General features: G+C 45.9%; 1 protein-coding gene across 2 annotated transcripts; it reads right to left on the bottom strand.

Annotated features, from left to right (window-relative positions):
- Window positions 1–13,899: 13,899 nt before the first annotated feature.
- Window positions 13,900–59,809, bottom strand: LOC137541484 (lysozyme C-like). 2 transcript variants are annotated; one of them, XM_068262791.1, is made up of 5 exons: window positions 59,719–59,809; window positions 22,905–23,133; window positions 19,853–19,999; window positions 17,467–17,542; window positions 13,900–14,179 (listed from the first exon to the last, which is right to left on the bottom strand). In XM_068262791.1, the coding sequence occupies exons 2-5, from the start codon at window positions 23,098–23,100 to the stop codon at window positions 14,026–14,028; spliced, it is 573 nt and encodes a 190-aa protein (XP_068118892.1). In that variant the 5' UTR covers window positions 23,101–23,133; window positions 59,719–59,809; the 3' UTR covers window positions 13,900–14,025. The 2 variants fall into 2 exon arrangements, with proteins under 2 accessions (XP_068118892.1, XP_068118891.1); XM_068262790.1 differs by having other exon boundaries at window positions 59,706–59,801.
- Window positions 59,810–72,089: the final 12,280 nt, after the last annotated feature.

Here is a 72,089-nt window from a genome sequence, read left to right as displayed (position 1 = left end):
AAGATTAACGTTTTCACAATTGCCGATTTCATACACATTATTTAATGATTTATACATTTGTAAAACTTTATTTGAAAACGAAATACAACACAATATTTTTATAAACGGTATTACTGCTTATCGTTTACACCCCGCGCCCTTTTTCCCAAAACCCTTTTTTGATGTACGCGTCCTTCTGCACTGTCCCCCTGTCTAAGTATAATTAGTGGCAGTCGCTATAACTCACCTAATCCTGGGAGCCCACGGCGATCAGCTGCTATCCCCCTCCATGTCCCCTTGCCTATCCCCAGTGTCCTGCTCCGCTCCCCCTCTGTAAATGTAAGTGGCAGCCTAGTGATGGTCACATGTGTAAAGGATTGACCAGGAAGTGCAGGCACTAGGGGGGAGGAGTGCGAGAGAAAAGCAGCTGATCACCGCGGTCTCCAAGGATCATGTGAGGGATACACACGGCTGCCACTGCTACTTACATTTACACAGGGGGAGCGGAGCAGGACACCAGGGGCACGCAGGACGACACGGAGGGAGACAGCAGCTGATCACCACGGACTCCCTGGATGAGGTGAGTGATAGCAGCTGCCGCCACTAATTACATTTATACAGGGGGACAGTGCAGGAGGACACCAAGGAGTGCAGGGAGTCCCCAACATTGTGGAGGGTCAGCGGTTCGTACCAGCAGGTGATCGTGTGTCAGGGAATGTCCTGTATTTTGACTATAAGATGCAGGAACTTTTTCTCCCCACTTTTTGGGAGAGAGAAAGTGTACGTTATAGTCCCAAAAATACAGTACTTCTTGCTGTTTCTGTCAGTTAGTTGGGGTTAGACTTACCAAAATCATGTTAAGGCGGGAAGGGTGCGACACTCATGGATGCAAACAAAATCCGCAAGTAAAGCCCAATTTCCACACTATCTATAAATTCAGAATTTTAATAATTGCATGTATAAGTTTTGCATTACCTTTTTACCTTTAAACTTTAACCTGATGACATTTCAGGATGGGTTTGCGGAATTTGGGACACAATAGTGAGTGAACTGTTATTTGCTCACTGATGAACCTATTATCTATTGTTAGTTGTACAGTTTATTGACAATGTTGGATGACCTATTCATGATCCTCAATGTCCTGGCCTCAAGCCTGTAGATAGAGAACATGGTGGCCTGATGTTCCTCTCCTTGACTTCACCACATTGTTAGCTTTACATGTACCTAATAGAACAATTTGGTGCATTTTCTGAACTTGTTTTGTTTATGTTGAGCAATAACATATTTTCCACTTTTTTTTTTCTTAGAGATAAATGATGACGTAATTGGAAACGTTATCATCAGTATTATTAACTTTTGTTTATAAAGCACTGTGACAGTCAGCATATCCTTTTAAATTATGGCAGCTGCCTAGCTATAATGCTGAACTTCTAGCTTCAACAGTGTCTGGGATAGGTGTGCAGCCAGTGGGGTCAGGTTGAGGCCCTTACACACGCCCAGATGCTAGGCCCCAGATGGACCTACCGTGAAGAGTGGAGATAAAAAAATAAAAAACCTTTGTTACTTTCACAAAATAAAAAAACTCTTAGCAGCTCCCGGTAGGGTGTATTCACTAAACTATGGTGAAAGTGCCATGTGCAGAGAGTGCATGGCAATTTTACTGGTAATTCCAACAGTGAGCAAGAGTGCTTTGCACTATCAGTGCAAACTTCATTACCTAAGTTATATGTGCATTGCACTTAAAAAAAAATGTTGGCAGCTGCCTGGCTGTAATGCATAGTTCCCAACTGTCCCTCTTTTGGAGGGACAGCCCTTGTTTGGGAACCCAGTCTCTCTGTCCCTCTTTATCCCTTATTTGTCACTCTTTCTCCCTCATTTTTCCCTCTTTCTTCCTCATTTGTCCCTCTTTCAGGACTGATGTACAGATCTGTATAAATATATGTATTTTTCTACTTAATAATGTGTTTAATTTACCTAAAACTTTATTACCATTGTTTGAATTCCTTTAAATCACTATATTTCTTATTTTCAAATGTTGACTGGAGTCTGAAGTGAAATTAAAAATAAAAAACAGATACTCACCTAAGGAGAGGGAAGTCTCTGGATCCTATAGAGCCTTTCCGTTCTCCTCCCGGTATCAGGCTCCCCAATTACCAGTCCAGGACCATTCAGTCGTGGACTGCTCTCTTCCACATTGGATAACTTTTGGCAGTCTTCATAAGCACTCAGGCTTCCAAAGATGGGCCGCTCCATACTGCGCACGCGCGAGCGCAGTACAGAGCCGCCAGTCTTCGGGAACTCGAGTGCTTCCGAAGACTGCCAAAGTCTCCCACAGTGACAGATTCAAAAGGAGAAGCCTGCGGGGGAACGAGGACACCAGGAGGAGAACGGGAAGGCTCTATAGGACCCAGAGCCTTCCCTCTCCATACAGGATATGTCCAGTCTGGAAAAAAAATAAATATCCACTTACCTGGGGCTTCCTCCAGCCCCTGGTAGCCGTCCTGTGTCCTCGCCACAGCTTCGGTGGCTCCCGGTCTCCTTCGCTGGCGAAGCTGACCTCGCCAGGTCGGGTTACAGCTCGGCTTCTTCTGCGCTCCACCACGTTACGTGGTCTCGCTGACGCCATCAGGATGGAACTGCACAGGCACAGTACTTCTGCGCCTGCACAGTTCTGTCCTGATGACATCAGCGAGACCATGTGGTGGAGCGCAGAAGAAGATACAAGGTATTATGCATATCCACTATTAGTCCATCATGAATAAGTATACAGTACAGCAGTACAAAAAGTAAACGGAGTAAAAGATCTTGTAGGAGAAAATAGCATGTAGAGAAGATGTAAGTGGAGTAAAAGGAGGAGGTACAAGAGATCAACCAGCTTATCGGAGAGAGGAAGGAGAGGAAATATAATCACAAAATATCACTAAGTATCAACAATTTGCTTTACCTATCCAGCGGTCCCATACTTTATTAAATTGGAGGATTAACCCCTGTGTTGATAAACTAGCTTCTTAAAGGGAAGTGAGTTTTTAATTTTAATTTTCCAGTCACTAAATGTAGGACGTATTGGGGACAACCAGCTAAAGGCTATGCATTGCTTAAGGATAAAGAGGGCTTCCAGCAAGAAGGCCTTATCAAGAAGTGTCCTCATCAAAGATGTTGTGTATGCAACTTTTAATATCAAGGGATATAGAGGAGCCCATGGCATCATGAAGTCATGAAGAAATTTGATTGTTTGCTTCTAAAAATCGGCTATGGGAAATAGAGTTGTCTCGAATTTTAGGTTCGTGAACCTCAAACGTGAACTTCCGCAAAAGTTCGCGGTCGCGCGAACTTCTTGAACCGCAATAGACTTCAATAGGCAGGTGAACTTCCAAAACTACAAACACTAATTCTGGCCACTAAAGTGATGGAAAAGATGTTTCAAGGGGTCCTACACCTGTAGGGGGGCATGGTGGAGTTGGGTACACGCCAAAAGTCCCGGGGAAAAGTCCGGATTTGACGCACAGCAGGGTTTAAGGGCAGAAATCACATTGCATTGCTAAATTGGAGGCCTAAAGTGCTTTAAAACATCTTGCATGTGTATACATCAATCAGGTAGTGTAAATAGAGTACTGCTTCACACTGACAAACAAAACTCACTGTGTAACACACCGCAAACAGCTGTTTGTGTAGTGACGGCCGTGCTTCACTGGTGCGCACCATGGCGAGAGTGCAGGCGATGGCGGTTTTTACAGGTATGCACAGACTGGTGTTACACAATACAATGTGCATCTGTCACACACACAGGTCCAGTGAACATGAATGCACTGACTGCTGGTATATAATACAATGTGCGGTCACAGGTGCAGTTACAGGTATGCACGGAATGGTATTAAACAATACAATGTGCAGCTGTCACACACACAGGTCCAGACAAAATAAATGCTGGTATATAATACAATGTGCGGCCACAGGTGCAGTTACAGGTATGCACGGACTGGTATTACACAATACAATGTACAGCTGTCACACACAAAGGTCCAGTGAAAATGAATGCACTGACTGCTGGTATATAATACAATGTGCTGTCACAGGTGCAGTTACAGGTATGCACGGACTGGTATTACACAATACAGTGTACAGCTGTCACACACAAAGGTCCAGTGAAAATGAATGCACTGACTGCTGGTATATAATACAATGTGCTGTCACAGGTGCAGTTACAGGTATGCACGGACTGGTATTACACAATACAATGTGCAGCTGTCACACACACAGGCCCAGTGAAAATGAATGCTGGTATATAATACAATGTGCGGTTTCAGGTGCAGTTACAGGTATGCACGGACTGGTATTACACAATACAATGTGCAGCTGTCACACACACAGGTCCAGTGAAAATAAATGCTGGTATATATTACAATGTACGACTGCATCCCTAATTTGTGCAGATGGCGTCTTTCATGCTGTCCAGCCTGTTGAGGGACCCCTGTATAAAAAACTCAAGGGGAATGAGCTGTACTGGGTGGCCACGCTACTGGACCCTCGGTATAAGCTCGGTATAAACATCTCCTGGCGGAGATGTTTCCAAATCACCAGAAAGCAGAAAGGATGCAGCACTTGCAGAACAAGCTAGCAACTATGCTTTACAGTGCGTTTAAGGGTGATGTCACAGCACAACGGAATAAAGGTACCCACTGCCAGTAATCCTTCTCCCATGTCCACATAGGCAAGGACAGGACGCTCTGGCGATCTCATGATGATGTCGGACATGTGGACATTCTTTAGTCTAACGCCTCGCCTTAGCCCTTCCGGATCCACCCTCCACCAACGCCTCGACCGGCAGGTAGCCGACTACCTGGCCTTAAGTGTGGATGTAGACACTGTGAGCAGCGATTAACCCCTGGACTACTGGGTGCGCAGGCTTGACCTGTGACCAGAGCTGTCCCAATTTTCCATCCAACTTCTGTCTTGCCCTGCCTCAAGCCTCCTGTCAGAAATGACCTTCAGCGCAGCTGGAGGCATTGTCACTGAGAAGAGAAGTCGCCTAGGTCACAAAAGTGTTCAGTACTTCACCTTTATCAAAATGAATGAGGCATGGATCCCGGAGGGCTACTGCCCGCCCGAAGACTAAGTCAGTCCCCACACACAGCAACTCTGCCTGCACGCCATGTGACTGCTTGCCCCAAGACTAAGTCAGTCCCCACACAGCATCTCTGCCTGCAGGCCGCTTGACTGCCTTCTTTGCCACCACCAACAGGGTCCAGGACTCCAGGTGGATTCCTGAAATTTTAAGGCCGCTGCTAGCAGCGGCCGCTATAATAATTTTTCTGGTGCATGTACATGCCTGCCTAATTTTTCTGGCTGCACTGCAGCTGCAACAACAAAACAAAAGGCATGTACATGTGTCAATTCCCCATCGTGATCGTTACCTTGCCGCGGTGAAGGGGCTTGCGTATCACAATGAAGCAATGAGCGGCTAAATGAGTGTGTTGGGGGGCACACTTGACCCAATAAGATAGATAATAAGGTCGTTGCTTCATTGTGGATGGACCAAATTCGATCAGCTGGACAATCACTGTTGTTCTGTCATTGAGCTACCTCAGCCCGGCGACCATATGGGCTTGAAAACCTCTATTGCCTGCACTCTGCCATGGTGCGCACCAGTCCAGCACGGTCATCGCTACTCAAACAGCTGTTTGCGGTGCGTTACACAGTGAGTTTGGTCTGTCAGTGTGAAGCAGTACACTAATTACACTCCCTGATTGATGTATACACATGCAAGATGTTTTAAAGCACTTTAGGTCTTTAATTTAGCAGGCAATGTGATTTCTGCCATTAAAATCCAGATTTTTCCCCGGGACTTTTGGCGTGTTTCCCACTCCGCCATGCAAAAACTCAGGTGTTAGACCCCGTGAAACATCTTTTCCATCACTTTTGTGGCCAGCATAAATGTTTGTATTTTTAAAGTCCGCCTCCCCATTGAAGTCTATTGCGGTTCGAAAGTTCACGCAAACCAAAACTTTTTTCGCGTGTTCGAGGTTCGTGGTCCGAAAATCGGAGGTTTGAGCCATCTCTAAGAGCCTTATGGTTGTGGTAGAGGTGGTTTCATTTTCAATGCACTCTTAAACTTGTATAAATCCTTAAACTCTTAAAAGGTTCAGAAATGGGGTGTCATTTCATGTTGTGGGAAGGACCATGAGGTAAGAGCAGCACCCAGAGTTATTGGTTTATGTTTGCCTAGGATTTTACAGGATACCCGAAGTGACATGTGACATGATCAGATAAACATGGGTATGTACAGTGAGGGTCACACTGTAGTCACTTCCTGTCTGAGTCAGGACTGAGTCAGCCACTTACATACCTGATATTTAATTATTTTAGACAGAGAAATAAAAAAAAGGAACACAGCATAGTTATTTGTGTGCTAGGCACTGTAAATACACGTCTATCTCATCATGTCACATGTCACTTCAGGTATCCTTTAACCACTTCACCCCAAAGCGGTTTTTACCCTAACAGACAAGAGCGTTTTTCACCTTTCAGTGCTTATCCCTTACATTTGCCAATAGCTTAATCACTACTAATCACAATGAAATTATCTATATCTTGATTTTTTTCACCACCAATTGGGCTTTTTGGGGCTGATATTTGTTTTCAGTAATTACTTTATTTTCTATGCATTTTAAAGGGAAAAACAAGGAAAAAATGAAAAAATACACTATTTCTCCAACTTCATCCCCTATAGTTTTAATATAAACACTGCTACTGTTTATAAAAGCCACACATTTTATCTGCCTATTTGTTCTGGTTATCACAAGATTTTAATTATGTCCCTAATACAAAGTATGGTGACAATATAGTATAAATATGACATTTGCAGAGAACTGTTTTCACTGTGGGCATTACTATGGAGGACTGTGTCCAGCATACAGAAACAATCTTCACTGGCTGTAATCCTATGAGTAAAATGTGTTCAGAATGATAGAAAGTAGAAATATAGCTTCAAATGTGTGTAAATAATCATCAGCTGCAGCTCTGTGTGCCTGATCCTGTGTCTTTCGGCCTCATTCACATCAATTATCGCAGATGGCTGTGTGATTGGAATGCAACGCGTACAATTGCATGCCATCTGCGCTGCTAATTCCCTGCTCATTCCCTACAGTGAATGGGTCAGCATTGCGACTCTTGAAAAATGCATGCAGCAGTGCGATTGCGCATTGCACTGCTGCGCAGCACAAATGATGGGAACGATAGAAGTGCTGTCTATGCCCTCCTACCGTTATTGCGTGTCACACACTATATGCGCTGCCGAAATGCTCAGGGCAGTGTGTATAGTTTGAACGAGGCCTTAAAGTAAACAGTTTATAGCCAGGGAGATCTCATTCTGAATGGGGGATGGAAGCCTTCTTTTCAGATCCTCTGTATCTAAAAATCCCTCAGCTGTTCTCATATGATCTCTGAGAAAGCACACAGGGCAGAAAAAAACAGTAAATTATTCCTCTGTGAATGGTGACAGAGAAGTGTAACCTAGTTACATGTTCAGCTCTGCCTCACCCCCCCCCCCCCCCCCCCCCAGTTGCCGACATAAATTGTTACAAAAAGCTTGTAAACAAGCCAGCATCCCTAGAAAGCTTTTCAGAGGTCTCTCATCACAGCCTGTGTGAAAAAACACAGGCTGTGATGAGAGACCTCTGAAAAGCTTTCTAGTGATGCTGGCTAAAAGCTCTATAGGTATGTGGGGTTTACAGAAAAACAGTTTCTTTGTTAGCTGTTCTTTAAGGAATTTTAATAACACCCGTATGAAGCCGTGTTTGGGTAAAATGCCTAGGTAGGTAGAGCTTTTCTGGAGGAGTTAATCCTCTTCTTACAGCATGTTGATTCTTGCTTGAATATGGGTTAGCAGTGGGTCATATTTGTGCACACTGGTTATGGGTGTTAAGATCATGATGGCCACACTTGTTTTATGACCCTTGTATGATGGGTTCCTGGGCTTTGAGGATCACATATGGCAGGCAAGGGAAGGGGTATGAACATTGGGGGGCCCCGTCAAAGTTTTGCTAGTGAGGCCATGAAGTTATGCCTCTGGCCCAGATAACTAAGAGCAAGTGTTAACGCTAGACAATTTGTACATTGGAAATTTGAGGAGCAAAAGCAGTACAAAGGACTTCAGCATATTGAACACAGCTCCTAAAGTGTACATGAGACGTTCAAAGTAAAAGATTTGTTATTTACCTGGGGCTTCCTCCAGCCCCATGAGCACAGATGAGTCCCACGCCGTCTACCCGAGTGCCTCCGTTCAGCCGCAATCACTCCCGGTAATCTGGCTCAGTCATGCCAGTCAGCTCTTCTGCGCATGCACTGATATTTTCGATTATTTCCTGTCCAGACAGGAAGTGATTACATCTTATCAGCAGTGGCTGCTCCAGCTTTACATTTTTAGAGGTGCACAAAGGGGGCATGATAGCTGGCAGGTGGGGCCCATTGGGTGATCAAAATTAATGTTTGTATGGCGAGGTTTAGATATTTTTTGCCTAACTCAGGTGATAAAATTAAGGCCAACTAGTTTAGCAATGATAGGAACCAAATGTGAACATCACAGACAGAACCCGGAGGCTTTTGAGCAGAGCAGATTGTCCAAATGATGGTGCTATTATTGAGGAAAAAGTTACCTACAGATGTGCCTGGCTAGATTGCTGGCATGCTTAAATCCTTACTTGCTAGCAAGCTGCTCCTGTGTGGACAGATCGCAGACAAATCATTCCAGCTCCCAGCCTGTGTCTCATGATTCTACAAGCAAGGGAAGGGGGAAGAGGCTGGAGGGAGAGATGCAAATTGTGTGCAATTCCTTATCTTAGTAGCTAAGCATCGGTGGAGAATGACGATTGTTATCCTGATTCAAAATTTCCTGTCTGTAAAATTCAAGCTCTAGTTTATTCGCTAATGTAAAAGAAAAATCATAAGCTTTTAGCTTCATCAGACCCTATTCCCGTTGACTAACAATGTTAAAACATACAATTAGAATGAGGTAGAGAGATTGTTTTGCAAATATAAGTGTCATCTAGATATATCAATTACAAGAGATCTTGCAAGGATTGAGAGGTCTTTATGGAAAATAGATAAGACCCTTGATTTAATTAATACCTACATGGGGAGATTTTTACAGTCCCTATCCTGTTCACTGTACACTGCTGGATCCTGGAAACCGTTCACTGTATGCTACTAAGCAGGAGGGGCACGGGGGCGGGGGGTCAAAGTGATTCCGGGGGGGGGGGGGCAGTGCCCCAGTGTAGCGCCACCCATGCTTAGCAACAGAGACATTAAGAAAGTGCCAAAGAAATGGTTCTTGGTTAATGAAGTGGCAGGTTTTTAAAGCAGTCTAAAAATCTTCCCATGGATTTTATTGCTGTCGCTTGCTTTTTTCTTTTGAGACACCATGACCCAGAGGCGTAACAATAGACCCTGCAAGGGATGCCTCTGCAGGGGGGCGCAGAAGCCACAGGGGGCCCGTGGGGGGGGAAAGTTTGAGAGACTGACAACTAAGGGCATGGAGAGAAAAAACGTATTCTGCTCTCGCACCATTGTTATGACTGCATGTGTCCACCACACAGATAAGGAATCCTCACACATTGGAATTTGTACACTGTCCCTGCTCCCTAGGGTTTGTAAAAAAAACATCTGTCTCTCACTGCTGCAAAGTTCTGATGACTTCATTGTACAACCTTACAAACAAAGGAGTCACATTTTGAAAAAAAAGTTGTGTCCCTTATTCAGCAATCACTCCGAAGAGATTCCTAGATTCTTATCACACACAGGCTAACGACCTTATGGTGTCTGATTAGGTGGAGTGGGTAAGATTGATGTCTGACTGTCGCTGCCTCATTGAGAGCTTGTTGTCTCATACTGAGTCCAAGATCCCCTAATAACAGTATCAATCAGTGACATTCTGAATGTTTTACCAAAGTTACAGTGAATACTATATCTTATGTTCAGCATGTCATTGTTGTTCCTCTATATAGCATGTGCTCTCATGCAGTAAAATAATACGGCTGTGTGTTTATGTATATACTGGGAGCAGGGAGGGACTTGTTGGCTACAAGGGGCTGGAGGAAACCCCGGGTAAGTAGATCTGGGGGTAGCATAGATTGCCTGATGTTTCTAAGTCGAAGTGTTTTTATCTGCATGGGTGAAACACATTGGTCCTCCTGAGTTTTCCTGTGCAGAAAGCGAGGGAGGTGGGGGTGGGGGGCTCCATCCAAAGTTTTGCGGGGGGGAGGGCCAACCAAAGTTTTGCAGGGGGCCCAGTGATGTCTAGTTACGCCCCTGCCCTTATGCAATTAAGGGCTGGTTCACACGGACGTCTGCCTGTCTTTCGGTGGCGTTGTGTTCGGGCTCTCAGCGACTTTCAGTTGCGGTCGGCGTTTTTTCATCCCCACAGGGGGACAAAAGCCCCGGCAGTTAACCATCCCAGGATGCTACACGTAGCGTCCAGGGTTACCTCGAAAGTCAGGGAAAATCGGAATTGGAACTCCACGTTCGCGCAAACGCCAGTAAAAGCCCAATACAAACGCTCCCATTCACTTGAATGGGAGCGTTTAACGCCGAGTCCTGAACGCTGGTGGTAAACGAGGGGCAGACCTCCGTATGAACCAGCCCGTATGAAAAGGTTCATTGAAGAAGGGCCCATGAGCTCTAATTCACACCCCTGATGTCACCAAGACATGGAAATGAGTGCATTCCTTTATTATTATTGTAGTGTGGTGTGCATTAGTGTATAAGCACCCTTAACCTGTTGTCGACTGATTCACGCCAATTGGCGTGAGCATGAGGTAGCACCAAGTCTGCTCCATGGCGATTGGCTTGAACGGCCTTTTATGGGGCTAGCAGAAGAGTGCGCGCAGATCTCCCACTTGGAAGGCGGAGCGGAGTCTCTCGCAGCAATCGCCGCTCGGAGACTGTTAGACGGCGAAACTGCCGTCTAATAGGGTAGTACAGTGCTGGGATCTAAGGTAGCGCTGTACTGGGGACAGCTGTGTGACACGGCTGTCCCCCCGGGGACACAGAAGTGATCGGCGGTGATAGGCTGAAGCACTGATTGGCTGACTGGGGGAGGGAGGGAGGGAGGGAAAATATTGAAAGAAATTTTTTTTTATTAAAAAAATAATAAAAATATTTGTATAAAAAAAATGGGGGAGCGATCAGACCCCACTAACAGAGACCTGACATGTGTGGCCCTGCAGCTTGGCCTTAAAGCTGCAGTGACATATTTAACAAAAAAAAGCCTGGTCTTTAGGGGGGTTTAACACTGGGGTCCTCAAGTGGTTAAAGTAAACCTGAGATGGACATGCGCAGAAGTGCCGAGTGGCGCGACTGAGCCAGATTACCGGGACCGATACCAGGTAAACAGAGGCACTTGGGAGGATGAATTGGTGCTCATGGGACTGGAGGAAGCCCCGGGTAAGTATAAAATGTTTTTAGTGTGCCCACCTAAGGTGCACCTTAAAGAAAACCTGAAGCTGAAAAAAAAAATTAATGAATTGTTTGCGTAGTACAGATAATGAGTAGAACATTAGTAGCAAAGAAAAGTCTCATATTTTTATTTTCAGTTATATCGTTTTTTTTGTTTTTTTTTTTGCTTTTTTTTATAACATTGCATCATACTTTCACAGTTGCAGTTTAAAAAAAACACACTCTGTCTTTTAAGCCATAAAATAAAGCAGAAATTATGACCCTTTAAACTTTCCTGCAGTAAAACCTTATCTCAAGCTGTCTCTCACTGTTTTTTGGTTGTTTTTAATGCTTTAGAAAACAGGACTGTATTTGACCCAGTGGCCCAAACAGAAAAAATTATGAGACAATTTTTGTTTCTACTTACTGTTCTACTTCTTAGCTGTATTACACAACTAATTCATCATCTCATAAGTTTATATCTCATAAGTTTATTTTTGCTTCAGTTTCAATAAACTAGAAGAAGTTGTTATTCTTGTCCACAAAACTAAATTAACCTCCTTGGCGGTTAATTTTTTTTGCCTAATTGGCAAAAATCATTTTTTTAAAAAAAATTTTTTGTTTCATGTAAAGCTACCAGAGTGGTAGCTACATGAAACACCACTAGAGGGCGCATGTGTCCCTCTAGTGCGATCGTTGCCGGCATCTATATGTATGTAACGCGTTCCCCTGTTTGGCTTCTCCTGTCGCCATGGCGACGATCGGGATGACGTCATCGACGTCAGCCGACGTCCTGACGTCATGCGCACTCGATCCAGCCCATAGCGCTGCCCGGAACTCATTGGTCCGGGCAGCGCAGGGCTCTGGCGGGGGGGGCCCTCTTTCGCCGCTGCGTGCGGCCGATCGCCGCAGAGCGGCGGCGATCAAGCTGTGCACGCGGCTAGCAAAGTGCTGGCTGCGCGCACAGCACTTTACAGAATAAAAATCGCCCCACCAGGGGCTGAGATCTCCCCCTGCGCGGCATAGCTCAGCTCGGGCTTACCGCCAGGGAGGTTAATAAAAAACAAAACACTTTTTGATAAGCATTGGGCGTAAATCTACTTCCTTAGGCATTTGTCCAGATCTATCATTGTGGACTGTTAAAGGATACTCGAGGTGACATGTGACATGATGTGTTAGACAGACATGGGTATGTACAATGCCTAGCACACAGATAACTAGGCTGTGTTCCTTTTTTTCCTTTCTCTGCCTGAAAGAGTTAAATATCAGGTATGTAAGTGGCTGACTCAATCCTTACTCAGACAGGAAGTGACTACAGAGTGACCTTCACTGATACGAAATTTCAACTATAAAACACTTTCCTAGCAGAAAATGGCTTCTGAGAGCAAGAAAGCGATAAATAGGGGAATTTCTGTACAGGTAGTCCTCGGTTAACGAACGAGATAGGCACTGAAAGTTCGTTCGTAACCTGATTTCGTTCTTAAACCTAATGTTACCCGGATTTTTTTTTTTTTTAAAAGGCAGATACTCACCTAAGGAGAGGGAAGGCTCGGTCCTAATGAGCCATCCCTCTCCTCTCCCGGTGGCCCCGGTGGCTCCTCCGTTCTCGTCGCATGCCAATGGGACTTCAGAAGTCTTTGGGAGCCGAGTCCTCCCGAAGACAGGAGGCGCACACGCGAACGCGTCATAGAGGAGCACTCTGGCTCCCGAAGCATCTCCGAAGCCTCCCTTCGGCCGGGAGACAGCGGTATTTGACCGAAACGGTCGAATACCGCTACAGGGGGGCCCCAGAACAGCAGCAGGCATCGGGAGAGGAGAGGGAGTGCTCTATGGGACCCAGAGCCTCCCTCTCCTTAGGTGAGTATCTGACTTTTTTTTTAAAACCCTATTCCCATTAGCTTTAAGTCGGGACGCCCCCATTCCTTAAGCAGAGTAGGCGCAGCGGAAAGGCAGATAGGAGACATCTCACCTGTTCCATGCCGGTGTAATGTCCCATCGTGCTGCCCGGAAGCTGCGCGGCCCGTCCCCTCTCCGTTCACTGTCCACCCGGCGGCTTGACATGCGTCGCATAATGACGCATCGGGAGGCGCCGCCATTGGGGGCTTTTCCTGATTGTGTCATTATGTGACGCATGAGAAGCCGCCGGGGGACAGTGAACGGAGCAAGAGGACGGGCCGCGCAGCACGATGGGACGTTACAACACCATGGAACAGGTGAGATGTCCCCTATCTGCCTTCCGCTGTGCCTACTCTGCTTAAAAAACGGCAGCAGAAGAGGTAGTCCACGGCGGCGTGACATCATCGCGGCGTATCAGCAGGTCGGCCAAAAGTCGGGCGTTCGTAAACCGGGGACTACCTGTAGTCTCTTCCTGTCTGAGTCAGGACAAATAAAACTGTGGAATATCTTTTTTAGGAGAAGGAAAATAGATACAATTGTTTATTTCATTCGTTTATTTTTGCTTTGGGTGTCTTTTAAGAAACAGACAATACGTGGTCAATGCTGCAAAGAGTTTATTTGATTTGAGTATCCAGAGAGACAATTTTCAGAGGGTAAAAATTAATATAGGACAGGGGTATACATGGAGAGCAGGGAGATTTTAATTTTTACTGACAGAAACATTTAATTTCCATAGGAACAGTTGTCATCATCATCGTCATCATCTGGACCATCTGGACCATCACTAGGACCACCCTTAGGACCACCCTTAGGACCACCACATCCTCGTAGATAAGGTTTCAGGTCTTTGTTTTTACAGTTGTTTGCAAAGACATCCCTTTTAGTGAAGAAAAAAAAACCCAGAAAACAATATTATAATTATTAGTAATAAAATGCTAATAATATTATATTAGAGGATTTTGCTGATTTTTCAGGCCATTGGCTGTTCAAAGAAATGTAAAGTGCATTTACATCTGTTGTATGTATTTACTGTAAATAATAATTAAGAATTGTCCTGTTTTATGTAAATATCAATTAGGAAAATATGTAATTACAATAAATACATTATATATACAAACAAGAAAACTGTTCTCAGTCATCCAGAGGCGTGACTCAATGAAATGATACATTTCCATTTATCTCTCTGCACACTCATTTACAGAGGAAGAGAACACCTGATACAGTTTCAGGCTAGGTTCACAATGGTTAGTTGCATACGACTGTGAACTGCAATGGAGACTGGACATAGACTTTAACCACCTTAGCGGTATGGACGAATAAATAAATAAAAGCAGCACACGCAGCCGGCACTTTGCCAGCCGCGTGTGCTGCCTGATCGCCGCCGCTCTGCGGCGATCCGCCGCGAGCAGCGGCGAAAGAGGGTCCCCCCCAGCCGCCCGAGCCCTGCGCAGCCGTAACAAATAGTTCCGGTAAGCGCTAAGGGCTGGATCGGAGGCGGCTGACGTCAGGACGTCGGCTGACGTCCATGACGTCACTCTGCTCGTCGCCATGGCGACGAGGAAAGCCAAACAAGAAAGGCTGCTCATTGTAGCCTTCCTTGTTACTTATGCTTGCCGGAGGCGATCAGAAGAACGCCTCCGGAGCGCCCTCTAGTGGGCTTTCATGCAGCCAACTTTTAGTTGGCTGCATGAAATAGTTTTTTTTTAATTAAATGCAATACTGTGAACAGGCCCATAGAGTTGTATGGGCAATGAATTGCCTTGCAGAGCTATTCTGCAATGCAACTAAGCACTGTGAGCTAGCCTTGAATATTGCATGGATACATTTTCTGCACACTGCAAAGTTATGTACTGCACTGTGCAGAGAGTTGGTGCAATAGTTGAAAAATGGCTTTACTTAGTGCATATACATTTGCAGGGAGTTAAGTGAAAATATTTTTAGCTCCACTCATTGGCTTAACTTCCAAATGTTATAAGTAGGAAAGCTTTTTTCTTTATTATTTTAGTAACAAAACCTATAACAATACAGTAGCCAAATTGTATGGCCCATTGATGTAGGTGGTAGTAGGGACGTTTTTAGGCATAGGCATTACAGGCTGTTACCTGGAGTGCCATTGGTCCTGGGGGGCACCATGCCCTTGATTAAGCCCCACCCCCAAACAAAGTCATGCCCCTGAACAAAGCCAAGCCCCCACAGGTGTTTTTACCTCCTTCTGTCCCCCTTTTGTGCCTTTTGTGGGACTTCCTGCATTAAGCACCCACCCTATATGGCGCATGGTTTATATTTTCTAGCGTGAAGGGGAGGTGACACAGGACTTCTTGCCTGGAGTGACAAAAAAGCTAAAAACGCCCCTGGCTGGTATGGTGGGGGCGTGACTCTGCTCTACCCTACTGGGATTTTGTATCTTTACTATTGTAACAGTACAATTTTTTTCTAATTTAACCACTTAAGCTAATCTGGACGGATATATTTGTCCAAAAATCGCCACTCAAATGCAATCTGGACGAATATATCTGTCCAGCAGTGTTGCGTTGTTTGTGCACTCATTTCCACGTGCAGGCGGCTCATTCCCCGCTGCTATTACAGGGGATCGATTGCGGAAGAGGAAAACCTCTCCAATAAGGAGGCATCTTGATTCATGAAAACATACGTCACAAATTGTAAAAAAAAGCCAGCTCTTGATTGCAGTGCTCGCACTTCCTGGTATCTTCCAGGAGATTGCTTAGTGCCACCTAGTGGCCAAAAAGTTGAATTAAAGTAGAAATAGAAAAAAAAATACATACTGAATAAAAACTGATTAACCCCCCACACTGCCCATCAACAAAAAAGTAAATAAAAATGTAAAAAAAAATTTTTTAAATTAGTTTTAAAAAAAATACATAAATAGTTACCTTAGAGACTAAACATTTTAATATGTATATTGTGAAGGTATGTTACTATTATTTTGAGCCTATATGCACTTGTAATTAGTGATGGACACAAAACTGAAAAACTGCACCTTTATTTCCAAATAAAATATTTGCGCCATACACTGTACTAGGGAAATATTTTAAACGTTGCAATAACTGGGAGAAATGGGCGAATAAAATGTGTGGATTTTAGCCACAGTAGAACATTTTATTTTAAAGCTATAATGGCCAAAAACTGAGAAATAATGATTTTTTTTTCATTTTTTCCTATTATTCCTGTTAAAATGCATTTGGAATAAAATCATTCTTAGCAAAATGTACCACCCAAAAAAAGCCTTATTGGTGGCGAAAAAAAACAAGATATAGATCATGTAGGTGTGATAAGTAGTGATAAAATTATTGGCGAATGAATGGAAGGAGAGCTGACAAGGGAAAATTGCTCGTGTCCTAGAGGTGAAAACACTTGCGGGCTGAAGTGGTTAAATGATACTTAAAAATTGCCAGTACACACAGACAATGCAAAAAAATGTAGCTTTCATGCAAATTATACACAGTTTGGAATTGGTGAATCAAGACCAAAAGGTAAGTAGAATTTATTTTATAAATCTCAAGCTGCATACCATCTGAATTAAATCTGTCACTTACGGTATATGCACACAGCGCATTTTTCTTTTTGTTTTTGCATGAGATGCGATCATCACATCAAAATAAAATAAAAAATACACAGTGTGCATTTAAGTGACAGGACCATTGTCCAATCCAGAACCGCCAGTATCCTAGTACCATGCTGCTATTGGTGCAGATGGGACGCACACAGATTTTTAACTTGCGCTGCTAAATTTAAGATGCGCCCTATAGGAGCTAATGTAAAAAAGGAAAACATTAACCTTCCTGGCAGTAAGCCCGAGCTGAGCTCGGGCTATGCCGCGTAGGAGCCCTCGCTACATGATTTTAAAAAAAATTGAAAAAAAACTGCTGCGCTGCCCCCTGGCGGATTTTAATAGACTGCCAGGAGGGTTAAGAGTACTTTTACACTATGCATATTGCGCTACACATCCTGAAAAAAAAAGAATCACAACGCAACTGTCTTTAATGTAGCTTTACAATATAAACGCATCACGTTGCAATGCGATGATATATTCTGTTGCAATGCTACGCAATGAATGTAGTGTAAAAAAGATCTTTGGGTATCTTCAGTTTTGGACACCCCTAGATTATTCAGTGCTATATAAGAAATGTAAATTTATCCACGTACCATGCAGTCAGTCCCTGACGCTTTTTAATTTCCAGAGCACATTTAACATCATCATCAAAGGTCTCATCATCGAATGCTAAAAAAAAGTAAAAAATATATATATTTACGTGCAAGTCAACTGAAATCGACTGCAATGGACAATATAGGACCCAAAACACATTTTTTTTTTTCAACTTTAAAGAGACTCCGTAACAAAAATTTCATCCGGTTTTCTTCCATCCTACAAGTTCCAAAATCTATTCTAATGTGTTTTGGCTTACTGCAGCATGTTCTACTATCACCATCTCTGTAATAAATCAACTTATCTCTCTCCTGTCAGACTTGTCGGCCTGTGTCTGGAAGGCTGCCAAGTTCTTCAGTGTTGTGGTTCTGTGATGCATCTCCCCCCTCCAGGCCCCTCTCTGCACACTGCCTGTGTGTTGTTTAGATTAGTGCAGCTTCTCTCTGCTCTATTATCTTTTACAAGCTGGATAAATCGTCCTCTGAGCTGGCTGGGCTTTCACATACTGAGGAATTACATACAGGCAGAGCTGTCTGCACTCTGCAGGAAGAAACAGCCTGACACTTCAGTGGAAGATAGCTGCAGGGGGAAAGAAACACACAAATGATCTCTTGAGATACAAAAGGAAGGCTGTATACAGCCTGCTTGTGTATGGATGTATTTTCTATGTGTGGACATACTGTACATCAACCTACTTCCTGTTTTGGTGGCCATTTTGTTTGTTTATAAACAAACTTTTTAAAACTGTTTTTAACCACTTTTAATGCGGCGGGGAGCAGCGAAATTGTGACAGAGGGTAATAGGAGATGTCCCCTAACGCACTGGTATGTTTACTTTTGTGCGATTTTAACAATACAGATTCTCTTTAAAACATACTGAACAAGAAAGGTAGATTGCTGAAGCACATCATAAAAATGAAGGATTACATAAGCAGGGGTGTTTAATCAAAAGATAGTCTTGCAATCTATATACATTAAAAAAAGAATATACACAGCAATCCCCAGTTTGATTTACAAAGTAGAGGGTGTGTTGTGGCACCCTGGAGCAACAACACACAGGAAACAAAAGCGGGAGTCCAATGGTGCAGTATGTCAGAACAAGAATGTATAAATTGACAGATTCAAAATACTTCTCACAAAGGTCGGTTGCAAGGGGGCAACCAACCGCAGAAAGCAGGTGGAGACAATACACCAGATTGGCACTGTGGTGGGCCTGAGGAAGCTGGCTCAGATCCACGAAACGTGTTGCCTGTGCTAATTGAAATCCTTGTTCATACAAGAATTTTGTTATTGAGGTAAGCCACCTCACCTTTCTTGTTTTTAAACCGGTTTTAATTTATTTTAGATACACCATGGCGCCACTTTCCCTTAAATTGTGTCCCCAGTTTGCTTGTTCTTTATCCAGAAAATATATATATATTTTTTGTGTTAGACTACAGTAGTAACCAAGTCTTTAATGTAACAGAAGCCAAGTGTCCTGGCAGTTTAAGACAGTCAAATCAGCACATAGAGAATGATGTTTATTTAGTTTTTTTTTTACAAAAATTGCAATTTACTGCCCACAGTAAAAAAAACAAAACTAAAAACTGTTAATCAACCAGATTCTGCAGACCTTGCGATCAATGGAAAACATATGTGATCCTGGAAACCCACCTGAATTTATCACATTATTTGCTATCATGTAGCAAGAGCAAGCAGCCCTTTCCTGGGTTGTGGTGGACCATACCAGTAATCCTTACAAGTAGTGTTGGTTTTAAAAATCAGAACATCATTCTGAATTCATCCGAACACTCCGCCTCACTAGACTGATACTTCCTTCTTCCGACTTTGGAAAAAGGAAGTATGGAGTCACATGGAACAAGCTGTGAATGGTGCCGCTGTCTGCAGGTTTAGTGCTGAATGGTGCTGAAGTGTGGGGTTCGGGTACATTTGAAATGATGTTTCGAATTTGAACACTGACACTAGTTTCAAGGTTAGTAAATTAGCATTTGTGTGATTTGCTGTAACGTGCCTGCGCTCATGGAGATTTGTTTTTTTCCTTCTTGGGGGGAGGGGGGGATGTGGGTTTGAAAATTCAAGAAAGTTAATGTTTAGTCCGTAAAAATGGTTTTCATTGGATGTTGGATTGGGATTGCTGCTGATTCCCTGTCCATTCAGCAGTTCTTGATATTATCTAATGTAACACAGATAAGAGTTTCAAGTGCAGACAAACTATTAACAAGTCATTTGTAATAAAGCCAAGCCAGACTTGCATTTTATTCAATGATCTATAGTTCTAGTGGAACATTAAACCCATATTTATTCAACCCTTGAAAAATCTTCATTTTTATCAAGTGTTTTACAATCTGAATGGTTTGACTAATATTATGTCAGTATTTTTTCTTACCAGAACATTCAACATTGCATTGGTTTGGACCTTCATGCTTAGAATCGTGGCACCAGTGCTTGGCACTTATCTGAAGAACTCCATGGGTGACGTCGTTTGTTGAGCATTTTGGAAGAAACCGACTGCTGTAATCAGCGATGCACATAACTGGAGGGCAGACAAAGATAAGTTTTTACAGTAAGGGGTTCCACTATCCCTGTCACTTTCAGTGTAGAACAGTGTTAAAGCTGTGTTTATGTAAAATATCCAATCACACGCAGAGCAGTAGTCCCAGTTGTCTTCAACGCTCTGCACAACTAGATATTTGTAGTAAACCCAACTTGATGTTACCATCCTTCTCTTCACATCTTCCTACAGCTTACTAGAGGCATACATTTGAAACAGACGCTTGCCAATTTAGATGCGACGTTACGCGATATTACTAGCAAAATTGGTAAATAACAATTTAAGCGCAACGTTAAATAACAAAAACGGGAAATAACAATTTAATTGCAGTATTACATTATCAGTAAATTTACCAAAAATGTTGAACCTAACTATAACCTAACCCCTCCCTACTCTCACACAGAATCCCACCCCCGGTGGTGCCTAACCCTAAGACCCCTCTGGTGGTGCCTAACTGTAAGACCCCCCCCCCCGGTGGTGCCTAACCCTAAAACCACCCTGGTGGTGCCTAATCCTAAGACCCCCTGGGGGTGCCTAACCCTATGACCCCCCCCGGTGGTGCCTAACCCTAAGACCCCCCCCTAGAGGTGACTAACCTTAACACCCTCTGATCCCCGCTAACAATAATACAATAAATTTCAAATTAAGTGCAGTTGCCTTCTAAATAGCGTAACATTTTTTTATATTATGATAAATAACAATTGCACCCACATATATCAATAAATAACAATTTTTGGCCACGACTTTTTCAACTGCTCCTTACTAGAAAGTCAAGAGGACCATATATTTTGTTTTAATTTAAAGTGGTGGATAGTGATTTTTAAATCATTTTTTTTGTTTTGTTTATTAATATACTGTATATGCCAAAATAGATGTCGACCTAATGTGTAAGTCGACTCAAATATTTGACCCTTTTAAGGTGCATTTCTCATTGACCCAAGTGTAAGTCTACGCAGCAAAGTTAATGACTGCAATTGGGGGCCAGGGAGAATTAACAGCTGCACTTGAGGACCGCAGGGGGGGGGGGAGGGGGTTATTGACTGTGCAGCATAACCCCTCCTGTCCCCTAAGTGCAGTCAATAACTCTCCAGGTCCCCAAGTGTGGCAATTATTCACTCCCCTTCCTGCAGCCCAGTATTCCTCCCCCCCCCCCCCCCCGTCCTTTCTGTGTCAATTGTTATGGCCAAACTTTCAAGCCTGTGTTTTCTTGCTTTCGTTTATTTGTAAGCACCAGCACTTTTTAAAAGCACTTGTGCAATGATTTCCTATGTGCGTATTCTCACATGAGCGATGAGCTTTCTTTCCAATCGCAAACGCAGCTCCTGCACCATTTCCTGAGTGTCTGCGATTCTATGCAAGGTATAGGGAAATCGCTAGGCGCTTGAAAAAGTGCCTGGAAAAGCAATTTTGTGAGCGCTTTTTCTCACTAAGTACATTAAAGTTATTTAGTTCCAGGTCAAAAAGTTCACTTCCGGATTGTTTCTTTAAAAAAAACAAAAACGCTAATCGCCTAACAAGAGTGCTTAGAAAAGCTCTTCTAAAAATCGCTAATCGCTCAGAAAGCACTGGGAAAAGTGCTTTCAAAAGCGCTTTCCAAAGTGCACACAAAGGAGCTTGCGATGGCGCTGGGGATTCCTAATGTGAACAAGACCTTGATGAGGTTACTCACCCAGCTCTCAGCATTCCACCGATGAAATCTCCCTTCAGTAGGGGCACCTCTGGCTACTTAAAGGGATACTGTAGGGGGGTTGGGGGAAAATGAGTTGAACTTACCTGGGGCCTCTAATGGTCCCCCGCAGGCATCCTGTGCCCACGCAGCCACTCCCCAATGTTCCGGCCCCGCCTCCGGTTCACTTCTGGAATTTCTGACTTTAAAGTCAGAAAACCACTGCGCCTGCACGGCCGTGTCCTCTCTCGTGCTGATGTCACCAGGAGCGCACTGCGCATGCCCAGCATGGTCTGTGTCTGCGCAGTACGCTCCTAGTGACATCAGTGGGAGCGAGGAAACGACAACGCAGGCGCAGTGGTTTTCAGACTTTAAAGTCTGAAATTCCAGAAGTGAACCGGAGGCGGGGCCGGAGCATTGGGGAGTGGCTGCGTGGGTACAGGATGTCTGCGGGGGACCATTAGAAGCCCCGGGTAAGTTCAACTCATTTTCCCCAACCCCCCTACAGTATCCCTTTAATACTGAGGTTCCTCTAGATACCTGATACTAAGGGACACCTGTAGCTACCTAGGATGGGTAAGGGAAGAGTGACAGCTGGGCCAGCCAGCACACTTGTGGTGCTCTTCAGCGGGGTTTGTAGATGTGAAGTCTAGAGTGCCAGGACATCTGTGCCAATAGGCTCCTGTGATGTAAATCTGGGCCTGAATATGCCACAGGTTTAGCGCTAAAATTAACAAAAACACATTTTTTTCCATCAGAGAGAAATGAAGTAATTACTTTTACAACTTCACCTGCTGATTTTGCATGTTTTGCAGCTAGATTTTTTTTTTTTACTGCTGTGTAACAAAAATAAACTACAGAACCACAGTGAATTAATAGGTCTTAATTATCATCAACCATTGGGTCATGAGATATGATTACCAGTGACAACAAGTGAAACCATTATATCTAATATTTCATATGCTTCGAAAACATAGGTTTTTCGAATACATTTATTTTTTATTGTGCTGTGGTATTTCCACTAAACGTGGCTAAAATTGCCACTCGGTGGATGATGCCCATACAGTCGAAGGGCCAGCATTATTTAAGTCATATACCGAGGTCATTCAATTCTGTGCAATTAATATAGTCCTTTCAGATGGCCACCCTTGGGATAGAATGTGTGCAAATAAAATTAAGAACTTTACAATAATATGGAAAACTTTTCAGAGATTTACTTACATTCTGCAACCTCATTCTTTTTTAAGCCGTGATTCTTCAGAGATTTCAGAAGTTTACATCTTGGGGTATGGTTTGTGCCAGCAACCACCACTGCCAGGATGAGCACAATGATGGTCTTCATCATGAGAGCGTTGTGAGGTTCACTGGTCCTGTCCTTATTTATAGGCCAACGCTGTGATGACACAATGCAGCTCATACGTGCCAACTGGTGAACAATGGGTACAAGTCCCTGGGGCAACAGTGGAACATGATATTGTCAGTGCTTCTTGGTAAATAGTTAGGTACACTATGCCTTAGGGTTTTGGCAAGTGTAGAGTGTATTACAAACATTAGTTTGTAGTGCATTTTATTAAATGTAGCATTTGGGCATAATGGCAGTTCTCAAAGACAAATAATTTCTTCTGTAGGACAAGCAATATTGAAGGAAATGCATGATAACTAAGTTGTACTTCATCAAATCCAAAAACACAATAACTCCTAAAATAACATTCAGCATGTATGTGCATCAATAAGTTACAGGTATTTCAGACAGTGGGCACTTCTTATGCCCACTGATGGTTTCAACATTGAAGCTTACTTAGAGCCAGTTTTGAGTTAGACACTATTTTAGGGCCATTCAGATCACAAATGCGGATGGCCATGCGTGCGGAACCCAACGCGTACGAACGCACGCCATCCGCGTTTGTGTACGTTGCGTGGCTGATCCCATGAATGGGACAGCCGCGCGTTTTAGCAAAATCTGCTTGCAGCATGCGTTCCCGGACCGCACAGGACTGAACATCAGACAGTGCACTCTATGCACTGTCTGATGTCGTCCGTGTCGGCCTCCTGCACGCGTTTCCAAAACGCGGCTGGAAATGCGTGCAGTCTGAACGGGCTTTAAGGAAGGGATGGGGGGGGGGGAATACAAAGGGGAGAGCGCCCTCAGAAAAGAAGGGGTGGGAGCTGGATAGCCAGCTGAGGAATGACCTCACCCGTATTAGTGGCTGAGAATAGGGATGATCGGAAAGTGCAAATTCCGTTCTGCCGGAAATCACAGGTTCCGTCAGCGTTAAATTCCGTCGCTATGAAAATTCCGCCGGATGTTTACGAAATTCTGCGGAATTCTGGATTCCGCCGGAAAAATTAAAATAATCGCAAAAGCAACCTTATTTATCCTATATGGTAGCCCATAGACCCTATTAACTGTTCCCTTAGTCCTTTTTCTTCTTCTCCCTCCTCTCCTCCTCCCTCCTCTCCTCCTCCCAGAGGGAGTAGGGTCTCGTCTTCCAGGGATTTGTAGTTTTCAAAAGCCAGCTTACATACCTTGGCTGGGAATTGAACCCAGGTCTGAGTGCGTGGTAGGTAGCTCTCTTCACCACTATACCACCACCAACACTACATGCTGAAGCCAGCCTAGCATGTACCATTATGATATATCCAAGAGAAAAATGAGCTTGCTTAAGCATTTGTAGCATGTCAAAAGCCAACTCACATTGGCCAGGAATAGAACCCAGGCCTACCGCTCTGTAGGCTGCTATCCTAACCATTATACCACCAACACAACACACTACAATGCTACATGCTGAAGCCAGCCTAGCATGTACCATTATGATATATCCAAGAGAAAAATGAGCTTGCTTAAGGATTTGTAGCATGCCAAAAGCCAACTCACGTTGGCCAGGAATAGAACACAGGCCTACCGCTCTGTAGGCTGCTATCCTTACCATTACACCACCAACACAACACACTACAATGCTACATGCTGAAGCCAGCCTAGTATGTACCACTGTGATATATCCAAGAGAAAAATTAGCTTTCTTAGGGAATTGTAGGATTTCAAAAGCCAGCTTACATACATTGGCTGGGAATCAAACCCAGGTCTAGAGCTCGGTAGGCTGCTATCCTAACCATTATACCACCAACACTACATGCTGAAACTTCGTGGAGCAGACTTACTTCCTCCTTCCAAAAGACACACATACATCCCCGTAAAATCATTCAACAGCAACTGTATGCACAGTCTTTGTGGTACACAGTCTCTGTGGCACAATTGGTTAGCGTGTTTGGCTGTTAACTGCAAGGTTAGTGGTTCAAGCCCACCCAGGCATGGCCTTGCCTTTTGTGTTCAACAGTTGTCTGAAGAGAACCCCAGATAGCCAGGTAGCTTCATCTCTCTCTCTCTAGTAGGAATGGTCACCGCTTTCCGTGGAATTGTGTTTTCCGCAATTTTAGGCGGAAATTGGTCATTCTGTTCCGTTTGGTCGGAACGGAATTGCCTTTTCAATCTGGCGGAATTCCGAAATTGCCTGTGAAATTCTGCCGGTATCCGTTGATGGTTTTAAGCTGAAAATTCAGTTCAATGGCATCAAGTCCTGGAGAGAGAGAGAGCGCTCATTTTTATCTTGGGTATATCACAATGGTACATGCTAAGCTGGCTTCAGCATGTAGCATTGTAGTGTGTTGTGTTGGTGGTATAATGGTTAGGATAGCAGCCTACCAAGCACTAGACCTGGATTCGATTCCCAGCCAATGTGAGTTGGCTTTTGACATGCTACAAATCCTTAAGCAAGCTAATTTTTCTCTTGGATATATCATAATGGTACATACTAGACTGGCTTCAGCATGTGGTGTTGGTGGTGGTATAGTGGTGAAGAGAGTTACCTACCACGCACTCAGACCTCGGTTCAATTCCCAGCCAAGGTATGTAAGCTGACTTTTGAAATACTACAATTCCCTGGAAGACGAGACCCTCCACCCTTTCGGGAGAAGGGAGGAGGAGAGGAGGGAGGAGGGAGAAAAGGACTAGAAATAGTTATCAGGTAGAAATTAGTTTGGTGGGGAAACAAATTTGAATTCCGTAAAATTCCACGGAATTCCGTTTTAGCCCAATAGCAATTCCGTTCCGTCATATCGGAACCGGATTTACCAAATTCCGGCCGGAATCCAGCGACCATCCCTAGCTGAGAAGCCCATATGGGTCTATCAGTAGTGAAGCAGTAGTCCCACTCTAGCCGGGGATTCTGCCTTTCCTGCTCCTCTGATGTGATCCCTTCTGCTGGCCTCTGTAGAGGCATGAGCTGTGCCATTCTGGATTCCCATTGCGATGGGCGCTGAGTGGTAGACAGAAGAATGGGCTACTGTAAAATATGCTGTGAGTGCAGTAGGAAATACACTTGGTCGGGGAAGTCCGTGTGGAGTAAAATTAAGAAAAGTTTTTAATTAAATTTGCAACATGTTTCGGCAGACTACCCCCTTTCCTCATGTGTTTCCAGCACAGTGGTTTCCTCCTGAGTTTACAGAGCCCAGGAGACAGGATCACATCAGAGGAGCTGCACCGCCTTAGTCCCCAGCTAAAGTGTGACTACTGCTTCATTACTGATAGTCCCATAGGGGCTTATCAGCCATGAATATGGGTGAGATCATTCCTCAGCTGGCTAGCCTGGTCCCACTGATTCTTTTCTGAGTGCGCTCTCCCCTTTGTATCTCGCCTCATCCATGTATCTATAAATTCCTCCATTATCTTTTACTTTAATCCCGCACATTACCTACCAACCCAGAAAACCCCTCCTGACCAAACAGGAGTTTATATTTATACCTCAGTATATAAAGAAACCTATCTTCTCCCGCTGACCTTTTTAGGAAGTAAAAGACATATATTGAGGCACATCGCCTCTAGTTAGGACATTAAATAAGTTATTAAGGAAAGGGAGGTGCTGAAGGGGGTGTGACCAGAAAACAGCAATATTGCTTTTTAGGAAGTAGGCTGTTTAGGGTCAACAATTAAAGCTGAATGCCATATTTTGGTTAATCATGGAGAGGAAAATAGTGATAGACAACAGACGGGGCACCATTGAGTTTAGGCACCAGGTTATTGTTGGGGCTATGAAGGAAAGATAGGATACTGGTTACAGTAAACAATAGGAGAGGTTGGAGATTAGGGATAAGTACAGGCCCGAGGAGCAGAGATTAGCCTTAGGTTATATTGGGGTTGGAGAAATATTGCAAATTTTGGAGTTCTTGCAAGACAAGGAAGCAACCGACTTCTACATTGCTGATATCCAGTTATTAAATGAGTCCTACACCTTAAAAGATCTCTTTAGTCATATTAATTTGATAGAAGCAAACTAGGTTTCAGATGGAGTGACTGTTAACTGAGAAATGCCAGCTCATCTGTACTCTTAAACAATTTCTGTTGCAATGTTTGAACTTGAGATGGCTTCTAACTGTAACGCTGGCTGTAAGTGTACACTGAAAATATGGTAAATCAAAGTCAGATCGTCAGCTGAGGTCATACAAGTGAAGTCAGAGATATGCGGTAAAAAAGAAACTTTAGACGGAGCAAGGTCAATAACAGGTTAGAATCATACACATAGGTCAGATGGCTGAGGTACAGTTAAGGATGGGGCAGAGACAAGGTTGTTAGGCTAGCTGAGGTCAATATCGAGGATCAGATGACTGTAGTACAGAGAGATGAGATTTTAATCACAGTGGAGGGCTTGCCGGGTCATACACAGAAAAACAATCACAATAATACAATATACAATACTAACTAAGGATAGATATATATCACAAGCACTGCATATATATCTATCTCAGCAGAACTCTAACTAGACTCAAATTCAGAGAAAAGTCCGGCGCTCAGTGACCTGATTGCTATAATGGACAGCGCGGAACTGAGAGAGCAAGACTTAAATATGCAGGGAAAGTGCAGCACACCCCCGAACTGCCAGCCAATCAGAATCCTGCTCCTAGTCAGCTGATCACTGTGTCAGCTGACCGGCCTCACACCCATCTTCTCAGCCTATAAAGGCTGTCACGGGTTGTGCGCGTTCACCCTGGGTCTTTGGAGGATGCGCGGTCCCGGCTCACGTCTATAGGGGAGCCGGGGATGCCTACATGCTGACTCACGTCTACAGGGGAGCCGGGAATGCGACCGACCAAAGAGGAAGAGGAAACTCTCTCCAGCTGCTCAACACTATCAGAGCAGCCTGCAGAGACAAGACCAGGTAAGTTTGTTACACTAACATTTTATTTAGGCACCTAAACCAAAACAAACCTCCCATTCTTTCATGTCCTCATTCTCTAGTTTTCACTTTCTTAGTTCTTTTTTTTCCTTTCCCATAACCATGTCTTTATAATCTAAGCTAAACTTTCTCAACCACGGTTGTGTGGAACCTCAGGTTTCCATAAAGAAGGTACAGGCAGGGCCGGATTTGTACTTTTTACCGCCCAAGGCCCAGTGTCATCAACCGCCCTCACCAACTATTAACATCCTCACCAACTATCACTGCCAAACAGAACATTCCTCCACAATAAAAGCAAAATATAATGCCCCCTGGGAGGCTGCGAAAGTATATTTCTAACAGGAGCACCAGAGCACCCTTTACTATAAGCTATGTTGCCTCTACAGGAGTATAGATCTCTATGTACCCCAGAGGTACAGAAAATCTGTAATGAAAAAACTTCCCCTGGGAGGTACTCACCTCAGTAGGGGGAAGCCTCTGGATCATATTGAGGGTTCCCCCATCCTCCTGTGTCCCACGGCGGCTGCGAAAATCCTCCCAGAGCGGCGGCGATGTAAATATTTACCTCTCGGGCTCCAGCGCAGGCGCAGTATCCGCTCTTCCCACGGAGATAGGCCAAAATAGCCGATCTCCATCGGGCTGCTCTACTGCGCAGGCGGAAATCTCCTGCACCTGCGCAGTAGAGCGGACCTGACGGAGATCGGCTAGTTCTGCCTATCTCCGCCAGAAGAGCCTCAACAGCACCCCCGCTGGAGCCTGGAAAGGTAAATATTGCACAGGATGCCGGATTTGTCGCCTGTGCGTTCCGGGGGCTGCAGCGAGACCGCCGTGGGACACAGGAGAACGGGGGAAGCCTCAATAGGGTCCAGAGGCTTCCCCCTACTGAGGTGAGTACTCCCCAGGGGAACTTTTTTTTCAGTACTGGTATTCTTTAAAGGCTTACAGGAACCACTGAAACCAGCGAGACATATAGCACATGTTAAAAACTGGCACATACACATTAAGCTCTAGTGCTCCAGTGTGAGATTTGGAAATCGTTAAAATGATTCAATGTTGTCTCCTGGAGGCATTCTGTTTTACTCAGGAGAATTCACTCTCCCAAAAGTGTGTCAGGAAATAAGATTGTGTGCGTGTAAGTGATGTGTGTTTATGTATGGTATGTGTTTGATGTGTGCATATATATATGCAGTATATGTGTGATATTTGTATCTGCATTGAGTGTATTTGTGGGATGTGGTTAGAAATGTGTTGAATATGGGTGTATTATGTGTACAAATTTATGTGTGTGTTGTGAGAGGGAGCAGAGGGAGATGGGGGGAAAGAGTGGGGGAGAGGGGGGTGCAAAGAGAGAGGCGGGGAGGAAGAGAGAGTGAGCAGATTTAGATGGGGAGAAAGAGGGGTGCAGAAAGAGAGATGGGGTGAAAGAGAGGGGGGGAGAGACAGGGAGGGGACAGAGAGAGATGGGGAGGAAGAGAGAGAGTGGGCAGAGAGAGGGAAAGGGGGGAGTGTGATTGATAAGAGATATAGGTACAAGAGGGGGGGAGGGGATCTCTCCTTCCTTCATGCTGTGATGCTGCCTTTGATCAAGAATGTCAGCTCCAGCAGCACGGCAGCTGCAAGACATTTGACCTGGCAGAGGATAGCTGCCAGTCGCATAGGTTGCGGAGTGCTAAATAGCAAAGGGGACAGAGGTCTCCAGCTCAGGCTGCAGTCACAGGAGACAGAGGTAGAATAGTGTCCTGTCCTGTGACTTGAGGAGGAAAGGAAGCTGGGCAGCATCGCATCGGCATTATATACAGGCACAGCTTGTGATGGTCACTTACAATTAACTCTACAGGTGCTGGGTGCAGTCACTGATAGCTGGAGCCAGGGATTTGTGCAGCAGCAGCAGATAAATAGGGAAGTGGGTCTCGTTCTCCTTGACGCCTGTGCACTGGGGCTCCCATGTACCCATCAGCCTCAGCGCAGCGCGAGACCTCCTCATTGACTACAGTCTCTTGGCCTGCGCTGTGGGAGGGCACACGTAGTCACGTTATGCACGCTGACTCCCTGCTGAAACTACTAGAGTGGAAGCCTGGAGCCTGAACTGCCTGCTGGCTGCCAGCCTGCCACTGGTGCAGCCAGACTCACGCGAGTCCTGGAAGCTTTACTCCATTGCTGCTGCCGCCGCGCACGCCTCCAATCTCCTCCTCTGTCCTCCAGGCTCCCTCCTCCTCGTACCCAAGTAACCGCAGCCGCCTCCACCTGACCTGCTCTGCTGCTCACATCAGACGCAGACACAGAGCAAAGCAGCCAGCGGGGCGGGTGGCTGTGGACTGTGGCGGGCGGCTCAGCTGACACATGGAGGAGGGTGACAGGTGCAGTGAACCTGTCACCCGCCCCAAAAACTGTAGCAAATTGCGTCGCCCTAGTCCTGGGCTTTGGGGGCCTTTCCACAAATCCGGCCCTGGGTACAGGGTTTCCCTGGCATTCTTCCTTCTGGTGAGAAATTAGGCAGGAGCACGTCATCAGCCAGGGGGCGCAAAGTGAAGCTGAAATATGGTTCATCCTGATTTAGCTATTGTCCTGCCTATTTTAAAATATTTTCCCCTACTGACTACCTAATTTATCTGACCATGTAACTTGTGCTCCAGCTACTGTTAGCCACCGAATTACTCTGTGTTTATCATAATTTAGGCTCTGACTAATAGCAACTAAATTTAGCAGTGAGTGCCGTTATAGCTGTAGTTAACATTACAGCCTATTATGGCCTACGGCTGAGCTGCACCCACATTAGCTGTTTTGCTCAGTCTGGTGCAGAGGCTAATCAATGATATTACCAAGGGGTCTGCAGCAGTCTGTGAATGTATATGTCGGGGAGGAGGGGCTCATCCGCATGAGGAGGATGTGGCAAGGGCAGGTTGAGACATGGCATGAGATGGGTTGTGCATGGGCCTTCAACGCCTTGACTATAGTTGTGTGTGTGTGTTTTTATTCCACAAGCAGAGGCGTATCTAGAGGGGTGCAGGCATGGCTCATGCCATGGGCGCCACAGCACCATGGGCGCCATGGCTGTCCCTTCCTCCCTCTGCCCCCTCCTCTCTCGTGCTCCACTACCATACTGAGGGATGCCGCTTGTTACTTATAGTTGGGGGGCTAACTCTAGCAACCTTTACTCCGGAAGCTACTTACATGGGGGGGAGACTCGTCTAAATATCTATGCCGGGAGGGGGGGCTCTTGCTACCTATACTGGGGTGGACACAACTCTGGATATCCATACTGAAGGAAGACCTCCAGTATGGATATGGGGCGCAATTTCAGTGTTTGCCATAGGCGCTATATTACCCAGATACGCCCCTGTCCACAAGTGACAACACATTAGATCTGACAGCCCATATTAATCTATGTTCTGGTTCATGTGCAGAAAGAAAAAAAATGTATAAAATCCTGCTTTGCTCCCTGGAATTTTTTTTGAGTTCTGTATCAATAAAGTAAAGTAAAGTTGACCATGACAGTGGGGTGGGGGTTGTGTTAACTCTTCCTTGTCGGACCTTCTATACGCTGCAATCCACGTTGTGTTCCAGCTCCCATATACTTCCTCCTTCACAGATAGGAGGAAGTAGTTGTAGGGCAGCACGGTGGCGTAGTGGTTAGCTCTCTCGCCTTGCAGCGCTGGGTCCCTGGTTCGAATCCCAGCCAGGGCACTATCTGCAAAGAGTTTGTATGTTCTCTCCGTGTCTGCGTGGGTTTCCTCCGGGCACTCCGGTTTCCTCCCACATTCCAAAAACATACAGATAAGTTAATTGGCTCCCCCTAAAATTGGCCCTAGACTACAGTACTTACACTACATAATATAGACATATGGTAATGCTAGGGATTAGATTGTGAGCTCCTTTGAGGGACAGTTAGTGACAAGATATATATATACACTGTACAGCGCTGCGTAATATGTCGGCGCTATATAAATACTAAATAATAATAATAATAATAATAGGGCTGGAACGCAATGTGGAGGGCAAGGCAGAGATGTGAGTTAACCCCTCCCCCCCCACGGTTTACTTTAGTTGATATTTTAGTTCTGTTTCCAATTGGAACGCTTATTTATAGTCATAGGGAGCATTAAAGTATGCAAGAAAACATATTTTTGGAAATGAGGCCTCCCCACTTGAGTGCATCGGGAAACGGAAGTGCCGTCGCAATGCATGGCATTTTCAGTTTGATTTGATTATTGGTATTGTGATTATCTTCAATATAGTGAATAGAAATCCCAACATTTGTGTATTTTCATCATAAACCATGCATTATGATTCCATGGTAAATAGCAACACATGGATGATGACAATACAGTGCAGACATTACAGTGCAGTCTGTGCACTCCTAAAGACCCCACGAATTGTGTTACTTCACGTTTTCTAGAAAATGCAGCAGAAAATACATTATGTGGATAAGGCCCCGTTCACACTTGCGTTTTGGCAAGTAAACGGACCGGATCCTGATTGGATCCTGACCTGATCCTGATCAGAACCGTACGGTTCTGATCCGGATCCGGTCCGTTTGTATCAGGCATGCATCAGGCTGCCATCCGGATCCGTGGGCAAAAAATAGCGAAATTTAAAAAAAAAAATGTTGGGGTCAGCAGAAGGTGCACCTGGTGCACCTGGTGCACCGGTAGAATCAGGTTCCTCCGCTGTAGGCCTCACCTCCACCTCCGAAATTCTGCCAAAACAGCTCCGGCACGTCTGTCACTGCTGCTCCAATCCAGACATGCTTGGCCCATGTGCCCCCATCCGAAATGGCCGCTTGGATACGCATAGGAAGTGGGGTAGAACTTCAGGTTTTTGTAGGCAGTGTGTTCTGTGCCTTCCGTTACCCATTGGTTTCTGTGTTCCTGATGGTGCTGTCAGGCTCAGGTCCGGCTTCGGTCTGGGTGCGTGGGCCGGAGATCCGGACCCAAAAAATAGCACATGTTGGAAAAGAGTCTGGAGTCCGGATGTGATCCGGCTCCGTACTGTATGGAACGGACACGTGTGAACGTCCGCATAGCCTTTACATTGCTATGCGGAACGTACGTTCCGTTTGTACAGTATGCGGTCCGGATCAGATCCGGAAAATCCGGATAGCGAACGCTAATGTGAACCTGGCCTAAGAGGGCAGTAGCCTGGGTTGCTGAAATTTATTATATAGAAATATCACAGCCACAGCTCTCCACTACTAAACAACTAAAGTATTCTAAAAGTCTGTCTTTCTTCTCAGTCTCAATAAGTGATGTCATATATTTCAACTGGTACAGTTGCACCTTCAGGTAGTAGTAAATAGCCCTTTTCCACACTATCCAAAACTAAATTCAAAACGTTGCCTGGAGTTGAGTTTACATTCACTAATGATGGGCATGAGTTATAGCATTACCTTTTCACCTTTAACCTTTCTGTATTTTGATGACATTTTAGAAAGAGCTTGTTGCATTATGGCAAAATAGCGAGTGTACAAGAAGCTTCCCTACTGGAAAACCCATTATCCATTGTTAATTGTGCAGTTTGTTAACAATGTTGGGTAACCTATTCATGTATCTCCATGTCCTGGCCTCAAGCTATAGAGGTATTGTTTGAAGCCTGTAGACACACAACAAGGTGGCCTAATGGCTCTATGAGCTTCACCAAATTATTTGTTCTACTTGAACCTTTACGGAATGTTGAGTTCTCATCTTGTACTGTTTTAATTGCTATGTACAGGAGAAAAAAAAATATTTTTCCAGACCCCTTTTTTTTCAATCGGCTTGTGATTCGAGGTGGTTGAGGGGTTTAGATTAGTTTGATACCTTCCAACACAGACTTATGCCTTTCACAAGGAATTCCCTTATATAACAAAATATACACAGTGCTGCCCACAATTATCCCCTGGCAAATTTTGACTAAGTTACTTTTATTTAACCAGTAAGTCACTTTTTGATGGGAAATGACATAGGTGTCTCCCAAAAGATAATAAGACGATGTACAAGAGGCATTATTGTGAGAAAAAAACATTTCTCAGCTTTTATTTACATTTGAGCACAAAGTATCCAATCCAAAATTATTCAAACCCTTCATAAACTGTCAGTCAGTGGGAAAATCCAAAGTTCTATACCATTCCAAATAGCCCAAGCTGTTCTAAAGTAGTGTTGCTCGGATTCCCCTGTTCACGGATTCAAATAAATCCGGACACAGCAGTCCCAAAATCCGGATAAGAGATGATTGTGATCCGGATTTGAAACGGTCTTCCGAATTTGAGTCAGATTTTAGCCGTGATTACCATTTGAATCCGTGATCACGGATTGAGATTCGGATTTACCTTTAACATTAATAGTAAAGCCCCCATACATGCTACAATCCTCAAAATGGCATGGATTATAAGGATGAGAAGTGACTACAACTTCAAGCAAAACAATTTCAGAGAACTTTTATTTTTGAGAAAATTGATTTAAAAATTAAATTAACACTTTAAATGCAGCTATTAATTGGTAATATAATTGGTTTTGCTCAGGCCCTGGTGGGCCGATTTTCACAATTTTTTTTAAACACACAGCTAGGTGTTTGTACCACTGCGCCACTACCCGCTGCGTTACAGCCCCCCCCCCCCCCCTGAGACCCACTGCACTATGGGGTAAATCGGGACTCCCTCCGACGCCATGACGTGGATGACGTCATCCCGATCATCGCCATGGCGACGGGGGAAGCCAAACAGGAAATCTCGTTCTGAAAGGGATTTTCCTGCTTGCTCTGATCGCCGGAGGCGATCGAAAGGGGTGGGGGGATGTCGCTGCACAGCGGCTATCATGTAGCTAGCGCTACATGATCGCCACCTATGGACAGCCAGCCAACATGCCCTTCAAGGTCAGCTGCTGATGCCACCACGACAATGCCATCATCTCAGGGCTCATCGGTGTGGAAATGTTTTTGTGTGTCTGCCTCAGATGACAGCGATGCCATATGTACTCTTTGCCACCAAAAATGAAGTCATGGAAAGATCAAGACCTGCGTAGGGACAACTGCCTTATGAAGGCACATGATGAAAAAGCACAAACTGCAATGGGATGACCACCTGAGGAAAAGCAGCACACAAACGCAAAGCCACTCTCTGCCTCCTCTTCCTCCTTCAGGTGCAGCATCTTCAGCCGCTTTATCCCTTGCACCTTAACAGCCACCCTCCTCCACTCCGCCTCTCACATTGAGCGGTTCCTGCTCCTCTGCCCACAGCAGTCTGGTGTCCGTTAAGGAAATCTTTGAGTGGAAGAAGAAGCCAATGTCTGCCAGTCACCCCCTTGCCTGGTGTCTCACAGCTGGCTTGACAGAACTATTAGCTCGCCAGCTGTTACCATACCAGCTGGTGGACTCTAATGCCTTCCGAAAATTTGTGGCGATTGGGACACTGCAGTGAAAGATACCAGGCCACAATTATTTTTCAAAAAAGGTGATGCCCAAACTGTACCGTGATGTTGAAAGGCAAGTGGAGTCCTCTCTGGCACACAGCGTTGGGTCAAGTGTCCATCTGACCATGGATGCCTGATCTAAAAAGCATGGTCAGGGCAGGTACATTGGGTCAATCTGGTGACCGCTGACAAGTAGGGAGTACGTGGCTGTGCAGCAGACCTTGTTATGACACCTCCACGGCTTGCAGGCAGGCCTGCTGCCACCTCCTCTCCTTCTCTTACTCCTCCTGCTACATCCTCTTCGCTGTTGTCCTACTCCTCCTCGGCTGAGTGGCAGTGCTACTCTACTGGTGCTGCAATCTCTCCAACTACACACCCTTAGCTCCCCAGGGCCTATGCTGCATGCCAGGTACAATGGTGTCACGCCATCTTGGACATGTCTTGCCTTAAAGCAGAGAGTAACACTGGAGCAGCTCTCCTAGCTGCTCTTAACAAACAGGTGGATCAGTGGCTGACCCCGCACCAACTGTACATCGGCAACATGGTGTGTGACAATGGCAGCAATCTCATTTAGGCTTTGAGTTTTGGAAAATTGACACATGTACCCTGAATGGCACATGTCCCAAATCTAATAATCCAAAGATTTGTGTGTAAGTACCCAGGCTTACAGAAAGGTGTGTGGGCATTTCAGGCATTCCTACACGGCCATGGCGTGCTTGGCCGATATTCAGCAGAGAAACAACTTGTTGGTGAGGTGCTTGATTTGCGATAGCCCGACTCACTGGAAATCAATGCTTCTCATGTTTGACCGCCTGCTACAACAGGAGAAAGCCATCAACGACTATCTGTACAGCTATGCCCAAAGGTCATGCTCTGGGGAGCTGGGCATTTTCTGGCCGAAGTACTGGACACTCATGCGTAATGCCTGCAGGCTCATGCGTCCATTTGAGGAGGTGACAAACCTGGTGAGTCGCAGTGAAGGCGTCATCAGCAACTTGATCCCATAAGCTTTCTTCCTGGAGGGTGCCATGCGTAGAGTGGTGGATCAAGCTGTAGAGGAGTGTGAACAGGAAGCGGAGGAAGAGTTGTTTGAAACATCACCTGCGGCATCATCAACACTAGAGGTGGGCCAAACCTCCGATTTTAGGTTCGCAAACCTACCACGAAAGTTCGGTTCGCGCAAACTTTTGCAAACCGCAATAGACTTCAATGGAGAGGTGAACTTAGAAATTTAGAAATAATTATGGTGGCCAGAAAAATGATGGAAAAGATGTTTCAAACGGTCTAAAACAGAGACATGGTTATGTGGGATACGCATCAAAAGTCTCATTAAAAAACCTGGATTTGATACAAACCACTGTTTTAAGGTCAGAAATCTCATTGAATGTTCAATTGCAGGCCTACACTACTTTACAACATCAGGAAGTGTAATCCTCCCTTCCTCTCTCCCTCCTCCCCCTCGTCCGGAGGAGGGTCTTGTCTTCCAGGGAATTGTAGTATTTAAAAAGCCAGCTCACATACGTTGGCCAGGAATCGAACCCAGGTCTAGTGCTTGGTAGGCAGCTCTCCTCACCGCTATACCACCACCAACACTACATGCTGAAGCCAGCCTAGCATGTACCATTATGATATATCCAAGAGAAAAATGACCTTGCTTAGGGATTTGTAAGATGTCAAAAGCCAACACACATACATTGGCCAGGAATCGAACCCAGGCCTACCGCTTGGTAGGCTGCTATCCTAACCATTATACCACCAACACATCACACTACAATGCTACATGCTAAAGCCAGCCTAGCATGTACCATTGTGATATATCCAAGAGAAAAATGAGCTTGCTTAGGGATTTGTAGGATGTCAAAAGTCAACTCACATACATTGGCCAGGAATCGAACCCAGGCCTACCACTTGGTAGGCTGCTATCCTAACCATTATACCACCAACACAACACACTACAATGCTACATGCTGAAGCCAGCCTAGCATGTACCATTGTGATATATCCAAGAGAAAAATGAGCTTGCTTAGGGATTTGTAGGATGTCAAAAGCCAACTCACATACATTGGCCAGGAATCAAACCCAGGCCTACCACTTGGTAGGCTGCTATCCTAACCATTATACCACCAACACAACACACTACATGCTGAAGCCAGCCTAGCATGTACCATTGTGATATATCCAAGCGAAAAATGAGCTTGCTTAGGGATTTGTAGGATGTCAAAAGCTAACTCACATACATTGGCCAGGAATCGAACCCAGGTCAACTGCTTGGAGGGCTGCTATCCTAACCATTATACCACCAACACATCACACTACAATGCTACATGCCAAAGCTAACCTAGCATGTACCATTGTGATATATCCAAGAGAAAAATGAGCTTGCTTAGGGATTTGTAGGATTTCAAAAGTCAACTCACATACATTGGCCAGGAATCGAACCCAGGCCTACCACTTGGTAGGCTGCTATCCTAACCATTATACCACCAACACAACACACTACAATGCTACATGCTGAAGCCAGCCTAGCATGTACCATTGTGATATATCCAAGAGAAAAATGAGCTTGCTTAGGGATTTGTAGGATGTCAAAAGCCAACTCACATACATTGGCCAGGAATCAAACCCAGGCCTACCACTTGGTAGGCTGCTATCCTAACCATTATACCACCAACACAACACACTACATGCTGAAGCCAGCCTAGCATGTACCATTGTGATATATCCAAGCGAAAAATGAGCTTGCTTAGGGATTTGTAGGATGTCAAAAGCTAACTCGCATACATTGGCCAGGAATCGAACCCAGGTCAACTGCTTGGAGGGCTGCTATCCTAACCATTATACCACCAACACATCACACTACAATGCTACATGCCAAAGCCAGCCTAGCATGTACCATTGTGATATATCCAAGAGAAAAATGAGCTTGCTTAGGGATTTGTAGGATGTCAAAAGTCAACTCACATACATTGGCCAGGAATCGAACCCAGGCCTACCACTTGGTAGGCTGCTATCCTAACCATTATACCACCAACACAACACACTACAATGCTACATGCTGAAGCCAGCCTAGCATGTACCATTGTGATATATCCAGGAGAAAAATGAGCTTGCTTAGGGATTTGTAGGATGTCAAAAGCCAACTCACATACATTGGCCAGGAATCAAACCCATGCCTACCACTTGGTAGGCTGCTATCCTAACCATTATACCACCAACACAACACACTACATGCTGAAGCCAGCCTAGCATGTACCATTGTGATATATCCAAGCGAAAAATGAGCTTGCTTAGGGATTTGTAGGATGTCAAAAGCTAACTCGCATACATTGGCCAGGAATCGAACCCAGGTCAACTGCTTGGAGGGCTGCTATGCTCACCACTATACCACCAACACTACAGGCTGAAGTCAGCCTAGCTGGCCTGGGAAGGATGAAAAGCTAGGTGGCCATGCAACCATTCCTGCTAACCTAAAGCTTACTTGTGTCTTTTACAACACATTGGCTTAAGACTTTACCAAATCCAATGCTCCAATATGGGGAAGCTTCTCTGTTTGCTGTTTTTTTTTTTTTTTTTTTGCTGTTTTTTCTTTTTTGTTTTGTTTTGTTTTGTAAGTGTGGTGTCACAGTTCACTCATCTCTTCAACTACAAGAAAGGCCCAGGAGTAGTCTTAGCTACCGTAATATCTATGTTATGGCAGGGCTCTTATTACACTTTCTCTTACAGGGCTATGGAAACCGTTTTGCCCATGCGATAAAGCGACGTGCAAAAATGCAATCATGCCTAGCAGAGGTTGATTTTGATCCATCAATCTTTGGGTTATGGGCCCAGCACACTTCTGCTGCACCACTCTGCAGTTTGCTTACATTTGTATACAATCTTCAAGTTTAAGAAGGGTACATTAGTTGAAATAGTTACACTACAATCTATGTTACAGCAAGACCCTAATGACCCTAATTCTCTTAGGGGGCTGCCAGGAACCGGCCCGCGGCACGCCTGCGTATACGGTTCCCGACTGCGGGTTTGACCAGATCAAGCGGAGTGCAGCCTTATTCAAGCTAAAAACAAGGCTGTGACCTCTCAATTGCTTCTTACTGCCACCACTAGCTGTTGCTAGACACATCCACTCGGCTGTCGAGTGCTCAGCGCGTTTTCGTATTCGGTTCAGCTTTGCGCTTTAGGCTGATATACAGGAACGCCACGCACACACACACACACACACACAGTACAGTTGTACAGTAACACTGCACAATCAGGCACTGACTTATAATGCAAGTTACACTGCAGTGCAGCAAAACCACTAACAGTCGTTCCCGAACGATACTGTTAGCCACTCTGCTGTCGAGCGCAACAGTGCCCATACACACAATGCAATTACAATCTCATACGGTAGGGTTGCTTACTCATACAATCAGGCATGGACTTATACACAGTTACACTTCAGTCTCTTCTAGACTATGAGAGTTAGTTTAGTACAGCAGAAGTCAAACTTATTAAATAACGATTTAATATTCCAGGAAAAAAGTGGAACAATGCAGAAAATAATATATACAAAAGATTTACAAAACAAAGTAAAAAGTTACAAAGATAAAAGTTACAACGATACACACATACACACAAGGATAATTGCATAAAAATAAACGGGAATCAAAACGTTACCAACTTGAAGGTCTAAACGCCGTTTTGCGGGAGAACGCAGCTTCTGGTCAGACCAGGATAGCCCTAGTGTTTGCTATCTCCAAAGAGCTACCAGTTGTTACTATCCTAGCTGCTGTTTTATAGTGCGCTGGGTGGCCTGGGGCATGAAATGTTCCGTCCCCAAAACGAACGCAATTTCCCCGTTTGTGACATCACGGTCTGCCAAGCCACTTGTCACATCTGGGGTAGCTGTAACATGCGAATTTCATGGCTTTCCCTGTCACACCTTGCAGACTTCAAAGCAATTCAGACCACAGGTAAAATTGTATCAAAAGGACTTCAAACCACTTCACCCACTTCCAGGTAGGCTGTCATCTGAAAACTTCAAACATTCCTGTGTTAGCTTTCACTGTCCAGTCTGGATTGTATTTTGGCTTGTTGACATATGCACAAAGTTCATAGCACGGCAACAAAAGACAAAAGAGGGGCTTGTTATCTAATTACCTCTTTCCCAAATAGGAGCAGACCATGGCTTCCCCTGCTGGCCATTGAATGCAGAGCTAATTTACATTACATAAGGACTCCAGGAAGCCAGACTGGCCTACATCCACCTCTGAAAGATACACAGCAGATGAAAAATGAAAATATACTCCTGTATTATCCCAACATCATAACTAGCTGCTATATTCCTGACAGGGGCTATGGCCACCGATTGGCCCATGTGGTAAAGCAAGGTGTAAAAAAATAAAGTACACCTAGCAGAGGATGGTTTTAATCCCTCAACCTCTGGGTTATGGGCCCAGCACACTTCTGCTGCGCCACTCTGCAATACGCTTACATTTGTATACAATCTTCAAGTTTAAGAAGGGTACATTAAATGAAATAGTTACACTACAATCTATGTTACAGCAAGGCCCTAATGACACTTTCTCTTAAGGGGCTATGGCCGCCATAGCCCCTTAAGAGAAAGAGAACTTACCTGACATCACTGAGGAAGAGCAAGAGGAGATGGATAGTAGGTCGGCATCCAACTTTGTGCAGATGGGGTTTTTCATGCTGTCCAGCCTGTTGAGGGACCCCCGTATAAAAAAAACTCAAGGGGAATGACCTGTACTGGGTGGCAACGCTACTAGATCCTCGGTATAAGCACAAAGTGGCGGAGAGGTTACCAAATAACCAGAAGGCAGAAAGGATGCAGCAAGAGGAGATGATTAGTAGGTCGGCATCCAACCTTGTGCAGATGGGGTCTTTCATGCTGTCCAGTAGGGATGCTCACTCAGATTTCGTGGAATTGAAATTTCCGAATTTCCGATCAGAAATCTGAATTTCCGATAGGAACTTGGAAAGCGGAAAACGGAACTCAGAAATCTGCAGGAATACTGCTTAACTGCAATTCGGTAATATTAGGCCAATCACAGAACTCGGAAACAATGGATCAATCAGAGAATGCAGAAACAACTCAAAAGTATTTGGCCAATCAGAGAATGCAAAAAATGACAAAAAAAAACACTACTCGGAAGTGCGTTTAAGTGTGATGTCACAGGACAACGGAATAAAGGTGCCATTGACAGTAATCTTCCTCCTCCTCCCATGTCCACGCAGGCAAGGGCAGGACGCTCTAGCGATCTCATGGTGATGTCAGACATGCAGACATTCTTTAGTCCAACGCCTCACCTTAGCCCTTCCAGATCGACCCTCCACCAACACCTCAACCGGCAGGTAGCCGACTACCTGGCCTTAACCACTTTGCGTCTAGAGATGTCCCGAACGGTTCGCCGGCGAACGGTTCCCGGCAAACTTCGGTGGTTCGCGTTCGCCTGCCAAAGGCGAACTTTCCCTGAAGTTCAATTTGCCCCATAATGCTCTATTGAGCAAAACTTTGACCCTCTACATCACAGTCAGCAGGCACATTGTTGCCAATCAGACTGCACTCACTGGTGGAGCCCCACCCCCTTATACAAAGCAAGGTCCTTGAGCCATTTGACTCACTCGTCTGCCTATACTAATTAGTTAAGGGACAGCTGCTACAGAGAGTTTAATTAGCCTCTTGTAGGCTTCTCATCCCTCCTCCCATTCTGCCTATTCCCTCCTACCGGAGGGAGGAGGGTCTCTTCTGCCAGGGAATTGCAGTATTTCAAAAGCCAGCTTACATACCATGGCTGGGGATTGAACCCAGGTCTCAGTGTATGGTAGGTAACTAACATATCCATTATACCACCAACACTACTAGCTGAAGCTAGCCTAGCATGTACCATTTATGCTCAATCCAAAAGAAAAATTAGACAAGACAAATAACATTTATATCACACTTTTCTCCTGGTGGACTCAAAGCGCCAGATAGTGTTGCTCGGATACCTCATTATCCTATTCGAGTTTGGTCAAATTCAGATAGTAAACTATCCGAATTCACTCGAAGTCGGATATCCGATGTAATCGAATATCCGATTCGACCTCAGATATCCGACGTCACTATCCGAGTCTGTATTCGAGTAAAATATTCGAGCTGGCCTTAAATAGCTTGTAAAACTTGTATAGGACAGTGCTGTCCAACTGGCGGCCCGCGGGCCGCATCCGGCCCGCCAGGCCACCTGCTGCGGCCCGCTCGTCTCCCTGGGATGCAGGCATGGCTTGCGCTATGGGCACCATGCCTGCTCCCTCTTATTGTGGCCTCTCCTATGTCCCCCCGCTGCCGCTGCCTCACAGATCAGACCTCACAGATCACGGCGACTGAGGTAAACAGAGGGCGCGTGGTACCCGCACGGACTACGTCACATGCGGAAGTGAATCATTACTCACTTCCGCATGTGACGTTCTGCCGCGCGGGTGTCATGCGCGCGCTCTGCTTGCTTCAGTCGCCGCGATCTGTGAGGTCTGATCTGTGAGGCAGCAGCGGCATCGTCAGCGGGGACACCGGAGAGGCCAGCGGGGACACCGGAGAGGCCCGCGGGGACACAGAGGTAACGGGCTCGCTACTGGTGGGGGCAACTGTCACTAGCTGGGGGGGCTCCTGTCACTATCTAACTGGGGGGGCTCCTGTCACTATCTAACTGGGGGGGCACCTGTCACTATCTAACTGGGGGGGCACCTGTCACTATCTAACGGGGGGGGGACACCTGTCACTATCTAGCTGGGGGGGGGCACCTGTCACTATCTAAGTGGGGGGCACCTGTCACTATCTAACTAGGGGGGGCACCTGTCACTATCTAGCTGGGGGGGCACCTGTCACTATCTAAGTGGGGGGCACCTGTCACTATCTAGCTGGGGGGGCACCTGTCACTATCTAACTAGGGGGGGCACCTGTCACTATCTAGCTGGGGGGGCACCTGTCACTATCTAAGTGGGGGGCACCTGTCACTATCTAGCTGGGGGGGGCTCCTGTCACTAAGTGGGGGGCACCTGTCACTATCTAACTAGGGGGGGCACCTGTCACTAGCTGGGGGGGCACCTGTCACTATCTAGGTGGGGGGCACCTGTCACTATCTAGCTGGGGGGGCACCTGTCACTATCTAGCTGGGGGGGCACCTGTCACTATCTAAGTGGGGGGCACCTGTCACTATCTAGCTGGGGGGGCACCTGTCACTATCTAAGTGGGGGGCACCTGTCACTATCTAAGTGGGGGGCACCTGTCACTATCTAACTAGGGGGGGCACCTGTCACTATCTAGCTGGGGGGGCACCTGTCACTATCTAAGTGGGGGGCACCTGTCACTATCTAGCTGGGGGGGCACCTGTCACTATCTAAGTGGGGGACACCTGTCACTATCTAAGTGGGGGGCACCTGTCACTATCTAAGTGGGGGGCACCTGTCACTATCTAGCTGGGGGGGGGGCTCCCGTCACTATCTAGCTGGGGGGTGCTCCTGTCACTATCTAACCTGGGGGGGGGGCACCTGTCACTACCTCAACTGGGGAGACACCTGTCACCTGGCATTTCAGCCCACACATCTTCCCCAATCCGGCCCAAAACACAATTGCCAGGCACAGCAGCCGGTAGAGGAGAATTTAGAAGCCAGGTGAGAGGTGTCTACCATATTAAAGGGGCATTCTGCTTATTTATGTGAAATGCTGTCTATTTATGTGCCTCATGACTGCTGAATTTGTCGTGTTGGGGGCCTCATGATTGCTGAATTTGTCTTGTTGGGGGCCTCATGATTTGTTGGGGGCATCACGATTGCTGAATTTGTCTTGTTGGGGGCCTCAAGATTGCTGAATGTGTCTTGTTGGGGGCCTCATGATTTTTTGGGGGCCTCATGATTGCTAAATTTGTCTTGTTGGGGGCATCATGATTGCTGAATTTGTCTTGTTGGGGGCCTCATGATTTGTTGGGGGCCTCATGATTGCTGAATTTGTCTTGTTGGGGGTCACATGATTGCGAACTGTGAGACTATGGAAAAGCTGAATCGTCATCATGAGACAATAGCATTAAACCTACTTTTTTAGCTTTTTAAAACGGAAAATAAAACTGGGAGGTTCTAAAAAAAACACCACATTTTTCAGGAGTAGGATGGATGATATTGTTTATCTTCACAGTTTATTTTCAACTTGGATTTTCCATAATGTTCATGTATGAGTTAAAACGTTTGTATGTAGTTTAAATTGCTGTTGCCACTTTGCGATAAGTGACTTTTGGGTTGCAGTTTGGACACTCGGCCTCCAAAAGGTTCACCACCACTGTCCTAATCTAATGTCCCACATTGCTAAGTTCATGTAAATTTGTCTCCACCCGTGGCCACACCCGCATTCTGGTCCATGGCCACACCCATTTTTCAGCGCGGTGCGCGTATGGAACCCTCGTGTTTCCTGGCGCGCGTAACTTCACCATTATTTTAAATTGCATTTTGTGAAAAGTGCTGCCAATCTATTTATCCTTTAATTGCATTTTTTCCAGGGGGGGGGGGGGGGGGGGGACACCTGCGGCTCTAGCAAGAACCTTCGGCCCTCCACCATGGGGTCTGAAAAAAAAATGGCCCTCCATGCCCATGAAGTTGGACAGCACTGGTATAGGAGGTCAATGATGCATGAAACCAGCTTTTTTATGAAGAAAAACATCAAGTGATTATGTGGTGATGTAGTAGTTATAAAAAAGGTCTCAAAAAAAGTAAATTAAGTTCATGAAAAGTGTTTGCATGAGAAGGTGTGTCCAAAATGGTTGTTGGAAGTCTTCATTTACGTCGTCTTCATCTTCTTCTTCTATATCTTCTTCTTCTTCTTCTATATCTTCTTCTTCTTCTTCTTCTTCATCTTCTTCTATATCTTCTTCTTCTATATCTTCTTCTTCTATATCTTCTTCTTCTATATCTTCTTCTTCTATATCTTCTTCTTCTGTATCTTCTTCTTCAATATCTTCTTCTTCTTCTATATCTTCTTCTATATCTTCTGTTTCTATATTTTCTTCTTCTGCTTCTTCTTCTTCTATATCTTCTTCTTCTTCTTCTATATCTTCTTCTTCTTCTTCTTCTTCTTCTTCTTCTTCTTCTTCTTCTTCTTCTTCTATATCTTCTTCTTCTTCTTCTTCTATATCTTCTTCTTCTATATCTTCTTCATCTTCTTCTATATCTTCTTCTTCGTCTTCTTATTCATCTTCTTCTATATCTTCTTCTTCTATATCTTCTTCTTCTATATCTTCTTCTTCTATATCTTCTTCTTCTATATCTTCTTCTTCTATATTTCTTCTTCTATATCTTCTTCTTCTATATCTTCTTCTTCTTCTATATCTTCTTCATTTTCTATTTCTTCTTCATCTTCTATATCTTCTTCATTTTCTATATCTTCTTCATCTTCTATATCTTCTTCTTCTATATCTTCTTCATCTTCTTCTATATCTTCTTCTTCTTCATCTTCTTCTTCTTCTTCCTCTTCTTCTCTATCATTATATTATGTGTCTTGGTTTTCCTTTCTTTTGTAATATTTTTTTTACTTCATTTTTGGAAATATTTTATTGTAATAACACCATAGTTATATTTGTGTTGATGGCATAATAGGTAGGTAGTGGCACATTGCAAGCCACAGCACCTTTTTCTGTGTACCCGGGCGGTGGTAAAACACAGACATCAGCAGGAGGAGGAAGTAGTAGTTGCAGGCTTGCAGCTATTTGTAGTGTGTGGTAATAGTCGGTCGGTACTCGGTAGGAGAGTGGGTGGGCAGGTGGCAGTAGAAAATAGTTCTTCTTCTGTTCTCCCTGGCAGTGGTAGCAGCACACAGACAGCAGAAGCTCAATGCAGCTACAGGAGGAGGAGTAATGTGTGTCAGGCAGTGTGATGTGACTGACATAATAGGCCCTGGTACCTAGCGGTGGTACCAGGGCCATAAATGAACATCATGAGGTTCCAGATAGCGGTCGTGAAGCCCACATTGTGTCCAATACACTATTGGGACAGCACAGTTTTTAACCCAGACACCTCTAAAATAATTACAATTTTTTTTTTATTCAAAATAATGCAGCTATTGTTGAGCGTAATAGCTGGTGGCGCTTGGGCAGCAGCACCTTGTAATGTGTTCCCTGGCAGTGGAGAGGATACACAGACAGCAGGAGGAAATATAACAGCAGGCAGCGTGAGGAGGATAAGTGTGTGTGGCAGACTGGCATTTGGCAGCAGGCAGGAGGGCAGGCAGCGAGACAAAGTAGGCCCTGGGTCCTAGCGGTGGTCCCAGGGCCGTAAATGAACAGCATGAGGTTCCAGACAGCGGTCGTGAAGCCCACATTGTGTCCAATACACAATTGGGACAGCACAGTTTTCAACCCGGACACCTCTAAAATAATTACATTTTTTTTTTTTCAAAATAATGCAGCTATTGTTGAGCGTAATAGCTGGTGGCGCTTGGGCAGCAGCACCTTGTAATGTGTTCCCTGGCAGTGGAGAGGAGACACAGACAGCAGGAGGAAATATAACAGCAGGCAGCGTGAGGAGGATAAGTGTGTGTGGCAGACTGGCATTTGGCAGCAGGCAGGAGGGCAGGCAGCGAGACAAAGTAGGCCCTGGGTCCTAGCGGTGGTCCCAGGGCCGTAAATGATCAGCATGAGGTTCCAGACAGCGGTCGTGAAGCCCACATTGTGTCGAATACACAATTGGGACAGCACAGTTTTCAACCCGGACACCTCTAAAACAGTGCTGGGCGTAATGGAAAAAGCTACGCTTACGGATCATTACGCGTAATTTTACGCTATTACGCATTACGGAATTACGCTTACGACGTAGACATTCAATTTCGGTACATGTCTGTAATTACGCATATCCCTTACGCAATTACGCGTAACAATACCGTAACTGAGGTTGTTACGTTATAGGCTTACGCGTAAAATCCTACTAGCAATTAATGCGTAAGGTCATGCTGCCAAGCGGAAAAGTTGACGCATGGATCAATGTTAGGTAGCCGCCGACTTTAAGGGTTAATAGCAAAGCCCCCTTAAGTGCTAAGAGCCTCAAATTTGGAGAATATATTAAAGAGATCAGAAGAAATAAGAGGACATTTTTTTTTTCAAAAAGACCTTATAGTTTTTGAGAAAATCGATGTTAAAGTTTCAAAGGAAAAATATATACATTTAAAAACCCGCCGACTTTAACGGTTAATAGCAAAGCCTGCTTAAAATTTAGGAACACCAAATTCACAAGGTATATTAAGGGGATGAGTGGGAATAAGAGGAAAATTTTTTTTTTCAAAAAGACCTTATAGTTTTTGAGAAAATCGATTTTTAAGTTTCAAGGGCAAAAATGTCTTTTAAATGCGGAAAATGTCAGTTTTTCTTGCACAGGTAACAATAGTGTTTTATTTTCATAGATTCCCCCAAGTGGGAAGAGTTTTACTTACTTCGTTCTGAGTGTGGGAAATATTAAAAAAAAAACGACGTGGGGTCCCCCCTCCCAGACCTCTTTAACCCCTTGTCCCCCATGCAGACTGGGATAGCCAGAATGCGGAGCACCGGCCGCGTGGGGCTCCGCACCCTGACTATACCAGCCCGCATGGTCCATGGATTGGGGGGTCTCGGAAGGGGAGGGGCAGCCAAGCTTTCTCCTCCCTCTCCGAGCCCTTGTCCAATCCAAGGACAAGGGGCTCTTCTCCACCTCCGATGGGCGGTGGAGGTGGAGGCCGCAATTTCCTGGGGGGGGGGGGTTCATGGTGGCATCTGGGAGTCCCCTTTAAAAAGGGGTCCCCCAGATGCCCACCCCCCCTCCCAGGAGAAATGAGTATAGAGGTACTTGTACCCCTTACCCATTTCCTTTAAGAGTTAAAAGTAAATAAACACACAAACACATAGAAAAAGTATTTTAATTGAACAAAAAACATAACCACGAAAAAAGTCCTTTAATATTCTTAATTAACCATTAATACTTACCTGTCGCTTTAAAAGCCAGTTCCCACGCAATATCCTCGGAAATATACTAATCAGTTACAATGTAACAAAGTTGTTACAATGTAACAACTTTGTTACTTTGTAACACCACCGCACCCGACGTCACTCGCCGCTCACCCGCCGGCCGCCGCATACACGCTAAGTCCCCGCTGGCTCCCGCTGTCCACTCCGCCCACACCTGTCACCCATATACATGCTGGCACCCATGGGTGCCAGCATGTATATAGGTGACATGTGGGAGAGGCGGGGAGGGCAGCGGAGCCGGCGGGGACTTAGCGTCCTAAACCCGACAGAGCTCTGAGCTATATAGCTCAGAGCTCTCGAAAGCATCTTTGTATTTGGGCTCCAAGGAGCCCCATTGGTCCTTAGCAGACCAATGGGGTTCCTTCAAATCAGAAGGAACCCCATTGGTCTGCTAAGGACCAATGGGGCTCCTTGGAGCCCAAATACAAAGATGCTTTCGAGAGCTCTGAGCTATATAGCTCAGAGCTCTGTCGGGTTTAGGACGCTAAGTCCCCGCTGGCTCCGCTGCCCTCCCCGCCTCTCCCACATGTCACCTATATACATACTGGCACCCATGGGTGCCAGCATGTATATGGGTGACAGGTGTGGGCGGAGTGGACGGCGGGAGCCGGCGGGGACTTAAAGTGTATGCGGCGGCCGGCGGGTGAGCGGCGAGTGACGTCGGGTGCGGTGGTGTTACAAAGTAACAAAGTTGTTACATTGTAACAACTTTGTTACATTGTAACTGATTAGTATATTTCCGAGGATATTGCATGGGAACTGGCTTTTAAAGGGACAGGTAAGTATTAATGGTTAATTAAGAATATTAAAGGACTTTTTTCGTGGTTATGTTTTTTGTTCAATTAAAATACTTTTTCTATGTGTTTGTGTGTTTATTTACTTTTAACTCTTAAAGGAAATGGGTAAGGGGTACAAGTACCTCTATACTCATTTCTCCTGGGAGGGGGGGTGGGCATCTGGGGGACCCCTTTTTAAAGGGGACTCCCAGATGCCACCATGAACACCCCCCCCCCCCAGGAAATCGCGGCCTCCACCTCCACCGCCCATCGGAGGTGGAGAAGAGCCCCTTGTCCTTGGATTGGACAAGGGCTCGGAGGGGGAGGGGAAAGCTTGGCTGCCCCTCCCCTTCCGAGACCCCCCAATCCATGGACCATGCGGGCTGGTATAGTCAGGGTGCGGAGCCCCACGCGGCCGGTGCTCCGCATTCTGGCTATCCCAGTCTGCATGGGGGACAAGGGGTTAAAGAGGTCTGGGAGGGGGGACCCCACGTCGTTTTTTTTTAATATTTCCCACACTCAGAACGAAGTAAGTAAAACTCTTCCCACTTGGGGGAATCTATGAAAATAAAACACTATTGTTACCTGTGCAAAAAAAACTGACATTTTCCGCATTTAAAAGACATTTTTGCCCTTGAAACTTAAAAATCGATTTTCTCAAAAACTATAAGGTCTTTTTGAAAAAAATTTTTTTCCTCTTATTCCCACTCATCCCCTTAATATACCCTGTGAATTTGGTGTTCCTAAATTTTAAGCAGGCTTTGCTATTAACCGTTAAAGGGACACTTAAGTCAAACAAAAAAAATGAGTTTCACTCACCTAGGGCTTCCAATAGCCCCCTGCAGCTGTCCGGTGCCCTCGCCGTCTCCCTCCGATCCTCCTTGTACCGCCGGCAGCCACTTCCTGTTTCGGTGACAGGAGCTGACAGGCTGGGGACGCGAGTGATTCTTCGCGTTCCTTGCCACAATGGCGCCATCTATGCTACTATAGCATATATCATATACCATATAGCAGCATAGAGGGTGCTAATGTGTCTGGGAACGCGAAGAATCACTCGCGTCCCCAGCCTGTCAGCTCCTGTCACCGAAACAGGAAGTGGCTGCCGGCGGGGCCAGGAGGATCGGAGGGAGACGGCGAGGGCACCGGACAGCTGCAGGGGGCTATTGGAAGCTCTAGGTGAGTAAAACTCATTATTTTTGTTTGACTTAAGTGTCCCTTTAAAGTCGGCGGGTTTTTAAATGTATATATTTTTCCTTTGAAACTTTAACATCGATTTTCTCAAAAACTATAAGGTCTTTTTGAAAAAAAAAATTTCCTCTTATTCCTTCTGATCTCCTTAATATATTCTCCAAATTTAAGGCTCTTAGCACTTAAGGGGGCTTTGCTATTAACCCTTAAATTCTGCAGCTTTTTTATATTATACGGGAGCGTAATATTACGCGATTACGGCAGACTGTGTAATTTCAATGGGAGTTTACTGTCTTACGCGTAATTTGTTACGCGTAATAACGTAACCTACGGTCTACGCGTAATTAATTACGCGTAATACCGTAACCTTACACGTAACGCTTACGGTGCATTTGTAGTGAATTACGATGCGTAATTACGCTAATGCGTAATTTTGGCCCAGCACTGCTCTAAAATAATTACAATTTTTTTTTTTTATTCAAAATAATGCAGCTATTTTTGAGCGTAATAGCTGGTGGCGCTTGGGCAGCAGCACCTTGTAATGTGTTCCCTGGCAGTGGAAACACACAGACAGCAGGATGTAATATAACAGCAGCAGCAGCAGCAGGTGTATGTGTGTGTGGCAGTCGTCACTTCATGTACCCCTCTCGCCGACAACAGGGGCCATGAATTCGCCTTCCACCTAAGCCTGGTTCATTTTGAGAAACGTCAATCTGTCCACAGACTTGTGAGACAGACGAGATCGCTTCTCAGTGACGACTCCACCGGCTGCACTGAAGCAACGCTCTGACAGTACACTGGAAGGGGGGCAGGAGAGCACTTCCAGGACGTACTGCGCAAGCTCGCTCCAGATCGGCAGGTGCTTGACCTAATACTCCATGGGATCAATAGCGGCCACGCTGTCAAGCCCGCTGAAGGACCCCATGTAGTCAGCCACCATGCGGGTCAAGCACTGCCTGTGACTGGAGAAGGATGCTGCTGCAGGCACCTCCTCTCTAGTCCTTGGCAGCTCTACACTCATGTAGAGCTCTTGGGTCAGAGACAGCAGGTCTGTGGTGCGCGAGCGCTTGCTGCTGGTGGATGCAGGCACCTGCTGCTGCCTCTGTGCTGGCTGGACAGTGGGGTTGGATGGCTCAGGGAAGGCTTCCTGCAAGCGCTCAACAAGGGACAGCTGCAAATCCCTCATTTGTTGCGCACGGTCTCCTCCTGCAGGCAGGAACTGGCTGAGCTTCCCCTTCAGACGTGGGTCCAGCATCATGCAGATCCAGATGTCCTCCCTCTGCTTCATCTGGATCACCCTTGGGTCCTTGCGCAGGCACCTCAGCATGTGCACTGCCATTGTGAAGAGTCTGCCCACGTCTGGTGGCACATCATCGGCATCCCCAGAGCCGAGAGTGCTGTCCTCCTCTTCCTCTGCCCCCTCCACCTCATCCTCTCTCCACCCCCGCACCAGTCCAGCTGCGCTCTGCTGCTCCCCCTCATCAGCAGCAAGGTCAGGGACCTCCACCAACTCCGAGCCCTCCTCCTCAGAGGTGGCCTGTGAAGCTGCCTGCAGCTCCTGCTGGTCCAAGGCTGCCGCTCCCTCTTCCACCAGTGCATACAGGGCCCTGTCCAGCACACACACCAAGGGGACCCACTCGCACACCATTGCATGGTCCCTGCTCACCATGTTGGTGGCCTGCAGGAAGGGTGCCAGGACTGAGCACACCTGCTGCATGAGCCCCCAGTCCTCCATGGAGATGATGGACGGGAGGTTGGTGGCGGCACGCCCAGTTGCAGTGAGGGAGGCAACTGTTGCTCGTGCAACGTACTGGCTGACAGCCTGCCTCTGTTCAACCAGACGCTCCAACATCGCCAGGGTGGAGTTCCAGCGAGTTGGAACATCGAGCATGAGCCGGTGCTGTGGCAGGTGCAGCTCCTTCTGCACCTCTTCCAGGCTCGCCACGGCTGCAGGCAAGTGCCGGAAGTGACGCACAACCTTCCTTGCCGCCTCAAGGAGTTGGTCCATCCCCTGGTAGGTCCGCAGGAACTTTTGGACTACCAGGTTCAGGACGTGCGCCAGGCAGGGGATGTGGTTCAGGTCTCCCCTGCTGATGGCAGCGACCAGGTTTGCCCCATTGTCGGACACCACCTCTCCGACTCTGAGGCCTCTGGGGGTCAGCCAATTCCTCTCCTGCTCTCAGAGTTTGGCCAAGACATGGTTCGCCGTCAGTTTGGTCTTCCCCAGGCTGACCAATTCTAGCAGCGCTTGGCAGTGGCGGGGCTTCACGCTGCTGCTGAGGCGGGGGGTTTGGGCTGGTGTGGCGGAGGATGGAAGCGGATCAGAGGAACCTGCTGCTGTTCCGCTTACCCTGCATGGTGGCACCACCCACTGCGTTGTTGGTGCTGCTGCTGCTCTGGCAGTGCCGGCCGATGCTGCTCCCCCCTCCTCACCCCCTTCCAGGACAGATAGCGGCCTGTCCCAAACCGGCTGCTCCACGAGTCCATGGTGACGTGGACCCGTTGACCCACCGCGTGCTCCAGCCCTCTCCCGACATTGGCCATCACAGAGCGGTGAAGTGCAGGGATGGCCGTGCGTGCGAAAAAATGTCGGCTGGGGATTGGCCAATCGGGGGCTGCACACATCAGGAGCGCACGCATGTCGCTCCCCTCCTGCACAAGGGAATAAGGCAGGAGTTGGGAGCACATGGCTCGTGCCAGCAAGCCGTTCAGCTGACGCACGCGACGGCTGCTGGGAGGCAGAACCCTGACCACCCCCTGGAAGGTGTCGCTGAGCAGGGTCTGGCGAGGTCTTTTGCTGGCACGGGAAGCAGTGGAGGGAGCAGAGGAGGCCACTGAGGACTGGCTGCCAGAACAGGCCTCAGTGTCGGCGGCAGGAGTTGCAGAGGGAGGAGGAGCAGTGCGTTGCTGACACACTCCTGCTGCCTACGGCTTCGCAGTGGTGGCGGGTCTGCCACTGCCGCTGCCAGCTTCCTTCAACTTCACGAACTCCTCATGCTCGTGAAAGTGTTTCCCTGCAAGGTGGTTGACCAGAGAGGTGGTGCCAAACGCAGAGGGCTCCTTCCCTCTGCTGAGCTGCTTGCGGCACTGGTTGCAGGTGGCATACTTGCACTCCAAATATGGAAGGGTGAAAAAAAATCCATATTGGGGAGGTGAAGTTGCCCCTTCGGCTGGAAGGTGCTGCTGCCGCTGGTCTCCCTGTGGTGGTTGGGGGGGGGGGGGGGGGGTCTTGGTGCGGCTGGTGGTGGCACTGGCAGAACTTGTCTCCTGATCAGCACGCTGTGTGGCCTGCATACCACGCCCACTCGTGATCCTGCCCATGCCTGCGATGCTGATCCTTCTAGCAAGGCCCGCAGACGCATCCTCCTCCTCCTCCTCCTCAGAGCTGATGACATCCCCACTCCTAGGACCTGGTGGCAACCAGTCTTTGTCCTTCACAATGTCATCATCATCCTCCCCCTCCACAAACATGTCCTGCTGGGATCCCCCAAACTCCCCTTCTGCATGCATGGGCGGATGGACAGTCACCACTGTCTGACTGTCCAAAGCATCATCCCCCAAAGTGCCCATCAGCATTTCTTCCTCCTCAAAATCTGCCGCAACAGCACTCAATACCCTCACTGTGTTTGGGGTAAAGAAGGTGCTGAGTGACAGGGTGCTGGTGTCGCCCGCTGGGGCTGGACAACTGCACTCCTCCTCCTGCTCCTCAGGCAGTGCTGGGCGGCTGCTGCTGCTCTTGCGAACAGGAGTGGTGGCGGGGGTGGAGGACTCTGTTCCAGAGCTAATGGTGGCCTGCTCATCCACCATCAGTTCCACCACAGCGTCTGCGTCCTTCTCCTCAATAGGACGGCTATGACCTGGCGGTGGAAGGAACATCTGGGCCACACGCTGCTGCTGCTGTGTCTCTGCAGCGTGACTCCCAGCTGTTGGGCGGCCAAGGCGTCCACGGCCAGTGGCTAATGGCAGAATAGCCACTGGTGCAGACGCAGAACTGCGCATGGGGGTGGTGGCGCGGCTGCCACGCCCACGACCTCCTCTCTTGGCGATGCCCTTGCTGCCCTTGCTGCCCCTGCCCTGACCGCGGCTGCCAGTGCCAGACATTGTATATTTTTAATATTATACAAATGGAAAAAAAAACAAATGTATGTAAAGGCGGGTGGGACAAGTGGGGTACTTTAATGGGGTGGGACTGGTGGTGGCGGGTGTGTGCGGTGACGGACAGGTGTACTCTACAGCAGAGATCGGTGTAGCGCTAACGAGAGAGTGCGCACTGCGCACACAAAGACCCTAGCTGACGCTGACTGACGGTGTCAGACTACAGTACAATTCAGCTAAGACACAATAGAAGTAGTATATATATAAACAATAGGAGGACGGGTGTAGCACTAACTGGAGGGTGCGTGCGCACGCACACTAAGACCCTAGCTGACGCTAACTGACGGTCCCTAAACACAGACTAGAGTACAGTGAGTGAGTACACACAGTACTACTAGCACTAACTAAACAATAGAAGAATCGAGCTAAATAGTACAACAGGTGTGACTAGATTACTGAGAGGCAGATACAGCAGGACAGGTATAGCAGTAAAGCTGGGCCTTGCTAACTACAAAATTGTACAATATTCTATCTAACACAGAAGTAGTAGTACAGGAGTAAAGTAGGACAGGTGAGAGCACAGGTAACTAGAGACTAGAGCACAGAGCAGGGCAGGCACAGGGCCTAGCTGCTGGCTGCAGGCTTGCAGCAGCAGCACCAGTGACAGTCTCCCTCCCTAGTCCCTAATCACACTAACTAAACTGCCTAAAATACAATCTATCTACAATGCAAAGCAATACAGTTGAAGATCAAGTGTTGGAGTGTAAAAACGCTAGGTTTAGAGCAATGGAAATGCACTTGCACACAGACAAAAAGCACTGGAGCAGTTCTCTCAGTACTATCAGTCAGTAAGTCGCAAGCAGGACGAGTGAGGCAAGATGGCATCCGCTATTTATAGAGGGGGGCTTGGCCAGGCTCCCCCTCTGTGATTGGCTGCAGTCAGAGGGCTGGGAGCCCTCTAATTCGCTTGTGAGGACTCGAGATGACGTCTGTCGTGACGCTATCCGAGCTCGTGACGCTATCCGAGCTCGGATAGCTAGGATATCTCCGGATAGCTGCTTGCTATCCGAGTGCGCTCGGATAGCACAGCCCGGATAGCTAATACTATTCGAGTTCGGTATTCGAGCTCGAATAGTGAAAAAGAGCTAGGATTATCCGAGTACCTCGGATATCCTAGCTCTGATGAGCACCACTGGCGCCAGAGCTGCAGCCAATAGGGCACGCTCTATAGGCAGTAGCAGTGTTAGGAAGACTTGCCTAAAGTCTCCCACTGAATAGGTGCTGGCTTACTAAACAGACAGAGCCGAGAATCGAACCCTGGTCTCCTGTGTCAGAGCAGAGCCCTTAACCATTACACCATCCAGCCACTGCTTAAGGATATGTGGCCAGGCATGGCCTTGCCTTTTGTGTTCAACAGTTGTCCAAAGAGAACCCCAGATAGCCAGGTAGATTCATCTCTCTCTCTCTCTCTCTCTCTCTCTCTAGTAGGGATGGTCACTGCTTTCCGCGGAATTGTATTTTTGCGCATAAATGGATTGAGCATAAATGGTACATGCTAGGCTGGCTTCAGCATGTAGTGTTGGTGGTACAGTGGCATTGTACTACATGCTGAAGCCAGCCTAGCATGTACCATTTATGCTCAATCCATTTATGCTCAAAAATACAATTCCGCGGAAAGCGGTGACCATCCCTACTAGAGAGAGAGAGAGAGATGAATCTACCTGGCTATCTGGCCTCCAATTTAGGTATGCAATATGATTTCTGCCCTTTAGTGATTATAACCCTGGGAGTTTTGGCGTGTATCCCACTCCGCCATGCCCCCCTCCAGGTGTATGAACCTTTGAAACATCTTTTCCATCACCTTTGTCCATCACCTTTGTGGGCAGAAACAGTGTTTGTATTTTTGAAAGCTTGCCTGCCCATTGAAGTCTTTTTCGGTTCGCCTGGTTCGCACAAACGCAAACTGTTTCAGGAATTTTTGCGTTCGAGGTTTGCGAACCCAAAGTCGGAGGTTCGAGCCATCTCAGTGCACGGACTGGGAATCTTGTCAAAGTTCATTTATGCATGGATTCCACTCAGTATCAGCAGATTCTGGAGACCAGAATGTCCAGGAATCAGTGACAAAGCTAAAGCTGAAGCTGCGCTGGGGCTGGATCTTTCAATAAGGCAACAACCCTAAACAGTGCTCAAAATCCACTAAGGTATTCATGCAGAGGAACAAGTACAACGTTCTGGAATGGCCATCTCAGTCCCCAGACCTGAATATCCACTTAACGACCGCCTAACGCTGATAGGCGTCGGCAGGTCAAAGTGGTGTTTCCATGTCAGTTCGCGGAGGGTGTCTCCGTATATGTCACGCTTGGAGGTGTAATCTCCACAGTCAGCATGCAACACATAAGCTGACGTGAAGGAGGTACACACACCAGCACAAGGAATCAGGATATCCCCAGTTTAGTGGAGGAGAGGACTGACTCCAATAGGAGATTGTGGTGCACAGAGCCGGTGCAGATCCGAACAGCCACAAACAACACTTTCGTAATAACGTCTCAGCGCAAAGTAGCGCTGAGCGCATAAACCAGGACTGAGGAGATCAGGACAGGTAGACAGAATGAACGCTTGCTTAACTAGCCACTACTTAGTGACAGCAAGCGTCCACAATAAAACAGACTGGAATGAGGTAGCCAATGCGTTAGCAGCAATGGCGTGCCTCACAAAGACAGGACAGGATAGTCAGGAAATAGCAGGATCAAGATAGATGAACGTAACACAGATAAATATACAATAAGTATGATTTCCTAGCGTATTACAATTACAGCTATCAATGAAACTATTTGTAACGTCTGACTAACATATGTATATATCGGCAATGAACCGATATATGACATAAGCAGGAACTCTGACTAAGACTGGAGTAATACAGGGAACAGGACTCAGAAGGATTCGCTATCTCTTCGCAGAGATGAACGCAATCCACAAACAGGACCAGGAACAGGATACTACCTCAGCACGGGTGCTCACGATACGCGCAAACTACCAAAGCGTGCTGGAAGGCTGACTGACTGAACACAGGAAATAAACAGTTCGTGTACGTATATATCAGCGACACTGATGTATCAACGTAACACGAATACAAAGAAAATAACAAAATGCGCAAGTATGCGTATATATTGGCGATGAACCAATATATGACACAAGACAAGCAAAGTAACAACTTCTAGAACAAGAGCAGAACTAGGAGGACTCGCTGACCCCTTCGCAGGAGTCAGCGCAGTCCACACGGACTAGGAACGAGGTGGGGCACGGGCAGAGTAACAGACAGAATCTGAGACTATGGTAGCCCATCAAGCATTGCAGGAAGCAGTTCTTTATACTGAGGTCATCCAATGGGAGCAGACCTGCAGATTCCCACACAAGTGAATGGTAATTAATCACAGGCTGACAGCAGGAAAAGGCAGACAATGATATGCAGCCTGCAGGAAAGGGACCGCCCCTCCACTGCAGCAGACAATGTCTGTTTACACAAAAGCACATTAAACTGTCATTAACTTCAGAGCGACTGCAGATGGAATCAGCAACTAGTCTAAGTGCAAACCAAACTATGCAAGAAAATGTATATAATGACATTCAGAACTGCTTGGGTTACAATACCACTGCAGCCAGCAGTAAACGCTGCAGACATGATCATAACAGTATACAGCCTGCGAGCCTCCGATTGCGGCTCGCAGGCTAATTGTAAACATGTGGGGAAGAAATCCACGCTGTTTACATCAATAGGACGCTGCTGCGCAGCAGCGCCATAAAGGAGATCGGCGATCCCCGGCCTCTGATTGGATCACCGCCGTCTGATAGGCTAAAGCCTATTGGAGGCGGTACAGGACGGTTAGCCGTCCTGTGCCGCCCAGATCCAGAGCAAGAGGGAGGGAAGGAGAGGGAGGGAGGAATATCGCTGCAGAGGGGGGCTTTGAAGAGCCCCCCCCCCCGCTCGGCCACACAGAGCGGCGGCGATCAGACCCCCCAGCAGGACATCCGCCTAGTGGGGAAAAAAGGGGGGGGGGAAGTCTGATCACCCTGCCATAATCACGATCTGTGCTGCGGGCTGGAGAGCCCACGCAGCACAGATGACACAGAAATTCCCTGGTCCTTAAGTGGTTAAACTTAAAAATCTGTGGTGTGAGTTAGAGAGAGCTGTCCATGCTCGAAAGCCATCAAACCTGAATGACTAGAGATGTTTTGTAAAGAGGAATGGTCCAAAATCCCTTCAACCAGAATCCAGACTCTCATTGGAACCTTCAGTAATTTCTGAAAAAGGAGGATCTACTAAATATTGATTTCATTTCTTTTTTGTGTTGCCCAAATGTATGCACTTGCCTAATTTTGTTAAAACTATTACTGCACACTTTCTGTTAATCCAATAAACTTCATTTCACTTCTCAAAGATCACTGTGTGTATGTCTACTATATGATATATTTACATTTTTTTATCGTAAAAAAAAAAACCATTTATACAGGCAAATCATGACGATTAACAAGGTTGCCCAAACTTTCATATCCCCCTGTACATGTACATTTACATGAAACCAGTGGCGTAGCAATAGGGAAAGCTGAGGATGCGATCGCATTGGGGTCCTCTCTCAACCACAGTATTATTGATCTTGTGCTAGTAATAATCACTTCTACAGATGCTTTGAATAGTTGTTAATCATTAACAAACTGTACCCCATAACCTGATTGAACCTTTGACACTGTGCTTGTCCTTGGCAGGTTTTGGTGCACCAAATCGATTGTTATGTATAGAATTCTGGAGGGGGGCAATGTAAAACTTACACTGGGGCTCATAGCTCTTTAGCCATGCTGCTGCATGAAACAATGTTTGTAACCCACAAAGATCAGCACATTCAACTTTTATGATGCAAATCTTCTTGCTCTTTTCTTGCAAAAGATATCCAAAAAGTGAGATACAGTAAATGTTAGACAAATGCCAGCTACTTGCAATAGATAGGCGTCACAGACACCCACAGTCCATCAAATGCCCACCAGTCATTTTGTCCAGATAGCCATCAGAGAGCTAGAGTCCATAGCCCACAGTTCAAAAATGTGTCTAAATACATGGTGGAAGACACTGGCCCAGAGCTGCCTTGGACATCCAGCCCATCCTCAAGCCAATAAATGTGCATGGCTTGAGGACGGGCTGGATGCCCGAGGCAGCTCTAGGCCAGGGATGAGCAGAAACTACACATAAACCAGTCTAAACCTTTTGTGTATAGCACAATAAACATATGATATAAAAGAAATTGAGAGACGTTACTTGCAAAAGGTAATGGTGTATCAAAACAATACTATAACCTACCATATAAACATACCCCATATATTGCACACACCCATATACAATGGACAGGCCCTACTATTGCTGCCAGCCTATACTAGACTTGCTGTGCTGCATAACAGTCCTTGCTAACTGCTGCTAAACTGAAAAGTCCAGCCATATTCATTGGGACTATAACACGCAGAACTATGCAATCTTCGCTGGCCAGCAAAAAAAGCCTTCACGTGTCCATAAATATAGTGCTTGTTAAAAGAGAAGCCAGGATCTCACCACTCCTACCCTCACCCATGTGCACATGGGGGGTAATGGCATAGTCTCCAGCAGCCTTGCGGTGGTCGCTTGTGATGCCTTCCTATGTAAAGGATACTATGGAGGTTCTAAACAAGGTTGAAAAGGTTCATGTACCGGATGATTGCCTGTTGGTGGCTTTAGATGTGGAATCTTTATTCACGTCTATCCCCCATGGGGTGGGTCTGGATGCAATTGCTTTCTTCATGGAAAAACACTATGGTGAAACTGAAGAGATCCATAATGATTATGTCATTGATTTGCTGAGATTGATTTTGACTAGAAATTATTTTGAATTTGATGGTCCGTATTATCAGCAGTTGCGGGGCGTGGCCATGGGCGCGGCTTGCTCCCCATCCTACGCATGCCTGCACCTAGGTCTTTGGGAGTTGGAGGAAGTGTTTGGCATGGTGGGGTTTGGGGAGCTGGTCACGCTGTGGCTACATTTTATTGATGACATATTGATGCTATGGAGGGGAGATGAACAAAGCTTAAAGGAATTTGTTGACAAACTGAACACAAATAAGCGCAATATATTCATCACCTATCAGTATGATAAAAAAATCAATAACCTTTTTGGATCTTAAATTAACTAAAGTAGATTGTAGATTACTGTCTGAAACCTATAGAAAGGAGAGTGCAGGCAACACTTTGTTACATGCCTCGAGCCACCACCTGGGGTGCCAGATTAGGTCCGTCCACACGGGCGAATTTTTGTGGATAAGACGAAATTGTGCAACAGTAGAGCTGAAGGAAAGAGGCTATTCCAGTAGAATTATTAGAAAAGTGTTTATCAGGGGGTTAAAGACTGACAGAGATACACTTTTATCCAAACGTCAACCAAAAGAACAGGAAAGCAGTGAAGTGGTCTGGTTGATCACAAGATACGGGAGTCATTGGAATCAGCTTTTGGGTATTCTACAGAAAAATTGGGGTATACTCACCTTAGATGATGGTATTGCTAAAATAGTGGGGGAGACCCCCCAGGTGACGGTTTGGAGAAGTAGCAGCCTCAAAGACATGCTAGTTAGAAGCGGGTTTCAGAAAACTCCCAGACCAATCTCTAGACATAAAGGGATGTATAAATGTCAGAGTTGTAAATATTGTGGTCATGTCATAGAGGGTGATACCTTCAGCGACAGTTTGGGCAGTGGCGTAGCTAGGGAGCTGTGGGCCCCGATGCAAGTTTTACAATGGGGCCCCCCCAAGCACTCTATACATAACATTTGATACGGTGCACCAAAACCTGCCAAACACATCTACAGTGTCAGAGGTGCAAGAAGGGAATGGGGAGCAGTTTGTTAATGATTACCACTATTCAAAGTATCTATAGTAGTGATTATTATGAGCACAGGACCAATAGAGAGCTAATACTGTAGTTGAGGGAGGGCCCCTCTGGCTCAGGGGCCCCGATGCGGTCGCAACTTCTGCAACCCCTATTGCTACGCCCCTGAGTTTGGGTCAAGTAAATTTCAAAATAAAGGATTACATTATGTGTGAGACAAAAAAAGTGATCTACCAATTAACGTGTCCATGTAACAAGATATATATTGGTAAAACTGGAAGAGAGCTGAATTCCAGGATAGGTGAACACCTCAGTAATATAAAAAATAAAAACAAAAAAGTGTTGTTGCACAACATTTTACTGAATGCCATAATAGTGATAATAGAGGACTTAGATATAGAGGAATTTATAAAATGAACATAAGTCCTAGGCACGGAGATTTTGATAAAATTCTATTGGAAAAGGAATGCATGTGGATTTTTAAATGCAATTCTATGAGTCTGCATGGTTTGAATGTGGACCTAAATCTGGGGGTGTTCCTCTGAATGACATGTTTGCTCGTCAGTGAGATTGCGCCGATGTTTGTGATGTGATTGACCTCATGAGCATAAATTTTGTGGGTTGGCTCATGGGGGGTGGGGGGGGGGGTTTCATTCATCTGGCAGTGTTGCTGTGGAGTGTGGACTGTATTTAAGTTGTAGCGGGTGTCTGGCGGTCCCTTTTTTCCCCTCCTCCCCCCCCCCACCCCTTCATAAGATTTAGTATTAGGGTAATGAACGGAATTTGTGCTTGGTATGGGTCTGCAGCTTTAAATGCGTAAATGGGATGCAATATAAATGTAAGCATTTGTAAAATGTGTAATGATGCAAAAATCCACAAGATGGAGTGCTTGCACACTTTTGCTTGTAGTATAATTGAATTCCAATGCAAATGCTTTTCCAAGGGCATGCAGCTATAAAAAGAACCACTAGATGGTGCCAAGCGTAACTATGCCATTATGTCCTGAAGAAATTGCTGTTTATGCAATGAAACCGGTCGACTAAGTTTGGCCAAGCCAGGCCACCATCCATTTCTCATCCAGGAAGTTGCTGTGAGTTTTCCAACTACACTATCCCAGCATCCTGAGGCCTGAAGCCGGTGTGGTTTGGAAGAGACAATGTTTGCAGCATAGTGGCCCCCTCCTGGCATGCGGAGACGCCCGCACTTTGCAAGTCCATGTGAGAAGGGGAGGGTGCGGCCACCGTCACAAGCGACCACCGCAAGGCTTCTGGAGACTATGCCATTACTCCCCATGTGCACATGGGTGAGGGTAGGAGTAGTGAGATCCTGGCTTTTCTTTTAACAAAGCACTATATTTATGGACACGTGAAGGCTTTTTTTGCTGGCCAGTGAAGATTGCATAGTTCTGCATGTTATAGTCCCAATGAATATGGCTGGACTTTTCAGTTTAGCAGCAGTTAGCAAGGACTGTTATGCAGCACAGCAAGTCTAGAATAGGCTGGCAGCAATAGTAGGGCCTGTCCATTGTATATGGGTGTGTGCAATATATGGGGTACATTTATATGGTAGGTTATAGTATTATTTGAATACACCATTACATTTTGAAAGAAACGTCTCTCAATTTCTTTTATATCATGAGCAGAAACTACGCCAGTGTGCATTTACGCATCGTAGTTCGCATCTACGCATTGTAGTTCGTAGGTGACATTTCAAAACTACGCTTAAGAATTTACACGTAGCAAAGTACCGCTACGTGTAGCTTACGCCCACTATGAGTAGTTAACGTGTATTGCGTAGTGAACTACGAATGCGTTACTCGCGTCTAATTTTCCGCATGCTATTGTATGCTTACAAATTTACGCATTGGAAAGGGGAATGAATGCAGAGAAGAGTTCCCGGTATAAGCATTTAAAGAGGAATTAATGCGTAAAAGTTTCTTACTACGCTTCACACTACGCGTAATTGTGTATTTTAACGAGTAGTCTACGAAATGCATACGAACCGAATATTTGATTACGAAGCCGTAGTTTGGCTAAGCGTAATTGCGTAAAACTACGCGTAGTTCCAGTGTAGTGAAGTTGGCTGACTACAACCATCCCTGCTCTAGGCCAGTGGCTATCGAACTGTGGGCTATGAACTCTAGCCCTCTGATGGCTATCTGGACAAAATTGATGGACTGATGAATCTATTGCAAGTAGGTGGCTTTAGTCTAAAGGTGGCCACACACGATACAATAAAATGATCCGATTTTACAGCAATTCGATGAAAACGATCGTATCTCTCGAAAAAATCGAAAGCTTTTTTTTCATTCGACTGAAAAATCCGATCGGAATTCCCGTTTTTTCCGATTTAAATCGATCCGGAATGCCAGATATTTCTGTTCAATTTCTCTAAAGATTGTATGGTGTGTGTTGGATTGTAAGTTTATTAACCACTTGAGGACCGCCCCCAGCCGGGGCGGCTGCGGGAGTGGTTATGCGGCGATCGCGTCATTCGTGACGCGATCAGCCGCCGGGGACTGGCTCCGCCCACCGCTCGTAGTAACCCGCCGGCCGTTCAGAAGCGCCGGCGGGTTACTAGCACCCGGATCGCCGCATTTACATTGTATAATAGGCTTTGTAATGTATACAAAGCCTATTATACTGGCTGCCTCCTGCCCTGGTGGTCCCAGTGTCCGAGGGACCACCAGGGCAGGCTGCAGCCACCCTAGTCTGCACCCAAGCACACTGATTTCCCCCCCCCCTGCCCCCTGATTGCCCACAGCACCCCTAAGACCCCCCCTGCCCACCCCCCAGACCACTGTTTGCACCCAGTCACCCCCCTAATCACCCATCAATCACTCCCTGTCACTATCTGTCAACGCTATTTTTTTTTATCCCCTCCCTGCCCACTGCCCCCTCCTGATCACCCCCCCACCCCTCAGATTCTCCCCAGACCCCCCCCCCCGTGTACTGTATGCATCTATCCCCCCTGATCACCTGTCAATCACCTGTCAATCACCTGTCAATCACCCGTCAATCACCAGTCAATCACCAGTCAATCACCCCCTGTCACTGCTACCCATCAATCAGCCCCTAACCTGCCCCTTGCGGGCAATCTGATCACCCACCCACACCAATAGATCGCCCGCAGATCCGACATCAGATCACCTCCCAAATCCATTGTTTACATCTATTCTCTCCTCTAAACACCCACTAATTACCCATCAATCACCTATCAATAGACCCTAATCTACCCCTTGCGGGCACCCAATCACCCGCCCACACGCTCAGATTGCCCTCAGACCCCCCTTTGTCAATTCGCCAGTGCAATATTTACATCTGTTATTCCCTGTAATAACCCACTGATCACCTGTCAATCACCTATCAATCACCCCCTGTCACTGCCACCCATCAATCACCCCCTGTCACTGCCACCCATCAATCAGCCCCTAACCTGCCCCTTGCGGGCAATCTGATCACCCACCCACACCAATAGATCGCCCGCAGATCCGACATCAGATCACCTCCCAAGTGCAGTGTTTACATCTCTTCTCTCCTCTAAACACCCACTAATTACCCATCAATCACCTATCAATCACCCCCTATCACCACCTGTCACTGTTACCCATCAGATTAGACCCTATTCTACCCCTTGCGGGCACCCAATCACCCACCCACACGCTCAGATTGCCCTCAGACCCCCCTTTATCAATTCACCAGTGCAATATTTACATCTGTTATTCCCTGTAATAACCCACTGATCACCTGTCAATCACCTATCAATCACCCCCTGTCACTGCCACCCATCAATCACCCCCTGTCACTGCCACCCATCAATCAGCCCCTAACCTGCCCCTTGCGGGCAATCTGATCACCCACCCACACCAATAGATCGCCCGCAGATCCGACATCAGATCACCTCCCAAGTGCAGTGTTTACATCTCTTCTCTCCTCTAAACACCCACTAATTACCCATCAATCACCCCCTATCACCACCTGTCACGGTTACCCATCAGATTAGACCCTAATCTGCCCCTTGCGGGCACCCAAACACCCGCCCACACCTCAGAACGTCCTCAGACCCCAGCCCTGATCACCTCGCTAGTGCATTGCTTGCATCTATTTCCCCCCTCTAATCACACCTTGAGACACCCATCAATCACCTCCTGTCACCCCCTAGCACACCTTCCCATCAGATCAGGCCCTAATTTGCCCCGTGTGGGCTCCTGATCACTCGGCCAAACCCTCAGGTCCCCCTCAGACCCCCTTCCGATCACCTCCCCAGTGCATTGATTGCATCTATTTTCCCCTCTAACCGCCCCCTGAGACACCCATCAATCACCTCCTGTCACCCCCTAGCACTCCTATCCATCAGATCAGGCCCAAAACATCCTGTCATCTAAGAGGCCACCCTGCTTATGACCGGTTCCACAAAATTTGCCCCCTCATAGACCACCTGTCATCAAAATTTGCAGATGCTTATACCCCTGATCAGTCATTTTGAGAAATTTGGTTTCCAGACTACTCACAGTTTTGGGCCCGTAAAATGCCAGGGCAGTATAGGAACCCCACAAGTGACCCCATTTTAGAAAGAAGACACCCCAAGGTATTCTGTTAGGTGTATGATGAGTTCATAGAAGATTTTATTTTTTGTCAAAAGTTAGCGGAAATTAGATTTTTATTGTTTTTTTCACAAAGTGTCATTTTTCACTAACTTGTGACAAAAAATAAATTCTTCTATGAACTCACCATACCCCTAACGGAATACCTTGGGGTGTCTTCTTTCTAAAATGGGGTCACTTGTGGGGTTCCTATACTGCCCTGGCATTTTAGGGGCCCTAAACCGTGAGGAGTAGTCTAGAAAACAAATGCCTCAAAATGACCTGTGAATAGGACGTTGGGCCCCTTAGCGCACCTAGGCTGCAAAAAAGTGTCACACATGTGGTATCGCCATACTCAGGAGAAGTAGTATAATGTGTTTTGTGGTGTATTTTTACACATACCCATGCTGGGTGGGAGAAATCTCTCTGTAAATGGACAATTGTGTGTAAAAAAAATAAAAAATGTGTCATTTACAGAGATATTTCTCCCACCCAGCATGGTTATATGTAAAAATACACCACAAAACACATTATACTACTTCTTCTGAGTACGGCGATACCACATGTGTGACACTTTTTTGCAGCCTAACTGTGCTAAGGGGCCCAAAGTCCAATGAGTACCTTTAGGATTTCACAGGTCATTTTGAGACATTTGGGTTCAAGACTACTCCTCACGGTTTAGGGCCCCTAAAATGCCAGGGCAGTATAGGAACCCCACAAGTGACCCCATTTTAGAAAGAAGACACCCCAAGGTATTCTGTTAGGTGTATGATGAGTTCATAGAAGATTTTATTTTTTGTCACAAGTTAGCGGAAATTGATATGTATTGTTTTTTTTTTTTTCACAAAGTGTCATTTTCCGCTAACTTGTGACAAAAAAAAAATCTTCTATGAACTCACCATACTCCTAACAGAATACCTTGGGGTGTCTTCTTTCTAAAATGGGGTCACTTGTGGGGTTCCTATACTGCCCTGGCATTTTTGTGGCCCTAAACCGTGAGCAGTAGTCTAGAATCCAAAGGCCTCAAAATGACCTGTGAATAGGACGTTAGGCCCCTTAGCGCACCTAGGTTGCAAAAAAGTGTCACACATGTGGTATCGCCGTACTCAGAAGAAGTAGTATATTGTGTTTTGGGGTGTATTTTTACACATACCCATGCTGGGTGGGAGAAATATCTCTGTAAAAGGACAATTGTGTGTAAAAAAAATCAAACAATTGTCATTTACAGAGATATTTCTCCCACCCAGCATGGGTATGTGTAAAAATACACCCCAAAACACATTATACTACTTCTCCTGAGTACGGCGATACCACATGTGTGACACTTTTTTGCAGCCTAACTGTGCTAAGGGGCCCAAAGTCCAATGAGTACCTTTAGGATTTCACAGGTCATTTTGAGACATTTGGGTTCAAGACTACTCCTCACGGTTTAGGGCCCCTAAAATGCCAGGGCAGTATAGGAACCCCACAAGTGACCCCATTTTAGAAAGAAGACACCCCAAGGTATTCTGTTAGGTGTATGATGAGTTCATAGAAGATTTTATTTTTTGTCACAAGTTAGCGGAAATTGATATGTATTGTTTTTTTTTTTTCACAAAGTGTCATTTTCCGCTAACTTGTGACAAAAAAAAAATCTTCTATGAACTCACCATACTCCTAACAGAATACCTTGGGGTGTCTTCTTTCTAAAATGGGGTCACTTGTGGGGTTCCTATACTGCCCTGGCATTTTAGGGGCCCTAAACCGTGAGCAGTAGTCTAGAATCCAAAGGCCTCAAAATGACCTGTGAATAGGACGTTAGGCCCCTTAGCGCACCTAGGTTGCAAAAAAGTGTCACACATGTGGTATCGCCGTACTCAGAAGAAGTAGTATATTGTGTTTTGGGGTGTATTTTTACACATACCCATGCTGGGTGGGAGAAATATCTCTGTAAAAGGACAATTGTGTGTAAAAAAAATCAAACAATTGTCATTTACAGAGATATTTCTCCCACCCAGCATGGGTATGTGTAAAAATACACCCCAAAACACATTATACTACTTCTCCTGAGTACGGCGGTACCACATGTGTGGCACTTTTTTGCACCCTAAGTGCGCTAAGAGGCCCAAAGTCCAATGAGTACCTTTAGGATTTCACAGGTCATTTTGCGACATTTGGTTTCAAGACTACTCCTCACGGTTTAGGGCCCCTAAAATGCCAGGGCAGTATAGGAACCCCACAAATGACCCCATTTTAGAAAGAAGACACCCCAAGGTATTCCGTTAGGAGTATGGTGAGTTCATAGAAGATTTTATTTTTTGTCACAAGTTAGCGGAAAATGACACTTTGTGAAAAAAAAACAATTAAAATCAATTTCCGCTAACTTGTGACAAAAAAAATAAATCTTCTATGAACTCACCATCCTCCTAACGGAATACCTTGGGGTGTCTTCTTTCTAAAATGGGGTAATTTGTGGGGTTCCTATACTGTCCTGGCATTTTAGGGGCCCTAAACCGTGAGGAGTAGTCTTGAAACGAAATTTCTCAAAATGACCTGTGAAATCCTAAAGGTACTCATTGAACTTTGGGCCCCTTAGCGCAGTTAGGGTGCAAAAAAGTGCCACACATGTGGTATCGCCGTACTCAGGAGAAGTAGTATAATGTGTTTTGGGGTGTATTTTTCCACATACCCATGCTGAGTGGGAGAAATATCTCTATAAATAGACAATTGTGTGTAAAAAAAATAAAACAATTGTCATTTATGGAGATATTTCTCCCACCCAGCATGGGTATGTGTAAAAATACACCCCAAAACACATTATACTACTTCTCCTGAGTACGGCAATACCACATGTGTGGCACTTTTTTGCAGCCTAACTGCGCTAAGGGGCCAAAAGTCCAATGAGCATCTTTAGGCTTTACAGGGGTGCTTACAATTAGGCACCCCCCAAAATGCCAGGACAGTGAACACACCCCACAAATGACCCCATTTTGGAAAGTAGACACTTCAAGGTAATCAGAGAGGAGCATAGTGAGTCCGTGGCAGATTTCATTTTTTTTTTGTCGCAAGTTAGAAGAAATGGAAACTTTTTTTTTTCTTTTTTTTGTCAGAAAGTGTCATTTTCCGCTAACTTGTGACAAAAAATAAAATCTTCTATGAACTCACCATGCCTCTCACTGAATACTTTGGGATGTCTTCTTTCCAAAATGGGGTCATTTGGGGGGTATTTGTACTATCCTGGAATTTTAGCCCCTCATGAAACCTGACAGGTGCGCAGAAAAGTCAGAGATGCTTGAAAATGGGAAAATTCACTTTTGGCACCATAGTTTGTAAACGCTATAACTTTTACCCAAACCAATAAATATACACTGAATGGGTTTTTTTTTATCAAAAACATGTTTGTCCACATTTTTCGCGTTGCATGTATACAGAAATTTTACTTTATTTGAAAAATGTCAGCACAGAAAGTTAAAAAAATCATTTTTTTGCCAAAATTCATGTCTTTTTTGATGAATATAATAAAAAGTAAAAATCGCAGGAGCAATCAAATAGCACCAAAAGAAAGCTTTATTAGTGACAAGAAAAGGAGGTAAAATTCATTTAGGTGGTAGGTTGTATAAGCGAGCAATAAACCGTGAAAGCTGCAGTGGTCTGAATGGAAAAAAAGTGCCTGGTCCTTAAGGGGTAGAAAGACTGTGGTCCTGAAGTGGTTAATATACACACCCTAGCAATTTTCTCAGAGTTTCCAATCATTTTTATCATAATTGGGGAAAAATTGAACATAGGTGTGTGGTACATTGGTCATATTTTTTAATTTGTTACAATCAGTCAGAAAAATTGATTGCAATTCTTAAATTGAACAGATATTTAAAAAATTGTATGGTGTGTGGCCACCTTAACACGCATCTCACTTATTGGATATCTTTTGGCTAAAGAGCAAGAAGATTTGCATCACAAAAGTCGAGTGTGCTGATCTTTGTGGATTCTAAACAAGTTAGTTCCGCCTGGTGCTCTGGTGGATTGATTGACTGCACCTCATCTATGGGAAGGGGAGTACGTCCGGATACCCCCACTCTTATGCTGCATGAAACAATTTCACACTTGATGCAATACAATAGGTTGAAAACAACCATTTTAAAGGTGGCCACTAATGATTCAATCTTTTTCATCCAATCTCACTATTTCTATGTAATATAAGGGATTGCCTAAATTATTCATTCAATATATTCACTTAGTTTACCCTTATACTACATAGATTTAGTAAAATTGGATGAAAACTATTGGATAACTTGTGTCCACCATAATACTTTAGCATTTCCATTTCACTATCTTTGGTGAAAGGAAACGGTATCCTTATTTTTCACCACTGTCCGAAACATGCTACATTACTGAGCTCCTTCCATCAGTGATCTGTCACCATCCGTAGGCCTGTGAAACTGGTATGAGGAATGTTTTAGGTGATGTTTGGATGTTTTTGATTTCCTGTAGGCCGGTTATTGGTGCTAGTGGTTTTTTTATCTCTGGTTTTCATTATGATATGGCAAAATCCGATAACTTAAGCACCTGTTCATTTAAAGGGATACTGTAGGGGGTCGGGGGAAAATGAGCTGAATTTACCCGGGGCTTCTAATGGTCCCCCGCAGACATCCTGTGCCCGCGCAGCCGCTCACCGATGCTCCGGCCCCGCCTCCAGTTCACTTCTGGAATTACTGACTTTAAAGTCAGAAAACCACTGCGCCTGTGTTGCCGTGTCCTCGATCCCGCTGATGTCATCAAGAGCGCACAGCGCAGGCCCAGTATGGTCTGTGTCTGTGCAGTACACTCCTGGTGACATCAGCGGGAGCGAGGACACGGCAACGCAGGCGCAGTGGTTTTCTGACTTTAAAGTCAGAAATTCCAGAAGTGAACCGGAGGCGGGGCCGGAGCATTGGGGAGTGGCTGCTCCAACACAGGATGTCTGCGGGGGACCATTAGAAGCCCCGGGTAAGTTCAGCTCATTTTCCCCCGACCCCCTACAGTATCTCTTTAAGTGTTGCTATTTTCAGCTATGTATATCTTTGGGTGCCATATGCTTGCTTTAGGCTGCTTTCACAGTGGGACGTTACAGTCGCACGTTAGTGCAGCCTGTAACGCACCCCACCGCACAGTAATGAAAAATCAATGGGCTGTTCACAGTGCCCACATTGCGTTACATTGTAACGCTTCATGTTATTTTAAAGTGCTGCATGCTGTGCGTTCCACGCGGCTAAGCCGCGTTAGACTGTTTGCACATGCTCAGTAGTGTTGGAGGAGGAGGTCTCCCCCTCCTCCTCGGCCAGGCACATGGCTAATTAATATTCACTGCACGGTGTGACGTGCAGTGTTTACTTCCTGGAGCGCCGTTCTGTGAGGCGATTGGCCGGCGGGACCACGTGATGCCGCATGCGTCCAAGAGTATGCATCACGGCATCACAGGACGTGTGAAGAGCCGCTCAACACGGCTCAATGTAACGTCCAGCTACAACCCCACTATGCGTTGCGTTAGGTGCACGTTATGCGACCTTAACGTAGCACCTAACGCAACGTCTTAGTGGGAAAGTAGCCTTAAGCATTTGGCTACTGTGTAAATGTATAAAACATCTAAATGCTAGCGTCCATTTACTCGTGGAATCACATTGCGATAACAGGGGACCGCCCCAGAGCTGGGGGCCCCAATCACTAACCTTCCCTTCCACCGATAAAGGGGACTATACTTCAGATCTGGTGTTTTTGTGGCCATAATGGTTATAGGTGTGAAGATCACAATGGCCACACTCGTTTTCTGACCCTTGTAAGATGTGTCCCTCAGGCTGTTGATGAAACCTGTGATTTGGATTGGTATCACCATATTTGCAATTTTTGATATGTGATCTGATTCCTACGCTATTAAAATAAGTGTTGGCTAACTCCATGCTCAGTAACCCTTGTAGCTGCATGCACCTTATGAGCTAATATTTCCATTAAATTTTTCATTGTTAAGCGCACTTTTTGCACTTCGAGCACCTTTTTCTTTAAATCTACATAGACTACTATCTGGTATGCATCATCATACGCAAGTAGTGGTGTGATCGTATGTGTGCTGCCGTAATGTGGACTTGGTGCTTGGAGCTCTACCTTACAACTTTATAAGGTAGGGGACCAGAGTTCAGCTACTGGTTTATTTGAGCACTAGTGGGGGGGGGGGGGGGCAGAGTAAAAAGGTGAGTTTTGAGGGCCTTCTTGAAGATGTTGAAGGAGGGGGAAACCCTAATGAGGG

Source organism: Hyperolius riggenbachi, chromosome 12, assembly GCF_040937935.1.
Source record: "Hyperolius riggenbachi isolate aHypRig1 chromosome 12, aHypRig1.pri, whole genome shotgun sequence".
Taxonomy (NCBI): Eukaryota; Metazoa; Chordata; class Amphibia; order Anura; family Hyperoliidae; genus Hyperolius; species Hyperolius riggenbachi.
Note: the sequence above shows the minus strand (reverse complement) of the source record. Positions and strands in the feature narration are given on the sequence as shown.

Bases quoted from the DNA above. Each gene is read 5' to 3' on its own strand.
- LOC137541484 (XM_068262790.1), bottom strand. The intron at 17,543-19,852 runs GTAAGAAAAAAT...ACTTTTTTTTAG, and splicing joins ATGCAATGTTGAATGTTCTG to CATTCGATGATGAGACCTTT. The intron at 14,180-17,466 runs GTACGTGGATAA...CTTCACTAAAAG, and splicing joins CGTCAGGGACTGACTGCATG to GGATGTCTTTGCAAACAACT.